General features: G+C 44.8%; 1 protein-coding gene across 2 annotated transcripts; it reads left to right on the top strand.

Moving 5' to 3' along the window:
• The first annotated feature begins 1,537 nt into the window (after positions 1 to 1,537).
• Positions 1,538 to 31,687, top strand: TMEM260 (transmembrane protein 260). 2 transcript variants are annotated; one of them, XM_010712101.3, is made up of 16 exons: positions 1,538 to 1,695; positions 6,304 to 6,335; positions 7,139 to 7,290; positions 17,462 to 17,639; positions 19,670 to 19,783; positions 22,311 to 22,490; positions 24,121 to 24,161; positions 24,337 to 24,420; positions 24,804 to 24,921; positions 25,482 to 25,654; positions 26,296 to 26,467; positions 27,212 to 27,360; positions 28,375 to 28,551; positions 29,113 to 29,166; positions 29,499 to 29,589; positions 31,083 to 31,687. In XM_010712101.3, exons 1-16 carry the CDS (start codon positions 1,578 to 1,580, stop codon positions 31,353 to 31,355), a joined length of 2,106 nt encoding a protein of 701 aa, XP_010710403.3. In that variant the 5' UTR covers positions 1,538 to 1,577; the 3' UTR covers positions 31,356 to 31,687. The 2 variants fall into 2 exon arrangements, with proteins under 2 accessions (XP_010710403.3, XP_010710404.3); XM_010712102.3 differs by lacking the exon at positions 29,113 to 29,166.
• The last annotated feature ends 29,261 nt before the right edge of the window (positions 31,688 to 60,948 follow it).

Raw genomic sequence — 60,948 nt, 5'->3', positions numbered from 1 at the left:
ACAATGGCTGGTGGAAGATTGCAACGTATCTTTTTCTTCTCCCCAATGAACCTCAGCCAATAACGCTAAGAACCTGCCAGCAAGTGGAGTGCATTGGAGCTTGCTTGGTCACCACAGAGCTCAGCAGTTGTGTTCTGATGGAAAGCAGCCATGCGGGCCGGCCTCACTCTGCCGGCAGCAGTACCCTGAGCTACCAGATTAACTTCTGAGCGGGTCACGCTGCTGTTTTTTAGCAATCTCAAAGTATCATAGAAACATTCAGGATGGAAAAGACCTCCAACATCCCCAAGTCCAACTCCAACCCATCCTCACTGTGTCCCTCAGTGCCACATCTCCACGGTTCTTGAACAAGGACGGTGACCCCATCACACCCTGGGAAGCTGTGCCACTGCATCACTGCTCTTCCTGAGAAGGAATGCTTCCTAATATCCAACCTGAACCTCCCCTGGCACAGCGTGAGGCCATCACCTTTTGTCCTATCACTGTTATCCAGGAGAAAAGACCAAGTCATCGCAATCTCCTGTCAAGGAGCTGCAGAGAGCAGTGAGGGCTCCCCTGAGCCTCCTCTTCTCCACACTGACCCACCCCAGCTCCCTCAGCAGCTCCCATCAGACGTGTGCTCCAGAGCCCTCCCAGCTCTGTTCCCCTCCCTGAACACACTCCAAGGCCTCAATGTCCTGGTAGTGGAGGGCCTTACACTGAACACAGCACCTGAGGTGTGGCCTCACAGAGTATAGAGGATGCCACTGGCCTCCTGTGCCACCTGGGCACGCTTCTGACTCACATTTAGCCAGCTTTTGGCCAACATCCCCAGCTCCATTCCCTCCTCACAGCCTTCCAGCCACTCTGCCCCAAGCCTGTAGCACTGCCTGGGGTTGCTGTGGCCACAGTGCAGAACCCGGCACTTGGTCTTGTTGAACTTCATCCCGCTGCTCTGAGCCCATCAATGCAGCCTGCCCAGCTCTCTCTGTAAGGCCATCTATGCACCATCACCTTCAAACCTGCCTCCCACTAGAGACTCGCCCGGTTCTACTGAAGGCATAAACCTTTATTATTTTTGTCTATAGCCTCTTCACACAGAGCCAAACTGGCTTCTCACTCTGGTTTTACACCAGTTTGAAGAAGAAGTGCTCACTGAGCTTGTATTTAAAACTTAAAGGCCGATGTTGGCGCAGTGGCAGCACAGAGGGGCTCTACCCCTGCACTGCCCCGTGCTCAGCTCCGGCTCTGCGACCCGGGCAGCCTCTCCCCATCGCACGGGTTTCGCTGCGCTCTCCCTCCCCTTTTCCCGCGCTGTGGTGCCGCCCTGCAGCGCGCCTTGCGCGGCTCCTCCGCCCCGCCCTCCCGGCTGTACCAAGTCCTTTGGGGGAACGATGATGCAGAACGAGTGCTCGAGGCCTTGCTGCGTTGCTTTACCATTTCGACGGCATCCTTTCATTCTCTATCCGTATATAACTAACGACGGCTCCCAGGAGGCTGTTTGGAGGGAGAAGAGAGAAATCATGACGAATCGCTCCCTCCCCCCCTCAATTGGCGCCGCAGTGGTGCGTTCCACCCGAAACCGGAAGCGGCCGCACATGGGCGCGGGGAGCGGTAGCGATGTGGCCGCTGCGGCCGCTGCCGGGGCTGTGGGTGCTGCTGTTGCGGCCGTGTATGCGGGCACCCTGCCGCCCGGCCTGCCCGGCGGGGACGCGGGTAACGTACCCAGCACCCACCGCGGGGCAGGGACCGGGGCCGGGGGGCTGCGCTTGGGTCGGACCGGGGGTTGGCTTTGGGGTGGTGGCACCGGGGGGAGGTCCGAGCTGTGGGGTTGTTGTAGGGACGTTTGCCCTATCGAGGCTGGTGCATCGCAGGCGTCCTATAGGATGCTCTGTTGGGACTGTTGCATTGTTGCCCCGCAGTAGTGCCTCTTGCCGTATAGAGGCCATGCGTCGCAGGCATCCTGTAGGATCTTGTGTATCGCAGTTATCCTAAAAGGGTCCTTGGTCTCAGGCTGGAAGAGACCTTAAAGATCACTTAGTTCCATGCTGCATGGGGGCTGATCATCCTATAGGAGTGCCATAGTGTACTGCAGTTATCCAGAAGGATTGCTCACCTGATAGGGGCTGGTATGTTACTGCCATCCCATAGGATGCTCGTCCTATAGAGGCAGTTGCACTGCTGTCACCCCATAGGGATGCTCATCCTGTAGAGGCAGTTGCACTGCTGTCACCCCATAGGGATGCTCATCCTGTAGAGGCAGTTGCACTGCTGTCACCCCATAGGGATGCTCATCCTGTAGAGGCAGTTGCACTGCTGTCACCCCATAGGGATGCTCATCCTGTAGAGGCAGTTGCACTGCTGTCACCCCATAGGGATGCTCATCCTGTAGAGGCAGTTGCACTGCTGTCACCCCATAGGGATGCTCATCCTGTAGAGGCAGTTGCACTGCTGTCACCCCATAGGGATGCTCATCCTGTAGAGGCAGTTGCACTGCTGTCACCCCATAGGGATGCTCATCCTGTAGAAGCAGTTGCACTGCTGTCACCCCATAGGGATGCTCATCCTATAGAGGCAGTTGCACTGCTGTCACCCCATAGGGATGTTCATCCTATAGAGGCAGTTGCACTGCTGTCACCCCATAGGGATGCTCATCCTATAGAGGCAGTTGCACTGCTGTCACCCCATAGGGATGTTCATCCTATAGAGGCAGTTGCACTGCTGTCACCCCATAGGGATGCTCATCCTATAGAGGCAGTTGCACTGCTGTCACCCCATAGGGATGCTCATCCTATAGAGGCTGTTGCACTTCTGTCACCCCATAAAGATGTTCATCCTATGGGGGCTGTTCTTTACAGTCCCCTGTTATAATATAGTGCTGCTAACTCACAGGGCTTGGGGCCTTGCAGCCATCCTATAGGGGTTCATCTCTGGGACTCAGCACATCATAGCCACCTCTTGGGCTTCATCAGCTCCATGGGATTCAGTTGCCCTGCAGTGCTCAGAAATCTCTGCCTTTGCCCTTCTTGGAATGCAGCTGTCTGACAGTTTGTGTCTTGCTTTACTGACCTGAGCAGTAGGAAGAAAGTTCCCCTGCTGGCTTCTGCAGTTGTGTGAATTTAGTGTCATTTTGTGTAAAAAAAAACTAACAAAAAAAACCAAAAACAACAACAACAACAAAAAACAAAAAAACCTACCCAGTTTCTGTATGTGTTTGTGGTTGTGATTGGGATGTTTTAGGTAGTTTGATGTTTTGGTCATAGAACAAGAATACTGATGTGCTTTCCTTCTGTTGTATGGCAAAGAAGAGTTGAATGAGTGTTAAACTATAGCCAAACTCTGCTCTCAGATCCATACAGTACATTAAAAAAAAAAAAATGGGGTATTCAAGTGAGGGCTTTTGGGTTTGCAGATTGTGGGGTTTTATGTTTTCACAGCTCGTACATTCAGATGGGTCTGATTGCACTTTTATTCATCTCCCTGCACTCCTGTGTGAGATCGGAGGGATTCTGTTGTACTGTGAGCTACAAAGTGATAAAAGAATTTATTTCTAAATGCTTTCTTGCATCCTACAGTCCACAGGTGAGGTGTGTGAGGCTAGCTCTGCTTCTGCTCCAAAGCTTTTAGAAGGGTTTAGCTCCACTTCATATACAGTGATCAATAAGTATGCAGCTACTGTTGTTTTTCCACGGAAGCACTCCCTCATGGGAGATGAACACGTGTTGAAGCATGCAGTGCCTTCACTTGGAGCTGTTAGCTCTGATCTAAACCCCTCCAGCATGGGTTTTAGTTGTGCCTGAGCTTGTGTTTTGCCTCGGGATGTGGGTAACCAGTGCAGATCCACAGAGCAGTGCAGGCCAGACCCACCCTTCCCTCCCCATCACCTTCCTTCCCTTCTTCCCCTATTTTTTTCTGTTGTCTTCCAAACCTGCTGCTTGGATTGAATGCATTCACCAGAGCTGAACATTCACCAGACCTTAAAGATCACTTAGTTCCATGCTGCATGGGGGCTGATCATCCTATAGGAGTGCCGTAGTGTACTGCAGTTATCCAGAAGGATTGCTCACCTGATAGGGGCTGGTATGTTACTGCCATCCCATAGGATCTCATCCTATAGAGGCAGTTGCACTGCTGTCACCCCATAGGGATGCTCATCCTATAGAGGCAGTTGCACTGCTGTCACCCCATAGGGGATGCTCATCCAATCACTAGGATTGGGAAAGACCACTAAGATCATCTTGTCCAACCATCAGAGGTGGCCTCATCCCAGCTGCTTTTTTGGGCTTTTTCCTGCCAGCAGCCACACCACCATATGGTAATATGGCTTTTTGGGGTTGTTCCTTACATTTCTCATGGAGAACAGCCTGCTGCACCCCTGACTGTAGTCTCTGGGAGCTCTGTGTGGTGTTGCTGAACTCCATGGGCTTACGTCTGTGCCATCAAAATTACTGAAGCTACTTGTGTGGGTAAAGAGGTGCTTAAGGATTTGCTGTATCTGCTTTCAGGCAGGGAGCCTATCCTTATTCTTTTTAAGTGATCCGTATATTTTTAATTGTTCCTGAAGCTTGCAGTAATCCTGGAGTGTAAAAGGCAATAGATATTTTCATTGGCAGCTTTCTTGCGTTACAATAAAGAAACAAGAGAATGAGTTTTAGAGCTCATTGGGATACATCCACAGATGTTAAAACTGCTTAAAAAGGGATCAAATAAACTCAAGTAAAAAAATAAAATTAAAAAAAAAAAGAAGTTTCATTCTGATGTTTCAGACAGTGGTTCCAATCCTTGCTGGAGATGTCAGTTTTCAGGCATTGCCTGACTGCTTTTAGTGGGGTTGGGACCTTTGCTGGGTTTGTGGCTGTGCTGCTTTGGATTTGCTTCTATGCATGGTGCAAACTGACATCACCACAACGCATGGGAGCTCAGTGAGTGCAGTTTTGGGTTGGATACGAGGAAATACTTCTCAAAAAGAGTGGTGGGTGACTGTCAGGCTATCCACCATACCCACTGCCCGTGTTCCTCAGTGCCACGTCTCCACAGTTCTTAACAACTCCAGGGATGGTGATCCCACTGCTCCCAGGGCAGCTGTGCCACTGCATCACTTCTCTTTTGGAGAAGTTTATCCTACAGCACCCTTCATTTTGCATTTCTGCCATCCAACGCTGGGATGAAGCCTTAAACTTGACACTTCCAAGACAGCAGTAAGATGAGATTCTGTTTCCAAAAACAGCAATTTGAGGAGGGGGAGAGGAAAATTTCTCTTGGGCATAGCTGGGATAGCAAATATTGCATGATGATTCAGTGAAATAGCATAGAAATGGTATAGAATCACATGGAAATGATATAGGGAGAGCCCTGCCCATAGCAGGGGGTTGGTGTGGATAATCTCTACAGCCTCTTCCAACCTAAGCCTATGCTATTTCATAGAATCATGTAGAAATAATATCTTATAGAAACGTCACATAGAAATATCATAGAATTGCATACAGTTATCATAGAATCACATCGAAAATCACAGAATCAATGCCTCAAGTGCTGTAATGTTTAATTTTGTTGCCTCGTTGGTGAGCCCACCGAGCTTGAATGTGCTCATGTGCACAGGCTGGATTTAATGCATGCAATTCATCAGCACTGCAGCTCCAAGTGCTCTAAAAATGCCAAGGATTCTCTGCTGCTGTGCTAACGCGGGTGGTTCTGTGACAGTCATTCATCCCAGCATCGAGTACAAATGTAATGCAAAATCTTGGTGCTGTTGTGTAACAGGAGCAGCCGCTGAGCGCATAACCCTGACAGGTAAAGGGGTTGCTTGCAAAGCTGCAGGGATTGCTTTAGCACTGAGGTTGCAGATTTGCAAGCAGAGTGATTGCGTTTAACCCCCTTTAAATCACGAGCCATGTGTTCTGCTGTTTGTTTGCTTATTGCTGTGGCTGGTTTTTTTTTTTTAATGAGAAGCACCCAATTTGTTAAGAGGCAGCACAGCGTAAGCGCTGAGAGTCGTCGAATCAATGGGTTTAAAATTAAAAATACACTGATGCATGCAGATGTCTGCAACTGGGATGTCTGAGGCCGTGCTGTAACCGAGCACACCTATGCTTTCCCTTATCTGTTCATAAAAGTCGTGCGGAAACATACAAAAGATATTTTGTGCCATGACATCAGAGGGAGAAAATATTCTTAGAAAATTTCATGCTGTTAAATCTCTACAGATTTACAGTTTTATCCAGTCAAATTAATGCAAAACCCCAATGCAAGCATTTGGATTTTGAAAACTTTGGAGGAGTGTCATTTCCTAATAGTAATTATTGGTTTTACATTATTTTTTCACAGGGGAGCTGATCACAGCCGCATATGAGCTTGGAGTAAGTATTAGTTTTATTGTTTAATCAATGCTCTCATTAACAGTTTTAGGAATTAAGGAAGTTTAATTAAGCATGGAGTAAAGTAGATTAATTTATTTTCAAACCACAGTTTTTACTAACTTATAAGTACAGCACGCGACAATTTACTTCAAGTTTTAAATCCAATTAAACTAAATTATAAAGCAAAGGCTTTACTGTATATACAGTAGCTGGCTTATTATCAACCCAAATTTTGTATAAGCTGGGGAGAATAAAATAAATCGGGTTAACAATTTTAATAAGTTTTATTATTTAATAAACTTTATTATGGTGCATGATCCCTTTAGGCAAGACCTTAGGACTGTCAGCGCGGTGGTAATCCGATAGCAGTGTGGTCTTTCAACTTGCTACCCAATAAAATAGTTGAGAATCTGCTTTTAAAAAAAAAAAAAAAAGAAAAAGAACAACAACAACAAAAAAACCCAGCCTTTTGAATGACCCTAATATACTGTGAACCCAAACAACAAGCAGTTTAAGGCGCGATAATGCGACGTGTCACCTCTTTTCTCCGCCGCTCATTAACGCGGGTGACGCCTGCCGCCAAATCCACTAAGGGGGAAAATATTTGCGGAGTGAAAAATTGGCACCAAACCTAAAAGAATTCAGCAGGGGAAAAAAAAAAAACAGCTGGGATGCCAGGGTACCGGGATGCTGGGGCATTGGGATGCCGGGGTACCGGGATACCTGGGTACCGGGATGCTGGGACGCGGTGCTGGGATCGGGATGCCGCAGTCCTCTTGCTGAGCCCATCCCTCTGTCTGCAGGTCGCCCACCCGCCCGGTTACCCGCTGTTCACGCTGCTGGCTGGGCTGGCCATGAGGCTGCTGCCCAGCGGGGCCGCTGCGGGCCGTGTCAACCTGCTGTGTGCTGTGCTGGGAGCTGCGGCAGCCGCGCTGCTCTTCTACACCGTGCTCAGGTACGGGGCTGAGCCCCCCCGACCGGCAGCTCCTGGCTGGGATTAGTTCCTCGGGTGAAAGGAGCAGTGGTTTAATCTGAATTTGACCTTCTTTCTTGCACAAAAGCTTGCTCTCTCTGTATTATTATTTTTTTTTTAAATAGTAATAGTAATGATAAGAAAAAGTATGCCCTTTCCCTTGACAAAGAGGTGACAGGCTGTTGGGGCTCATTATCGCAAATCAGCAAGCGCTCTAACTAAGCAGAACTAATGAAGTTTGTCATTCTTGGAAGATGCAGATGGTCTGTTTGAATTAACAAGATGAGCTTCACCTGTGGCTAAAGCAAGAGCTGGGTTTAATCAGAGCTCCCAGCAGAGGCAGGTACCCGTGTCCCTTAGCCACGGCATCGTCCCTGCATCCCACACCCTGCCCATGGGAGGTGTGCAGTCCTGGGATGCGCTCACCCCGACCGTCTTTGATGTGCGAGTTCTCCCTGCACTTAACCTCTGCATGACCCAGATTGGAGAGGATTACCGCAACCCCGACAAACAATTTCTAATGTTCTTTGACGGGGAAAATAGGGCACGTTTCTAGGCTGCGGATGGCAGTGAAATCTGAAATGGTATCAGGGCTGGGGATGCAGTCCTCAAGCACCCTGTTTTGTCCTTTGATTTTTTTGAGAAAAGCTGTTTTCTAACCCAGCTCACAGCGCCCTGCCACTCCCGGGAAGCCTCAGAATAAAAGCAGGAATAAATGGGACCGGATCCTATGCAGCTCTAAAACATGGGTGGGAGCAAGAACTGTCCGTGCCTCTGTCCGGGTGCTGTGCTGTGTATTATGGAGTAGGATTGATTTTAGTGTTGGATCAGATGTGTGATTGAGTGAGTGCCTTTTTAGGTAGCATCCTGCATCTTAATGTGTGTTTGCTGAGGGGTTGCCCTCCCGTGTGAGCCCATTTTCCAATTACATTAAGAAATCCTGCGTGGAACTGCTCAATATTTCAGACTACGGAATCACAGAATATCCTAAGTTAGAAGGGAGCCGTAAGGATCACCAAGTCTGAATTCTTTAAGCATTGAATTCTACTTTTTATATTTTTAATTACAGTTGTTGCAATTATTGTAGAGATCTGGCCTGCTTTACAGTTCTAACTCAAATATGGCTGTTCCCCACTTTTGTGTGTATGAAGAGATGCTGTCATTGCTTCAGAGAAGCTGGAATACAAAGGGGGAACGATGAACGAAGTTTAGAAATCTCCTTTCTTCTTCTAGAGGTTTTAATTTTGTTGTTGTTGTTTAATTGGGACTGGAAGGGGTTGCATCTGTCAAACGTGAAACTCACATCGAGGAGCGGAAAACCTGGAAGTGGGAGATGGTGGAAACTATCAGAGCTTGCAGAAAATTATTTCACAGATGTAAGGCAGTGAGTGACAGAATCAATTATTCAGCCTTGTGGTGATTGATTTTTGTAAGGTGCTGTGGGTCACTTTTATTTACAAATTACAATGTCGTGGTTTTCCCTGTAAGCACCTTAAAATCGATTATTATTTTTTTAAGGTAAAAAAAAAAGTTCTTTCTCTCTTGCCACCTGCTTACACCAAACAGAAGTCTTTCCGAAAGCGTTTGCTTGGCACCGTCTGCTCCAAAGCCTCCGATATCTGCGTGTTTTGTTTTGAACTGGGATTGTGCGTCTTCACAAAAGCTTTAAACCAGGCTATCAAATCCTGCTGCATTTTTGTGTTTTAATTAAAATTGAGCTGACGGGGTGACCCCTGAAAGCCCTTCGGTACCAGAGGAAAAGCGAGCGGCCGCTCCTTCTGCCGTGCGTGCACTGGGGACGTTAATATGAAAATATGTAGATGTTAGGAATACAAATAATTGATGAAGTACACATCCTTGGGGAGCAGCACGGTTCAAGTGGCAAATCTCTCTCGTCAAACAATAGACACCCTTCAGAAAGGAGGAAGCCATCTCTATGGTAATGGGGCTCACAGTGCCCTATTGATTGAGTGGAAGAAGACATTATACAATGTCACTTGGGCTGTTACAATTTCATTTGTCGTCTGACCTGAACTTAACCTCTAAAACCTTTCTTTTCTCCCCGCGAACCCGCCAGCCTGGCGTGGTGCAGTTTGCCATCGCGCGGGGCGGGGAGGTGATCGCTCTGCATTTCCCAGCCTCTGCCTACAGTACATCTATTCCTTTTAGATCGCCCTCTCCTTTTTGTCGGAGAGGCATTTCCCGACTTCATCCACTGCCGGGTTGGGGTAATTTCTTTTCCTGCTTAACGCAAGGGTTACGGTTTGGCATTATTTAGGGCGCCGCGGTGCGCGTGGGATTAGGACCAAACCGTGCTCAGTCCGTTCATAATTTAACCAGATTTCTCCTCTCCCAGGTGCTCGCTGGCGGGATGCTCTGCAGGGCGATAGGAAGCAGCTCAGCCTTCTGATTGATTCACTGCTGAACGCAGAGCTGTGCTTCTCCCAACAAAGTTGCGTCGGACCGCGCGGGTGCAAAAAGCCCTTTTGTCAGTAATCCAGACTATCGCTGAATGAGCGTTTTGCTCCTTTGAATTACTTATCAAATATGTTTTTCCCCTCCGCGCAGTCTTAAGGAATCGCTTGTAATTATCGTAAAATGGCATTTACAAAGAGTTTTCTTCGACTGCTTGTAACTGATGCAAATAATTCATCTTTGCTTTGAAAGACGGGGGAGCAGCATTATGTTTTTAGGACGCGGCGAGTGCGACTCTACGATTGTTTCCTTAAACAAATATTTATTTGTTTTACTGTGGGAGGCAAAGCATAGCAAGTTGACAAAGTAAACCAATTATGTTCTTATAATATGATTGCCAAAGTGTAATTTTCTGCACAGATGATGCGTTCTTTGCATTCTCTGTTATGAATAGAAATAGTGCGCCTTTCGTTGCTCTAAGTGCATTTTTCCTACCTTCCATAGCGTGGCTGTTTTGCTCTGTGCAGACATACAAAGCTGAATTATTGCAGGTGCAGTCGCAGAGTAGAAGGTGTCCTTTCCACAGGACTTCTTGCAATCATGTTGCACATGAGCATTTGAAAAGGAGAAAAATGTTGCACTGAGCTGAGCAGCTTACTTCTCTTCGGCTGGTGTTCTGCGTATTGCATCAGATTTGGGGCTTTTATTTATACATATTAGGAGAATGTTATACCTATACACACACACACACCACGCACGTGTATATACATATATATATGGACTTTTATGCACATAAGAAAAAAGTATATATGGACTTCTATTTATACATATAGGAATATATATGTACATACATATGTATGTATATAAATAGACATATGTATCCCCCACCACTCTGCCAGGCAACAAGCTGTGGCTATGCATGAAGACTGGAGCCCGTTGTTTTCCCCATGTTGACAGTGAAGACTGGTGGTGATGTGCACACGGTATGGTAGAAGTGTTCTAAACTTGTTGTTCTAGCCCCTTTGAGATTCCTTGCTCCAGTGATGTTCCTGTGGTGTGTGGGACAAGGTGTGTGGGAGGATGTGGCCCTTTTCAGAGGATGCTCTTGGGTAAAGGGAGGAAAAACAGAGTGTGGAAGCTCCCCAAAATTATCATGAGCTCAAAAAATATGCTTACTGCATGTATTGAGTGGAGAGATGCATCTTTTGGGTGTGCGAAGTGATGGGATTCCCAGCAGCCTGACCCTTATTTTGGGCAGGGTATAAGAGCATCCTCATGCTTCAGGCTTCAACTGCTTTAGGAAGGGGATTGTGGAGGGGGATTTGGATGCAGAGTGAGGGAGAAGAGCATGCTCTGGCAGCCTTTCGCTGCCCCATTGACTGTAGGCATGATAAAAAGAAAACACCAAGCTTCACAGAGCGAGAAATCATCTGTTAGGGCACATTTAGATATTCCAGATTACAGATTATTTTAGATTATTGCCATTGTAGCCAAATACAGGTTCCAAAGCACACGTAACAAGGACTAAGTATTAGGGCAAAGAGAAGAATGGAAAATACTTCAGTGTTGATTTGCTTTTAGGAGTCTACCTGCTGTGACCTCTGACTAATTGATCATATATATATATTTTTTTCCCTGTGTAGCCATAATAAAGCAGCATTGAGTTCGCTGTGAAGACGTGAACAAATCTGTTCATTTGCATTCGGCTCTGAAGTACGCACATTAGGCTGAAATAACTGCTTCGTTTGGAAGGGGGGGAAGAGAAAGCAGGGCAAAAACTCTTTTTTTTTTCCTTTTTTTTTTTTTTAAAGACTGAAGAGTCTTTTCTGACAGCTAGTCAGAGTTAGAATTAGTTCAAGGAAATGTTAATAATGCACTGCCTGGCTTAATCCCTTTGATATCACCAGGTATCCTCCTGTTCATGGGTTAATTGCTTTAAAAGCGGAGGCAATATTCTGAGCGGTGGGCCGCTTCACCTTTTCACAGCTGTTACCATTGAGTGACAACTAAATCCCATGTGTAAGATGAGGAAGAGCTCAATCTCCAATTGGGAGAAAATTTATGTAAACCGCAATCCCTTCAGAATGTGCGGAAGTCACAGACTTTCTTGATTTACTCTGCTTTTCCCAGAAAGCTCTATTGTTCACTTCCCTAAGTCCCATCAACCCTTTGTAGCAGAATATCACAGCGGCAGCAGATAGCTTGAAATATATAAATGCTATCATAGCTCTGATTAATAGCGGCGCTTATGAGTCAAGTCTGATAACAGAGCAGCTCTCCACTCAATTTCAGATACCGCTAATGGAATCTGTCTCCTGCAATTGTAATGTGAGAAGGCCTAATTTGCCATGGAGCTTGGAGCTGTCACCAGCCGGGGATTGCGGGGTCAGATGGGAGCTGCCAGGTTTGTGCCCCGCAGCTTGTATCTCGCGCTTTGAATAGCACAGCCCCCTGCCTGCCAGGGAGCTGATAGCCCGCCGGGGGGTTTATGCCACCCCGCACAATAGCGGAGGGCTGCATGGGCTGACTTGGTAATTGTGAAGCCAGCTCCAGTATTTTATTTTTTTAATTTTTTTTTTCTTTTTTTTTTTTTTTATTGCTTCTACTTGCCGCAGCTACCGCGGCTGCATAATTTCTAATAAGGGGTTTTAACAAATGTCAGATTAGGAAAAGTTTCTGCAATTACCAAAAAAAAAAAAAAAAAAAACTTATAAAACATTCAAATTGCTAAAGCCGGTTCCTACCGAGAGTTTTTTCTTTTTCTCTTTTTTTTTTGGCTGCTGGAAGCAGACACCATTTATTATGAGCGCCCGGGATCAAGCGTACCTATTTTCTAAGGATTTTTGAGTTTGTGAATCAAGCCTAACTAATGCTCCCTTTCTGCTTACAAAGACACAGGGAGAGAAGTTCCCTCCTGGCTTGGGTGGCTGGAAGTGCAGTTTTTACTCAACTTATTAGAAAGTTGCAAGCACAGCAGGGCAGTTCCTAGAGCAGCACAGCTCTAATGGGTTTTATTGGTCTGTCGGGAGCTGCTCAGCCCCGTGAGCTGCCCTGGGATGGCTTGGTGTGGTAGCATTCAATTGCCAAACTCCTTGAGAAGAGGCTGCTGCTCCCCTGCCCTGCCTTTGGTTGGTACCTCTTACGTGTGCTGGTAGTGTTCGAGGCCGCATGTTGATCTTGGGGACTTGGGGTCATCCTGCAGGAGCTCAGTGTGACCCTACGGAGCTGCAGTGGTGGTGGCCTCACCGCAAGCCTCCCATCCCATAGGGCCTGTGTAAAAGGATGTGGGCAGGACCACCTCCCTTAGCCGAAATTCTTCCTGCATCTTTACTTCCCAGCCAGTCCTGACAGTCCCTTTTCATTTGTGGTGCTCCTGCCTTTTTGCATGCTTTTTATTATTATCATCTCTTCATGGCTGTGAAGACTCCCATCAGGATGGGCGAACTGAGCTGGGTTCCGTGCTGCCTCCTCCTCCAGTGCCTGGATTGGAGGCTGCAGGCACAGCTCAAGTGGCTCTTGAGCGTGAGGTCCTTAAGGAAGAATAAAATCTGGGTTGCTATTCCCTGTAGTACCTGTGCCGCCTCTTCAGGGCTGAGAGCAGGACAAACCGGCTTTTGTCTGCTGAGTGTTTGTGACAGGCAGATCCAGAGGGTCTGGCGTTTCGGGGGATGATTATCGACACTTCGGTCCTAAATACGTTTGATTTTTATTTGTTTTCTCCTTAAAAAGTAGTTCTTCTGATTAGAATGGACATTTAGAATAAAGCTGGTGGGGCTTGGCTGTTGAATCTTCTCAGTCCCGTTCTTCTTTAGCTTCCCTTTAGCAGGGAAAAAAGAAAATGGAGAAAAATCCATTCGGTGATGGAGATGGTTAAAAGCAAGAGAGTTGTTCCTTATACCGAGTGTTTGAAAAGAAAAATTGAAACAGATCTGCTACCCTCTAAAGTTTTGGAGGAAACAGAAGGCAGAAATAATCAGCTTATTTTAGTAGATAGGTGTTTCCAGTGTTTAATACATTAGCTTCAAATATAAAGTGTGGTTTGATTAGCTGACTTTTCTTAAGAAGCCACTGCTCTGAAGATTGCATTTAACTAAAACATTCCAGTTAAGTTTCAATTCCCATACCCATATAGCTTTACCCAAATCGTTTAATAACTTCTTGCAAATGACTAAATACAAAGTTTCAGGCATTAATTTTTAAATAAAAAGCGGCTAAGTAGTTTGCTAACTGAGTATAGGTAGAACCTACACTCTTGGCTTAGGGAAAGTTTTACCAAACTTAGGACAGAGGCTGAATGTTGAATTACATGTTGACACGTCATAGAGATTACCCGCAGATGAAAAGCTAAAACCTTGCAAAGACACATTAAAAACATCTAATCTGAGTTCTCCTTGCTGTTCTAACTCCTAATAAAAACCTGCAGCCTCAATACTCCTGGCTAAAAGTAGTCTGTATTGCCCGTGTCCTTGGATTTGAAGCCCAGGCACACATTCTAATGTTCTTGTTTCTGAAAACTAAATATTTTTTTTTCTTTTATGGTTAGGTCTGCCAAGGGAAAATACTTCTCACAAAGGACTGTGTGAATTCTTCTTTGCTGACTGTTTCTGTCCCTCACAGCATGTTATCAGGTGATAGGAGTTTGTGCCCATGTTCACAAGGTTCCAGTTAGTAGGCTGGTTGTTTCTGAGCTTTTGCTGTTGTTACAGGATATCTCCTTCATCTCTTATATTCACCTTGTTCCACACCATACTCTGACTTAGTCATTAGAATACCATCTGTGCCTGCCTTTAAAGGAGTTGTTGCCTGCAACATGTTGTCACCAACAGCATCTTCACTTGTAGATTGCAGTCCTGCTTTGCAAATCCTTTCATCCTCTTAGTTTCATGCTTCATGAAACTTAGTTTCATGCTTTCATGCTTCTTAGTTTCGTGACCTCCAGTCCAGTCCCCATCCTTTTGCTCTTCCAGTTCTTCCTTTCTTTATTTTATTCTTATCTTCGTGCCTCTCCCACTACCAGGTATGTAGGAATCCTCATGTGGATCACGTTAGCTCAGCCACAAGGCAAGTTTCATTGCATTTGGGGCCAGCACTGTGTGGCATAGCTGTGTGGGATTCACTTCTGCTGCTGCTGCTTTGCTCTGTCACCTGTTGTGTTGAGTAGAGCTGCTTGGTGTGTTATTTTCTGCCAGTTAGGTCTTGTCTGGAAATACCTGATTTTATCCACTTCTCAGAGTGTTTCCTTCTGAATCATCAGTTGTAAATGAATCACAGAATCCTAGAATGGCCTGGGTTGCAAAGGAGCACAGTGCTCATCCAGTTCCAACCCCCTGCTATGTGCAGGTCACCAACCAGCAGCCCAGGCTGCCCAGAGCCACATCCAGCCTGGCCTTGAATGCCTGCAGGGATGGGGCATCCACAGCCTCCTTGGGCAACCTGTTCCAGTGCCTCACCACCCTCTGGCTGAAAAACTTCTTCCTAATATCCAACCTGAACCTCCCCTGTCTCAGTTTAACACCATTCCCCCTTGTCCTATCACCATCCTTTCTTGTAAACAGCCGTTCCATCATTCCCATTGTTGATAACAGAATCTGGAAAAAGCTCTTGGTCTCCATTGTGCATTTCCCAAAGCTGCTCTTGTGATATTCTTAGGCAGTTGAGCGCACGCCCATACGGTTTTGTCTTTTTGATTTTTCTAAAGCACCTGGTGCACTTGTAGGAGCTTAGTGCTCCATACACACATGTTCTCACAGAGAGAACTTAGCAGGAAGCTTTTCTTGAGAGTTTCAGTGGAAATGAAAGATGAATTCAGCTCTTCTTCCTAAAAGCCTATGGATTGCCCAGTGCTGGATTCTGAACCTGCAGTTCTTGGGGGCTGGACGATGAGCAGGGGTGTCCCCTGCCCACAAAGCTGGGATAAGGCTTTAAGCTTTGAGTTGAGTAACTTTTGCATAAGCCTGGTTTCATAAAACTTGAAGCGTAGGTTTGAGACTTTTTATCAGGGGATGGGAGGTCTTTAATCTCATTTGAACTCTACTAAGATGCTCAAGTCTTTTCTAGGAAAAACGAAGAAAACTGGTAAATGATTGAGAAGATTGCCTCAAATTCTGCTTCTCTTTCCCACAGTGTTTGAGAAAGTTGTTTTATCTTTTGTGCTGTATTTCCCTACAAGAATTTCAAGTGGATTTACAACCCTATTTCTTTATAAGTTTTTGCTGGTTAAGGGAAAGGAAAATCTGTCATGTTAGGCTGGCTTGGTAGAAAGATCAATGGAGCAGCGCTGATGCCTGTTTTTGTGCTGAATGCCCAAACCTGTGTAGAATTGTGTGAAGTTCACACACTGGAAGTGTCTTGCAATATCCTGCAGTTGCAGATCTTTACAAAGAAGATAAATGAGTTCTATTTTGCAGTTGTCTTTGGGGCAGCCACAGGCCATCCAGCATGTCCCATGTTAGGAGGAGAAATGAAGATCAGGTATTTCCAATTCCTTATGCTTATCCTCTTCTCCCCATGGATGCTACCTCTCATTTTTAATGGTTTACAGCTTCCAGTTTTAACTGCATGAGTTCTCTGACATCTACAGCAATGTATCAGCTTTTCAGCCTGCTGGAAGACCTTAGTTTGTTTTGGGAAAGTGGAAGAAATTTATGATGAAGGAGAGGAGCCCTTATTAGAGAGTGCTTTCCCAGAATCCCTCTTGTCCCTATTTACAAGGGCTGTAGGTTTTGTTTGCTCGTTTCCATTTATCTCAGTTATGTTCTCTGAGAAACTCCAAGCTGCTCTTACATGGATACCCAGTTCCTGATGGGCAGAATGAACCATGTGGGGACATTGCTGTGGTTGCACTAAGAGATACGGTCAGTGCTCAGGTATTGATGATTCAGCTTGATGAAGAGGTTGACTAGCCTATGCTACTTTTGTTTTAAACCTGCCAGGAATATTATATTATATCTAAATGGAAATATGCACACCTGGGGTGGGATTAGAAAAATACCAGTCTGTATAGAGCCTGTGATTTTCCAGAGAGCAGCTTTAACCGTAGTCACAGCTATTAGTCCTTGGATGAGATAACCTCTGGGCTCCCCAAGCTACCTGCAGCATCCAGCTCATTTGGGAACAAGAGCAAAAGTCCATCTAGCTGGAGATGGCACCCACTGTCTCCTCTCCCACTCTCCAGTGGGTGCCTCTCCATCCCAGGGCTATGGGTGCTGCAATCCCCACCCAACCCTGAGACAATCCAACCTGCCTTAGGGAAGCTCTGCTAATGCTGTCCATCACGAATAGCTCTAATCCACTCTTTATGCAGGGCCTCAATGAACTTAAGGCTGCATCACTGCTCATGTGTCCTCCAGCACAGAGCATCCCGTTAGAGGCATGACTCTCTGGCTCAGCGTACCATGACCTGCTGTGTCATTGCTCATCAAGGTTTTGGAACTGAATTGAATACTGGGAGTTTTTGTGGTGTTTGTGGAGAAAAAGCCAGCTTGGCTCGCCAGCCGTTCACTATTTGGTGCCTTGCAAATACATGGGATGGCTAAGGTGTGCTCTTCCTAATTGCAATTCTCTGCAAAGAAATTATTAGGGACATATTAACCATATAATGTTTTGGAAGGATGCTGGGTGGCAGTCATAATTTCTGCTGCTACAGTGTTTAAAAAAAAAAAAAAAAAAAAGGACAATAAAGTAGGCTTTTTTTTTGTTGTTGTTGGAAAAGAAGATTTCATGTTATCTGTGTTTGCAGGCTTTCTGGCTCATATGCTGGAGGAATCCTTGCTGCGGGGGTGTTTTCATTTTCTCGTCTAACATGGCAGTGGTCCATCACGGCGGAGGTTTTTAGCTTAAACAATCTGTTTGTGGGGCTGCTTATGGCTCTTACCGTGCATTTTGAGGAGGCATCCACTGCAAAAGAGAGATCAAAGGTAAAACATCTCAAGCAAAGTGAATAGTTTTTTATTGTTATTATTTTTTTTTCAATTAGTTATGATGAGTCTGTTTAATTTCCTATCCATTTAGTCCTGATTCAGTTTTGTTAAGCAAGGGAGGGCAGATTTTGGGGCTGGGTTCAGCGGTGTTGATCCTTGACCCACCTACATTTTCAGAAGTGCCAAACATTTGAAAATCTGTGCAGTTTGCTTAAGGGTTTTGTTGGGACGCGCTGGATGGGCATTTTTGTGTTGCTTTACACGTAGAGGATAGGAATGGAAAAAGCAAAATCATTTTCATCTAAATGTTTTAGCACAAAGTTTAATTTTCTGCATCAAAGACTCAAAGTAGGCTGTGAGTGTTCAAGGTTTTGTTGGTAGGACTGTTATTTTTCCCAAGGGTAAATAGATACGTCTTACAGAAAAATTCATCTAGTCAGAAACCCATGTTTCTAATGAAAAACAGAAACGGCCAATTTTTCTGTCAGTTCTGTGCAGTTCAATGTATACTCTTTTGAAATGAAAAGAACCCCCAAAATAATGCCATTATTAAATACAGAGACAATTCATGCTGTATTCACTACTTGGGAGCAGACCAAGTGGTCAGATGGCTTTACTCACCAGTCTTGTTCTTTCTACTTTACTTTGCCTGAACATCTGATCTCCTCTCTACTTACTATTTTGCCTGCTGTGACTCCTATAAATTGTGTGAATAAAAGGATTTTTGTTGGGCTAACCTAGAATTTCAGGAGCCCACAGTGGTAGTTTACTCAGCTTTGCGAGTTATGAAATAACACTGGCTAGGGAAGCCTTGTTTCATCATTGGATTTATTTATTTTTTCCTAATTTCTTCTCAATTCTGTCCCAAGATCCCTAGAGACTGGACTCCATGGAGATGGAATTGGGCATTTTCCAAGCTGCTCCCGTGCGTGGCATACCCAGTTTCCAATGGGATTTTCGAAAGAGTTTTCCAGTAGTCAGTGAGCTTATTTCCTTTTTTTGGGTATCCAGCACCCTACGACTCAACGAGGTCAGGCTACAAACAGCAAGTTGACAACACTTTTCAAAAATCTGACTCTCTTGCTAGCATTGAATCACGGGATCATTAAGGTTGGAAAAGGCCTCCAAGATCACCAAGTCCATGCCCAACCCATTCCCACCATGCCCACTGCCCTCAGTGCCACATCTCCACAGTTCTGGAATACCTTCAGGGATGGTGACTCCACCACCTCTCTGTTCCTGATCACTCTTTCTGAGAATTTTTTCCTAATATCCGGCCTGAAACATCTTTAGCAGTGTGCTTGGAGTTCACCAATGTACTCGAAGAATTACTGAGGTGTCCCAAGTCCTACAGGGCAGCTCTGAAGACCACAAAGATTTTTTTTGAAGTTATAGCAGGTTTTTCTTTTGACAAAACAACATTCAGTGTTAAATTCTAATTAAAAACTGCTGGGTGATCCCATCTCCACACGAAGGCAAATGTTTACACTTCACATGCCGTTGTCACTGGTAACTGAAATAAGCAGGACTGAGCAGAGCTTACGGCACTTAAGGTGGAGAGATGCTTTCTGTAGCATCAGCCTGGGATGGTCATAGTGCTGGTAACAAAGCTAAGTAACCCTCAGTGAGTACCAGAAACACCCTGCATAGTCTGGACACATTATCTCTGAAAACAAACTCTGAAATGAAATTACACTACTGAGTGATACTGTTTTTAATTCCCTTTGCTTAGCAAGTTTGTGTAGCCCTGACTTTAGCCATCTATGCCTGCAGAAAAGGAAAGAATTAACTCCTGTTACATAAAATTATATCTTCATACATAGAAATGGCATAATTATTTTTATGGCATAAAAATTAACTGAAGTAACCTGTGTTGTTTGTGTTACAACCGACCAGTGCTCACAGGTGTGTTTTGACTCATTCTCTATGTCTGCTGTAGGCTGCATTGATGCTGCTTTGGCATGTGGCTCTTTTTGCAAACTGTGAAGAGTAATCACGAGGTGTTTCTTGTTTTTTTTCCCTCCCAGATCGCCAAGCTTGGTGCCTTTTGCTGCGGCCTCAGTTTGTGCAATCAGCACACGATAGTGCTTTATATTGCTTGTATTGTACCTTGGGTTCTCTTCCTGCTCTTCAGAAAGACGGTGCGTATTTTGCTGACTCACAGCTGTTTTAGCTTGCTTTAAGGCACTGGCTTATGACTGGAGATGAGTTTCTTTGTGTTGATTCCCTGGTGGTAGGAAATGAAAGGTGCATTGACTTGTCCATCATTGTGTGACTGCTGTCAGCAAAGACACAAAGAATTAGTAAGGGTGCTGCAGGTGCTGACCTCATGCAGTTCTCTTCAGCATGCCCCTGGGATGTGCCAGGTTTGGTTGCCTCCAGCTCTGACACTGCTAGGACTGGAGCCCTGCAAGAGGCTCTTTTGGAGAAGGTTCGGAGGAGCACCATGAGGATGATCTGATGGCCGGAGCACCTCTCCTATGAAGATAGGCTGAAGGAACTGGGCTTGATCAGCCTGAAAAGGCTGCAGGGAGACCTCACTGAGGCCTTCCAGTTCTTAAAGGCAGTTTATAAACATGAGGGAAATCAACTTTTTACGTGGGTAGGTAGTGATAGGATAAGGGGGAATGGTTTTAAACTAAATGGAGAAGAGATTTAGATTAGATGACAGGGGAGAGTTCTTTACTGAGAGAGTGTTGAGCTGCTGGAACAGGCTGCCCAGAGAGGATGTGCATGCCCCATCCTTGGAAGTGTTTAAGGCCAGATTGGATGAGGCAATTTGATCTAGTACTTGATTTAGCAGCTGGCAGCCTTGCCTGTGGCAGGGGGATGATGATCCTTGAGGTCCCTTCCAACCCAAGCCATGATTCTATGAATTCTCAGGTGAGGCACCTGGCTTGTGCCAGCTGGAGAAGACCAAGCCACAATTGACCTTCAGTGAACAACAAGCCCTGAAGTGGTCAGATGTCCTGGAAACACAGAGTGGTTGGAGGTTGGAAGAGACTTCTGGAGATCATCTCCTTGTTCATTGCAGGGAGTTGGACTAGATGACCTTTAAAGTTCTCTTCCAACTCACATGATTCTGTGATCTGATCCAGCCCCTGCTCAAACAAGAGCACCCAGAAATGCTTCCATGTCATCTACTAGAAGGTCCCTTTCTCAGAATGTCCCTCATTTCACACCTCTTCATTAAGCTTGTTAATTGAATAAGGTGAAAAGACCTTTTTGCATACCTGGCTCAGGAAGATGATGTGCGTCCATCTGGATGAGGTTCCATGATAACATTTAGGGACTTTACAATGGTCTTGTGGTCTTCTGCAGATGGCTTTGTTGGGCTGGGAGCAGACATGTTGTGGGAACTCTGCTCTAAAAAGTGCTGCATATCTCAAAAGATTTAGGTACTAATATCACTTTACAGATGGCCCAGAGAAACCTCCACCAGTACCCTCTGCCTTCTACCTTTAGATGACAGTTGGGCAGCTTTGTGCTGGGATGCTCCTGCCTGTATTTCTACACCTTCAGCCTGGCAGATCAGGTGTGGTTCTACACAGTGGCACAGCTTATAGCTAAGCCTAGAGTGAAGTGTGTGAGCAGCAAGAGATAAGATGCAGTTCAGACAAGCTTGATGCAAAAGTCCAGTGCTTCTAGCAAAAGCCCTGCAGACTTCCTGTTTCCTTTAACAAAGTGCTGGTTCACGCAGTGTATTTTTCTTCTTTAAACACAGTTGTTTTTTTAACCAGGGAGGTGCACAGACCAGGTAATTTCCAGCAGAGAGAATGCTGTTGTAATGTAATGTTCCTGGGAAATACTTCAGACAGTTCAGGAAAGCATGCTGCAGAAAACCACCTAATAATAAGATATTTGATCAAAAACAGTGTCTTTCAGTTAAAAATAAATTTAAGAAATAGCCAGTCTTCTAAAGAAATTTTGGCCACCAACTTTATCAGGCTACTTTCTCTGTTCTGTAGGTCGTTGCTCTGAATGCTGAATGGTGTCTATTCCACATAACCCCAAATTCTGAGCAAGTGTTTGATTGACAGGACGGTGGCTAATGATAAAGCAAGCGTGCAATATTCTAGGGTGGGATTTTCCAAAGCACTTAAAGGAGTTAGGCACAGAAGTCCCTTTGAAAGTCTTGTCTTCCTGACCCCTTAGGCAATCTTGAAAATCCCACCCCAAAAGTTGGCCTATCCAATTTAGCCAGTGTAATCATGATAAAGTAAATGGCAAAACTGACTCCTGATGATGGTGATGATGTGTGTAGTTGTACTAGAGCAGCATTTTTTTTTTGCCAGATGGAATACCAGCCAACTCTTAATCGCTGCAAAGTGGGTTATCTCAGCCTTGCAGTGCTTCAGCCATCTATGCATGTCATGCCATGATTTAAATGTGAAAGATGCAATGAGTATGATACTCATGAGTCCTAGCTAATATTATTTGCTTCACTTAAATTTCACCCTGCCATGCAAAGGAGATCAGTTTGATGCAGTTTCCTAGTAATCCACAAAATCATAAGGTTTAACATAGCATTTTGTAGGGACTTACTATAAATTGAGAGATCAGCTCTGTGTAAATATATTTGATGTTTTTTCTTTATCTGTTCTTGAAGTTCCAGCATGATTAAACTAAAATAAACATTGTTATGCAATATGACATATTTTGGTGCAGGAATTGTCCCTAGGCCATTTGCTGAAGTTGGGTTTATGCTTCTTGGCTGGTTTGCTGCCTTATCTCTATCTGCCGGCTTCGTCCTACCTCAATCGAGCCCGTTGGACATGGGGAGACCAGACGACTTTTCAAGGATTTTTGACCCACTTTCTCAGGGAGGAATATGGGACATTCAATCTGGTAAATAAAGATCATTTTCTGTAAGGCTTTCTTTTGAGTAATGCGATAGCAGAACCTTTCTGTTTGTGGCGTTAAATAGCTCGGAGGTGAAAAAATTGGAAATTTCTTTAAAAAATAATTTCCTGATTTTGACCTTTGGATCTGTCAGATTTTCTGGGTGTGGGTTAGGTGGCTAGGAAAGCAAGACCTGATTCTCTTTGTCTTTATGGAATGAGCTATATTATTTACCTGGGGCTGTCCACATGTATCACATTTATAAAAACCCAAAGACCAAGTCTTGCTAGAGAGATAGCAACACCTGTTTTGTATTTTTCTTATTTTAAGACAAATATATATATATTTTTTAAATCATTTTAAACTCAGCTTTTGAAAGAGGCTGCAAGCAGTTTTTCAATGCTTTAACCTTAAAAGAGATTCCTCTAACTTACATCTCAGTAATGTTACATTGAAATGAATGGTAGGTTTGGGGGAACCTCAGAATTCTTTGCTCTGAATTATTCTGTCTGCTTTGTGCTCTTGCAAAGAGAGGGAGATATAACTGTTTGCATACTGTAGGATTTGCATCTTTCTGCTCCAACCCAAACTGGGTTCTGAGCTCTAGATACCCAAGGAGAGCAGTGCCCAGCACCCCTTTTGTCTCAGAGTTTTCAATGCAGAATGCTGGGAATAAAAGAAAGGGTTGTGTTTTACAAAGCATGGTGCTCCTACAGAGATAAGGTCCACCCTCTGAAGGACTTCTGAGACTTCCCTGTTATCCTGTTCCCAGACCTCTCCTGAGAGCTAGGTTCTGTTGAGCAGAGCAATACCAAGGCATACAAATCCCTTGACTGCTTTCTCCATTAGATCTGATGAATTCAAATTGATATTCAGGAAGCTTAAGGATGGGCCGTGTGTAATCCTGCACCACAAATCACATTTATGTTGAATTGGTCTGAAACTGGAGCAGTACATGCAGCAAAATCCAAGTGTTTGGTCCTAATGCTGGTTGGGCTAATGCCAGAGCCATCCTCCGACACTTTTATGTTTTTAAGTATTTTTTAAATGTAATGTACTATTCCATTTCTATAGAGCTTAAATACACCTTCCAGACTTCCTGAATCATACCCAGGGAAGTGATGGAGGCACTGTCCCCGGAGCTGTTTAAGAATGGTGGACATGTGGCACAGAGGGACGTGGGCAGTGAGCATCATGGGGGTGGGTTGGGGTTGGACTTGACCTTGGAGCTCTTCTCCAAGTAGGTAAGGAAGTAGAAATTGAGGCCCATCTGGTGCTTCCAGGCTGTGGGGAGATGTCCCCAGTCGTGCACTTTTAGTGGAGCTCACAGCTAAGCCATATGATGTGCTCTGGTCACAGGGTAATGAGTTGGGTTCATCTGGGTGGTGAACCATGCACCGTTTGCAAAATGTAAAACAAGAAAATGGAGGAAAAGTTTGTAGTGAACGTTCGAGTAATTTGCTGTCTTTGGTTTTGCTTAAGCAATTCCTGTTCCCTGTGATCAGTGTGGTACCATTTGAAAGAGCTCTAGAGCAGCCCTTTACGCTCAGGGCTCTGCAGACAGAAAGCAGAAAAACTTCTCCTTTCCCCAGTCAACGTGTGAATTTGTCATTTTCTTTCTTTCTTTTTAATCCAGGCCAAATCCGAGACTGGATCCAGTACAAGAGATATGCTGGTGTGAGTAAAATCATGACTATTCCACTGCTGGGGATTCATAATCCTGGCTTGTTCCTGTTTCTGGTAGACTCCCAGCAGAACAGAGGTGCTGCCGTACAGCTGCCCTGTTTTCTCACTGCACTGAGTGCAGGCACTGAGTTGAGGGTCATGCAGACATGCACTGATTTCCCCACAGCTTCCAGCTGGAGCAGATGAGATCAGAGCTGTCCCTTCCTGTCCTTGCCCTGGCACTCATGGCCTGTTTCAGCACAGCACTGCCGTAAGTTGGAGGGGAATATTTACTCCCACCTGCATTTCCTTACTGGCCAAGAATGAGCTTTGGGTGCTTTCTCTGCCTTGTGCCACATAGAGTTCTGCTTCCTTGGGCAGAAATTTCAGCTGTTATCCTGTGTTATTGACAAAGAGCAAAACAGCCCTGCACCTGATTACCCTGTGACTCTGTAGATGCCTTAAAAATCTTGGGATCCTGATGACTGCATGCTCTGAAAAACAAAAATTTCATAAATTGGAAAAGTAAAGAAAAACCGACCAGCTCCTTGCATTAAACGCATTCAGATATGCAGAGAGACAGCTGTCTTCATGCACATATAACTTTTTCCTACTTTTGATCGTGCCACTATAGTGCTACGTTATTTTTTATAGGATAAAGCAACAGAAATCACCCGTGATTTGTCTCTTTGCTGGAATGCTCTGTGTTTATTCACTCTTTTTCGCCTGGAGAGCAAATTTGGATGTTACAAAGCCTCTGTTTCTGGGAGTGGTAAGTTTCACTCTGAAAATTGCTCTGGGGTGTTGGTTTTTGGAAGCAGCCTCCTTCATGCTTCGTTGGCTGTTGGGTCCCTTGTGAATCAAGAGCAGGTGGTTGTCTTGGAGATGCACAGGGTGCAAGCATGCAGCTACATTTTCTGTTCCCTTTTAGCTGGGGAAGCATAAATATGGTCTCTGGGAATTTAGATAGATGATGCATGTTTAGAAGGAAGAATTAGGAGGAGGTTTTTCAGCCAGAGGGTGGTGAGGCACTGAACAGGTTGCCCAAGGAGGCTGTGGATGCCCCATCCCTGCAGGCATTCAAGACCAGGCTGGATGTGGCTCTGGGCAGCCTGGGCTGCTGGTTGGCGACCTGCACACAGCAGGGGGTTGGAACTGGATGAGCGTTGTGCTCCTTTCCAACCCAGGCCATTCTATGAATAAACGAAAGAAACTTCTTTCTTTGTCTCTGTCTGCCCTTCAGTTGTGAGCTTTTCAGCTTGGAAACTATCCCACTCCAAAAGCGTAGACTCGCATCCCAAGGAAGCATTGCCACATTGCCTTCTGTCCTAGGTGGAGCGGTTCTGGATGCAGAGCAATGTGGCTGTGGCTGTGCTGGCAGGACTGGGGCTGGCTGCTCTTATGTCCCTCGGAGGTGCTGTGCTGCAGGGCAGCCGGGTGCTGCCATGGCTGGAGTGGCTTTCTGCTGGGACCCTTGTTGCTGCTCAAGTTTGGGCCAATTTTAGGTAAGACATCCTCTGGGGCATCACCTTCTCCTTCCCATGCTTTGCTTCAAGTTTCCCGGTATTTTTTCTTAGTTTTTCTTCCTTTTATTAAATGAATTACATCTTATAACGTAAGGCTTCCTTATTCCATAACCACGCTGAGAACTCTGCAGTGGGTTAGTTAAAAATGAGTATAGTAGTAGGGCTTCTCAGGTGGAGGTTGACCAACTGGTGAAGTGTTGAGCTTAGAGGCTCCATAGGCAGAAATCCTTGCTTTGCACAAGGCTCAGCTTAATTAAAAGTGTTAAAAGAGTAGGGAGGGTTTCAAATACTTACTATGTCGTGGCACTTCCAGCTCCAAATCTTTATGTTTAGCCCAAGAAGAAAAATCAGAAAAAAAGATCAGAATTAAGATGAATGCATGCGCTGTGTGTGCATCTCTGCAAAACTTTAGTGGCATGTCTCTCGTTCTAGCTTGTGGGGGACAGTAGTCTAAAGGCTTCATGTTGTATCTTCTAAGTGAAGATGATGCTTTTCAGCCAGATCTGACCAAGGGGAAGGACCTCACCATTGGATGCTTATTGCATAAAATTGTTCTAAAGATGGGCAAAACCATGCAAGTGTCTGGCTTTAAAGTGTTCTTTTTCATCTGTTTTCTTCAGTGATTGTGATCAGAGCAACAATTACATTGTTGATAAGTTTGCAAGAAACCTGCTGTCCTCTATGCCAATGGGTGCAGTGATTTTGCTAAGAGGAGACTTACCTGGGAACGCCCTTCGTTACCTGCATTATGTTGAAGGAGTGAGGCCAGATATCACATTAGTGGACCAAGAGGTAGGTTCAGAAGGTGATACTGAATGAGGCAACATGGCAGATATCCAGTTGTTGCACAGGGCTGATGTTTACCTTGCTGAGAAAGCTTCATCTTTTCTGTTCTCAGAAAACTGCATGTTGGGAGCAGTCTGGAGGGCTGAGTCAACCAGCAGCCCTTGGGCAATGGGGCTTTGGGCTTTCTCTCAAGGGCTCCGCCATGTTGGGGCCCATTTCCTGACGTCTCCTGTGTTATTTTGGTCCACCAAAGGTGCTTTTGCAGACTTGTTGTTTTTTTTTTTCTTTTAATTCAAATGAAGATGCTGTGTCCCCTGGGGGGGTGGTTGTGCTTGTTTTTCCTGAGTAATGGAAGGAGAAGAATCGTCTTTGCAGAAAGGCACAGCTGTATTTCTACTAGCACATACTCCTCGCACTTGGCTTTGCAACAGGGGACTGTGATTTGTTGGGGAACCCTCACCCAATGCCTCTTGTCTAACCAAAGCTCTCTTGTTTCTCCTCACAGCTGTAGCTATTTTGTGTTTATGTAGACTTTTTCCCCCTCAGTGGCAATGACCATGTTTCTCCAAGTAGAAGCCACTGATGGTCTGATCTGATGGCATGGTCCCGGGCCATTGCTGAAATGAGAGGAAACCCTTAGTGAATAAATGCAATCAGTACTCACATGAAAGGCATTTCTACAGCTGCTGGTGTCAAATGGATGGAAACTGTGCTTCTTGTTTTGATTACAGTAATGTTTTTTGGTGATAGATGATGACTTATGGATGGTATTTACCCAAGCTGGCAAAGCATTTACCTGGTGTTCATTTTCCTGGGAACCGGTGGAACCCTGTGGAAGGAATATTACCCGATGGGACACTTACTTTTAATCTACACCATTTCCTCAAAGCAAATAAAAAGTAAGCATTTCTTTCATATGTAACAGCTTTCCTAAATTCTTCAACCTTTTTCTCTTGAAATTGTTTATGGAACAGCTTGGTGCTGCATCCAAAAGACCAATTTTCTCTACTGACTTCCTCCCCAGTGGTGAGATTATTTTTGCAATTAAAGCAAATATCTGTGCGGAAGTAACTCCATCCAGATATAATGTTGTTCAGTGTTGTTGAACAATATTATATCTTGCTGAACAAGGTATAATACTCTCGTTGTTTTGAGGAAAGTTTGGATTTTAGGAAGGAAAAATAAGAAAGTGATTGACAGAGAATATTTATGGATTTTTTCTTTTGCTGACACAATTCGTCACAAAAAAAAAAAAAAAAGAAACATTCCTGTGTACTCAAAATGATGATGGTTGGAGAGTAAATTGCTGCAGCTTCTCCTTCCTGAACATTGTGGCCAAGTGATTAGCATAGAATGAATGTATTCCAGGAATAATCATCATATAAAAATAGCTTAGTAAGAGTGGAGAAAGGATTAGATACTCCCATGAATAAGAATAGCATCTGCATTTAGACTAGCTGGGGCGAGCGTGGGGAGGCAGACTAGCAGGGCCAGGTGCCATTGGGACAAAGTGGGCTTCCCCTGCTTCTGGCACGGATGTAAGGTGTGACACGGGGGAACATCTCCCCTGGAGGTCCCTCCTGCTCTGGTACACGAGGTGTGCAGTACCGTGGGGGTATTTATTTGCCCTTAGAGCTGTTCTGCAGAGTGCCCCAGAGACGTGCACGTTCTGATGCGAGATGCTCTGGATGGGTGCCTGTGCTGCAGAAAGTAATAGATTTGTTTGAGTTGGAAGGAACTCTTAGAGGTCATCAGGTCATCTAGTTCAGCTCCCCCGCACTGAACAGAGACTGTGCTTCTTGAGACCTGTCTGCTGCACCAGCATGGGATGTGTGTGCAGCTCAAGCACGTGTGATTGCCCAAGGCCTCTGACATGGCTTCACCATTCCTCTCTCTGTTCCTTTTTTTGGCAGTAAAGAAGTGTTTGTCTGCATAGGTCTTCATGAAGGGGACTCAACCTGGAGGAGGAGTTACTCGCTTTGGCCATGGGGTACCTGTGAGAAATTGGTTCCTTCTGATGCTGTCTTTGACCCAGGAGAGTGGATTCGTCTGACAAGAAATCTCTATAACTGGACTGAAGAGTATGGGAGGTAAGAGGCAGAAGCACAGCTCTGTGTCTTCCTGCTTCCTATTCCTCATGACCACATCCATTGCGGTGTTAGAGAAATTAAATCTGAGCTTTAATCTTAATGCTTCGTGTTTTGGAACACACGATATCTCTGCATGTGTTTTTCTGTTTTTTGCTAGAGTTAAAAATAGAGGTTTCTAGTCAACTGTCAGGTCCAATTCTGATCCTAAAACTTCAGTGGGAGCCCCAAACCATTGAAGACATGGGACATCCAAAGCTTTAAATGTTGTAGACTGAGCTATGATGCGATGGTAAAAATCATCTCTCAGTTTGTGGATAGCTGGGATGCTGTGAAACACCTGATGTAAACAGCAGAGGCTCCCCCTGTGCAGGGAGAGGGATAAAGTTTTATGAATGACTGAGGATCAGCTGAATTCCCTGCTGTCAGAGCCGTAGGCTTCATGACAGGTTTTCTGCTGCCTGGGAGGTCTGTCACTGCTTGGGTTAGAAGGGATGATTGTGCAGTGAGCAAAACACAATGACATGGATCTGATGGCTGAATTTTGTTTTAATTCCCGTTTAGTTTCAAGCCCTCTTCCTGGGAAGCTGTCGCCAATGAGGAGATGTGGCAAGCCAGGTGATGCTCCTTTGCTCCCCAGTGCGTGGAAATACACACCAAAGCAGGCAGCTTGATAGTGCATGGCCTTACTGGATCTTAATGTGCTAAACTTCAGAAGGAAAACAGTGGTTTCATTCACCTAAAGGTTTTGCTCAAAGCATCTTGAAGAACAGAGGGTAGTTTGGGCATACCGTGGAAAGAAATCTGTATCACTAATGACTTGAAAAAATTTTGTTTACTGTCCCATACAACTAAAGAGCTTTATGGACATGTTGAAGACGTGATTAGGAGGTGTGAGCTGGTTATGTTAAGCAGTTGCTATAAGGTGTTTTCTTTTCTTATTCTCCTAGGATGAAAACAGCTTTCTTTATATTTGGCCTTGCAGAAACTGCCAGCGTGCCTGCAGAAATGAAAGCACAGCTGTACACGTTGGCATACACTGTAAGTCGTATTTTTTGTTATGAATTCTGTCTGCAGTCTCCATCCTTTTTTTTTTTTTTTTTTTTTTTTTTAATTCTTTTGACCACATGGAAATATCACAGTGTATCTAGATAGGCTGTCCTGTAATCTGCATTCTGTCTCATTCATCCAAATCAGGAGCATAGCAGATTCAAAGAGATTTGTTCAGGGATTTTATCCATTCCTGCTTGCCCTCTTGGTCACAGAGGATGCCAAAAGCTAACCAGTCAACACCCTCCTTTTGCTATAATTATGTTGTCTGCGCTGGGCTTCAAACCCATGCCAAGAGATTGCTTGTCCTAAAGTCCCCTCTATGCACTTGTCCTCTCTGTCATTACACAGTCTTGCATCTGAGCCAGCAAGTGTAAAATCCGACAGTCTTCTCTTCTCACTGCAAATTAATTCTGCTGCATTTCACAGCAGAGAATGACACACGTAAGCTGGTGTAGGTACCTCAATAAATACTGCACTGCCAGAGATGCCAGCAGATGCACGAAACGATCAGTGTGTGTCAGCAGAGAGGAGATGTTTTATACCCCAGCAAACAGTCTGTAAATTGCTTCCTTTAAAGTTTTGCCCATTTTGCTGTCATTTTTGCTGTTCTGTTCCACAAAGTTCCCAGGCATGATGTTGAGCTTATCAATATTGCCACTTAGCTAAACCCTCCTATGCAAACTCTTTTCCTGTTAAGGAAGGTTGAGGGAACTGGGCTTGTTTAGTTTGGAGAAGAGAAGGCTCCAGGGAGACCTCATTGTGGCCTTCCAGTACTTGAAAAGTGTATAAACAGGAGGGGGAACGGCTGTTTGTGAGGGTGGATGGTAATAGGACAAGGGGGAAAGGTGTTAAAAATGAGACAGGGGAGGTTTAGGTTGGATATTAGGAGGAAGTTTTTCACCCAGAGGGTGGTGAGGCAGTGGAACAGGTTGCCCAAGGAGGTTGTGGATGCCCCATCCCTGCAGGCATTCAAGGCCAGGCTGGATGTGGCTCTGGGCAGCCTGGGCTGCTGGTTGGCGACCTGCACACAGCAGGGGGTTGGAACTGGATGAGCATTGTGCTCCTTTGCAACCCAAGCCACTCTAGGATTCATACTGCTCACATCCTATTGAAGGTGTCTCGATCTCCTGGAACACTGAGTCAGTGTTTTTCCAGGCGCACCGGGGAAATCTGTCTTTGCCCAGCCTGGTTCCCTCTTGGGGAAGGGCATAATGTGCTCTGGGGTTATCTCAATTGTCTGTAATGTTTCTAAACAAACAGCTGCTGCACAAAATCCCTGGATTTTGGATTCACACTATCACACATCACATGGCAAACACAGAATGAGTTTCAGAAATGCTCTGACTCTGGATGATGGAGACATCTTAGTAGCATCTGTTCCTTTATGGGCAGTTCTGAAGCACTGTTAAGAGCTGTTGGTCCCCTTTGTTTGCTTAATTTGTCCCCTTTTTTTCTTTTTTCTTTTTTTTGCCATTTAACAGTCGTACAAAGAAATTGTCAGCTCTCATCCACATCACCCAGTGAACTGGCACAAAAACTACGCGATAGCCTGCGAGAGGATGTTGCGTCTCCATGGGGTGGGTGAGGACCCTGAGGCATTGCTCTCCGAAACCGTTAAACATTTCCTCCTCTACACCCAGAAAGCAGAGGATGATCCCCAGCGGCAGGATATTCTACAGGCTGTGAACCACCTCCAGAAGGAACTGCAGGGGCTGAGGGAAATGAAAGCTGAGCTGAAGTGGCAAGCTGGATAGTGTCTGTTCCACTGTGCCCCTTCTGAGGTGCTGAGGATTTTGAGGTCCAGAGCTTTGAGTTGGTCATAGACAATGTAAGAATGTTGGGAAAAGGTGACAAAAAGAGCAGAGGGTTCTGCAGGAATGTACTGTTGTTTGGTATCTGATTGCTGTTGCCAAATGAACAGTTCGTATGTGAGAAAGCTCATCACAAAATAAAATACGGTGTTTCAAGAAGAGAGTTTCCTCCTAAAGGCAGCACTGTGAAAATCATTTAGATTTGTTTATGGATGTTTGTGGATGGTTTATAGATGCAAAAATATATGTTTGGCCTTTGCTGCTGTTGTCGAGCAGAGTTTTACTGCATTTTTCCTTAGACTGTGTGTCTGTGCATTTTTACAGTCATGGGGCAGCATGGGTAGGTGGGTTTCCATCAGGACAAGCAAGCAGGATGGAGCCCTTGCAGGGGCATGACTGTGTGCTGTTTCAGGTGCCCTCCATGCCCTGGCTGTGCCTCTGTGGTGCTCTCAAAATGACCCCCTGGGAACAAATGCAGCAACTGGTGTGGGGTGGTGGTGTTGGGTGGAGACAAACCCAGCTCACTGCAGGGAGGGCTGTTTTCACTGCACTGGGATTTTATGCTGTGATAGACTTCACTGCACCGGTTTTCCTGTAGCTAGTAATTTATATTTTTCTTCATAGACCTGCGTGACTGTATGCAGCATCATGGCACCTCCTGTGCTGTGTGGGTCTGGGGTAGGGAAGCTGCGGTGCTGACATCCATCCTGCTTTCCATTCTGCCCCAACGGCCAAGGAAGACTCAGTTCCCAAGAGCTCAGCTTCATATTTTCCAAAAAATGACATGAAATAGCTTGTCTTTCAAGGTTCTGTCTTAATATGTCTTACAAAGGCTTAAAACAGACACTGAACTCTGGTGGTGTTACTGGAAGTGCACGTTTCACAAAGTTTTGTTTTTTGTGGGGATGCTCTCTTGCAGAGCTTGGTGTGCAGTTTGAGTGCTGGATATGCTGTGCTGTGCACACGGATAGGTGCAGTTTTAGGTGCTTGTGTAGTTGCTGAACTTAACTGATCCCTTTAAGAGCAGATGACTTTTTTGTTGGTCCCTCTAACTCATTGTGGGAAAACTTGAGCACTTGCATTGAGTGCTGTATGTATAAAAATCAAACTGCTCTTTGGATTCTTTTCTTTGTTTTTCTCCCTTTCATTCCAATTTATTTTCATGGTGTGATTTCCATAGCGATTCTCCCCTGTCCTTCTATGAAACAATTCCTGTCCAAGCAGCAGATAAGAAATGACCAATGAAAAAGAAAAATAAAACTCAGGCTTGTGGGTTGCAAAGGGGAGAGTGAAGAAGAGCGGTTCAGGGGTGTCTTTTTAACTCTTTGTGTTGTAATTGACTACATTTCAGGTCGACTGTGCCTCACTTAAATCTCTTCCTTTTTATCAGTTCCTGCAGAAGTGTTTGTACGGAGGGAGAGAATGTCATACATTCCTCCATGCAGCTTTCTCAAGGCTGACTTTCTTCTCACTTCTCAGAATCAGTTCTTCAGGCTGGCAGAAAAGCATTAGGAATCCAATTTTTGAGTGCTTTTGTTACCTGCATTATTGAGAATCCATTCAGGCAAATATACTGAGCCAAGAGTTTTCTTTATCTTGATTCGATGCCTCTCCTTAGCTGCATAGTCTTGAAATAATTGGAAGCTTTTGTGAATTCTACTATCTGCTTGGGAGAAAAGAGGGGCTCTACAAAGGTACGTAAGCTGCAGTCTGCTTCAAGTGATGTATCACAGTGTATTGTAAAAAGCAGCAATGCAAACTGCAAGCAGAACTTTCCCACCGGCACATGCATTCCCAGGTGTGAGCAGCAGTGGAAGCGTTGATGTTTTTTTTAGGGAGCGAGACCAGAAATGCTTGCATCTGTGAGTGCTGCTACCGTATGAATTGTGTGCACGTGCAAACACGGGTGGCTGTGCTGGATGCTCAGCTGGAAGGTATCACCGATGGCAGATTGCAAAGGTGAAAACGTTTAAAACGGAGAAGGAAGTGTGAGATTTCCTCCCGTGAATCTGTTCCAATTAGATTTGCTGGTGCTTTCAGACGAAGCCGTGTGTGTTAGTAAGCCCGTTTGCTGAAAGGCAGTGCTGAGGGATGCTGGCAGAAGTTTAATTTTTATCAGCTCCTCTTAGGTGGCACCCCTAAGTTTATCAAACAAGCAAAGCTGATTTGCTCTTCGTTAGTCTCAGTTGCATGCGTTGGTTGCCAAGTAAACAGGATTTTGCATTTTCCTAATTACTTTCATATTTGTGTTTTACCTCTATTTGTTCTCTTGCAGAACCGGCCCTAATAATTAGTCAGACTCCTGCTGCCTAGACCTTAAAAAAAAAAAAAAAAAAAAAAAAAAGCAAAGGGGGGGAGACTTCAGAGGGCTTTTTCTCCCTTATAAATTCATTTTTGTTACAAGCATCTTTTATACATATTACTAAAGGGAGCGCACTAAGAAATGCAAATAATAGTTCTTTATTTTATTATGACAGTTAATTAATAGCAACCTGTTTTAATGAATAAAGTCACTCAGAGTCCTTCAGCACTTCCTAAGTAGAGGCCAGAATCTGTAGGGATTCTTTTTTTCCCCCCCATTGTATGGCTCCTAGACTCCGTGCGCTATATAGGGCCTGTATAGAAATGCTCGCTAATGAAGAGGGAGGGCGAGGAACTTGTCTGCATTCAAAGATCACTGGTGAGTCATTCAGCGAGAAAAGGCCCCTTGCTAGGAATAGTCACAGTTCCGCGGCATTGTGCTAGCAAAAGGGTTTGATCAAAGGTCTCCTGCGGAGCTTGCATGGTTTCCTTTCATACGACGACCATAATTAAAACCACTAATTCTCTTTTAAAATGCTGCAGGATGCCATGTAGGCATCTGTCTGGAGTGTCCTTTGTGCTGTCGGGAGCTGTTAAGGACCAGCGCCGAGGGCTTTTCAGCGACATGCCAGTCAGGAAGGTGATTCGACATAAGGGTGCCTCTGAAGGCTTGACAGGGCCTTGACTACACAATCCGCGCTGAATTTGCCCCTTGTCAGCTGCCAGTAAATAAATCTCAAAGGGGGAAAAGCTGAAGTTTCATTACCTGATCCCCGGGGCTTTGTTGGTTTTGGCATCGCCCAGGGGGAAGCCCTCGCCCTGCGGGGCTGGGGCTGGAGGTGGCCATTGGGGCTGCGTTGGGCGCGGGGCCGTTTGAAGCCCGTCAATACTTGTAACAGTTCAGCTGTTGGGAAGACAAATAAATGGAAGAGCCCATTAATCCCCTTTGGGTACTCGGTGCCTTTTGCCCTTTTATCACAGCCTTATTAGGTTCCTACTCATCTTGAACCAGGAGGAATGAATTGAGGTTGTTGAGCGCTAATTGGCAAAGACTTTTCATCGTGGGCCAAGAACTTTCACTGACTTGAAAGTAACTTCGCCGTGGGGAGGATCAGCGAATTCTTGCCTTGCCATTAAAACAAAACCCCCAAATCCCATCGTGATTCAGCGCGGCCTTTAAAAAGAAATAAAGGGAGGCAATTGCTAAATCGTTGGGCTTGGCCTTCGTCAAGATGTTGGTAACTTATATTTGCTGCTGAAAGGAGAGTTGTGGAGCGGACGCTGAGCAGAGCGATCCATCCTGAAACACAGCTGAAATCCCCGTGCCTTACAGATGCGCACATGCGTTACCAAGACCTGCTCGTGGGTCAGCCTCGAGAGGGTCTGTAGGGTGGCACAGGTATTTGGGATGGCTTGCAGCCACTTGACTGTCAAGCAGAGTGGTGCTGAAGTTACAGCATGCCCAGGGACAGTGCTGGCTGCCCTTGATTCATCCCTGGGTTTGGTGAGAAATTAGTTATAGCTAGGATGCGCTTCAGAATGGAACCGCTTTTGTGTTCTTGTGTGAGTTGTTTTTTATGTTGCTTTCGGTAAATGCTGTGTTAATTTGAATGTACTTGATGCCCTACTTCTCCGTCTTCCCCACTGCACTTTCAAAATGAATAAAACTCGCCAGGTCATATAAACATTTCATCCATTGGAAGTGTTGTGGGCCATCTGAGCCTGAAGACATCAAGCAGGGGGTAGAGAGCACAAAACCCCATTGCTATGTTCCCCAGCCTCTGCATCTCTAAGATTTAGGAGACAAAGCACCCGTGTTACAGATGGCATCTCCAAGTGATGCCTATGGGGATGGGAAGCCCTCAGCGTGGCCTGGCTGCAGCTCACCCCGGGGACCTGCAGAGTTGGAGCTTGGCACAGTGCTACGAGAGCAAACAAAGACTAAAGCTGCTCTGCTCACAGCAGGGGATGAAGATGTCCTTGTCAGTACCCTCCGAAAGGCTGTTTGGTTTAGATCTGCCCAGCAAAGCTGGAGCGAGCGCTTGCAGCACTGCCCTTGCCAGGTTGGTACATGGAGCAACCATGCTTTGTGACCACCAAGGGCCCTGCAGAGAGGACAAGGAGCACCAGTGGCACAGTGTCCTTCACACATTGCCCCTTGTGCATGAGTAGTTGAGCAGGTTTTGGACAGCTGTGACACACTGCTTGTCAGGTAGGGCAGCAACTTGCCAATTTTCAAGAGGGAAAAACACATTGAAGGGGAAGAAGCCCTCCATTTAGATTGCTTAGGGGCCTTTTGTTTATTTCTCCTCTTTTCTTGGCCTTTGATTTAGCAGCAAAACCACTCTGTACAATGTGTATAGTAAAAGTAAAAAGTAGTATAAAAAGCTCATATGAAGAACTGCTGACGATGGAACCTCCTCAGGGAGGGTCTGCTGCCTAATTCAGACCACAAGGCAGACCTGTGTGCCCAAATTATTTCAATTTTTTCCTAAAATTCGTAATTTTTTCACTTGCTGCCTCTTGACTCCTCTACTGTATTCAAACCTGACATTTCAAAAAAGGCCTGTTCAGAATGGAGTGAAAACAAGAATGAGTACAAATTGGAATAACTTGTTTCAGGAGAGTGGAAGTGAGGGAATTTCCTACAATCATAGAATATCCTCAGTTGGAAGAGACCCACAGGGTTCATTGAGTCCAACCTCTGGCTCCACACAGCACCACCCAAAATTCAAACTGTGTTTCTGAGAGTGTGGTCCAAATGCTTCCCGAAATCTGGTAGGCTTGGGGCCATGACCACAATTTGTGTTGGTTGTGGGTTGGTTGGAGATAGCACATTCTGGTGGTGGTCTCCATCCAGAGGACATCCTCAGCCCATTCCTAACAAATCTGAGAATGTGTCTTTCGCCAGGTTGAACCAACTCAACACAAACGTAACGGTCATCAGTGAATTTATGTTTGTAAATCTTTGTTGGCCCCACTACAAGTAAGGAAGAGACACAATGGCCTTGAGGAAGATGAAGCTATTTGGTGCACAAGAGTGTTGCTGTTGATGGATAAAGCATGAGGCAATATGGTGCTTCTCAGGAGATGTTCTTCACTGAAGATTATTTCTTACCACCATTTAGGAAAGAAAAAGTAAGAATCAGAATTTTAATTTTGATCCTTAAAATTGAGGCTATTAGATTAGGCCAAGCTGCCCTTGGCTTTCACTGCAGATTGATTCCAATGGAGGTAAGTCCATTTTTACAGAGTGAACCTTGAGTAACTGACTACAACAAAGAGAAGCTCTTCCTCTCTTGGGAGGTCCAGAGGGGAGATCAGAGCCTTTTTGGTACTGTGTATCACAGTGCCCTGAAGTACTAAGGTGCTTATACTGAAATTTGTTCAACACACCCCTCTCATACGCCACATCAAGTCTCCTCCAAACCTACCTTGTCCTGTTCTCTATGTAGAAATGAGTCAGTAACATGACATGAGCTTCTTCCCTTGCTCTTTTATTCAAGGCTGCTCGGGCAATTGTCACCTTCAAATAAACCTAATTACAGAAAACACAGGAAACTTGAGGCGGTACAGACCAGGAGCACTATCCTGTATTTATGAAGGCGGTGTGCTATCAAGGTGCCCAGTTTTATTGTGTTTTTAAATTTGGTGATAGCACTTATGACGTTTTAATTCTTGTTGTTGTCCCTGGCATTAAAAACATCTAGCTTTACGGAACCCCACCAACCCCTAAATACCCTTTTTTCTCCCAACCGGGATCTAGCTTTTTACCATTTCCTTAATGTTTGCACCTAGAAACGCAGCTTAAGTGGCATTATGCTAAGTAATTATTCTTACAGGATGTGAAATGAAACAAATTTTGCACAGCATGAAATTATTCCTGCCACGTACGGCGTTCGGTGGCAGATTTTTGAGTTTGGACCACAAACAAGGCTCGGCAGCACGGAGAGGAGGGGGCGGGGAGGAAAACACCACCAAAGGTAAGTCCTTGTAGCAAAAATATTTTTGGCTGGATCAAATATTAAACCTGCTACTACAAATTTCACGCTTTGCATTCCTAAAGCGGATGCCAAGTGATGATGCCAAAAATTAATTGGAAATAATAGCGCTTGCCTTGTGTGCCGCATCCAGCAGAGGGCACAACGGATAAGTAATGCGCGCCGTGCGGAACGCGCCGCTGATAAGGCTGTTGGTAATTGCTTCAGTAAAAATATGTAGCAACATGCTTGTGTGCTTATTTACATCTGGGGATGTGCGCTGGAATGGAGGGCTTAGATTTGTAACTGTCCCCCTGCGCCCCATGGACACAAAGGAGACTTTTGGGGTTTGATCGCTTTCTCTGTCCAAGGGAGGGAGTGTTGAATTGTTGGGTTTGCTGCAAAAAGTACAGGGAGCAGTTTTGGTGTTTGGAGGTTATCTTGAATTCAAAATTCCAACCTTGACTGCTAATAGGGAGTTGATGCATCTCGCAGAGGAGTGTTTTCTGGTAGTAATTTTACACAGATTGCCATGGGTAAATAAAAACATCATTTGAAAGAAAAAAAAAAAAAAACGGAGGTTGGAGATAATGCTGAGAAGAAGAATGTTATCCCTTTTATTCATGGAAAAAATGTGAGTTGCTTGCTTATATTTTACAAAATATTAATTAGGAAGAGAAAGCTTTGTATTAGTTTCGTATAATATAGACTGAAGAGAAATAAGAGAAAGACACATAGGCATCTAAACCAATAAAAATGTAAAAATGCAGTATGTGCATTCGATGAATTTTGCAATTAGCAAAACGGATTCCCACGTTGGTGCAGGAAGTTACTTTCCCTGGTGCAAAATGTGTGGGTACTCTGTTTAAGCACAGCCCTTTGTATTCAGCAAACATCCATCAGTAGCAATCACAGCTTAAATCGTCTGTCTAATTAGGGAAGGATTTTCTTCATAAATGATACAGATCAGAAAAAATGTTAGCGTGTACTTCCTATCCAAACCTCACTTGGGCAGTCCAATACTTAATATTACTGCCATGCTTTCCAGCTTTGCAGAAGGACAGATGTGGAAGTGGAAAAATGTGGTGGAAAACGTGTGCTAAAACAAATGGAATGGTGCAGTCTTTCCCAAAAGACTGAAAATTATTATTTCACACTGCTTCCTCGCGGTTCCACAGCATATAAATAGATGCTGCCTTGGAACAAGTCAACATTTGATGCAAACAACCTCACAGCTCGATCTGGGCAAAGGGAAAATAAAAGTCTGTTTTCATGTTCGCGCCTCTCCCTATCTTGTTTCAGGGTTATTGTTTAAATCAACACTTCCCAACTGCGTAGATTTTAGCTGGAGGTTTTTTTCCTTGCTTGTTTGTTTTGGAGAGGAGGGGGTTGTAATTTCCCAACGTATGGGAGATAAATGAGATGTTTAAAGCGCCTCAGTGGAGTGGCATAAAAGCTGGGAAATCAGAGAGATTGTAAATCTATGTTTGTTTTAGAAATAAAATAAAATAAATCAAGGAAGAGCAGGTTAGAGCTGCTAACACTGAGCTGATTAAGAGCAGCAGTTACATAAAAAGCGGCTAGAGTCCATATTGCAAGTATTATTGCAGCCATGAGAAATGCAACTCCAAAGCTTTTAAGGGTTGGTGTGGGTTTTGTGGGTGTTTTTTGTGTGTTTTTTTTTTTTTTTTTTTCAGTGAATTAAGTGCTGATGAAAGGTATGGATTGACAGCTTTGCAAACTCAGAGTTGCTGTTTAATCACATAACCTATGGTAGTGTCTACAAGCCTGGCGGGAGCAAATCATCCCGACCCTCTGCTGCCTTCATTTGTAGGAACATAGGTGGTTCCCAAGGCTCCAAGGTTTGCAACCCCAAGGCATTGCTCAATCTCTGTCAGGCTGGGGAGGCTGCCTACCAATCCTGGGTGGTGAGAAGTGGAAAAACCACAACTGCAGTGAGGGAGCAGATGTTGCAGTGTCTTCATCTGTCCTTCTCCAACCAAGGTTGATGGTAGTGAGGACCTCTGTCACCATACGGCAATGACAAGGAGGGATTGCCACTGAGAGTTCTGGAAATTGTTGGTTTTGGAAGGAGGTCGATGTGGATTAGACTAGGTCATCTTTTCTGTTGTTGAAATACACCTTTGTGGTTCTCTGTTCAGCCAGCGGTGAAATGGTTTGCATCATGTGGAAGATTTTTTCAGCCTTTTGAATTCATAGCTTTCATCCTTCCAGGTCAATTTTAAAATGGAAACTATCCTCATTCAAAATTAGAAGTCATATATGTTATTTAAAAATAAAAAAATCAGACCTACATTTTGAAAATATGAATTATTAATAACTAAATATTTGCTTGCTTTTTACAGACATTTCTACCTTGTTTCTTGTGGCTGGAACTAGATGATCTTTGAGGTCTCTTCCAACCAAAACCATTCTATGATTCTATGATATGATTCTATGAAATGTCCTGAAATCTACCTGAATATAGCAATGGTTTTGGTGTTTCAGGATTACTTTTGATTCTGGTAGTGGTAATTCATAAGTGTCTCATGTCATCATGACCTTTATCACTGAAAACATGATTTGAGGTCTTTGTTGGGGCAGGTTGATATATTTCCCAGTCCTTTGTTAGCAGAGTAGGGGAATAAGAACTATAGGAAAAAACAGAAGGAGTTTATTTGCCTCATGGGCTTCTTCAAGACCACAACCACCATGCTGGGAGTGATGGAGAGGATGAGGGTTTTGCTAATATGACTCATCTCTGAACTGTTCCCCAAAATGCCCTTAATGTTGCTGATCTCTTACTCCTGCCTTGATGGTGAGGTTCAGGATGGAAACCCTTTTATGGTTGAGTTGGACAGTGCCTCCAGAAGGTGAGACTCATCCCATCTCACCCCACCCCATCCCATCTCACCCCATCCCACCTCATCCCATGGAGATTGTGGGTTTGTGCCCCCTTCTTACCCCAGCACAGAAGGGAGCCCAAGTGTGAGAATTGCAGTGTAGGAAATCCCATGCAAGGTGGCAAACCCTTCTGTGGCTACAATTTCCATTTTTTGACCGCTAGCAAATAAAGCTGTTCTGTTCTTTTGGCATACAAGGTTGAGAAATACTGGTCCTTATGCAGATATTTGTATAGATAAATATCGAAATGTGATTGAAAAAGCATTTTAGAGCTGTATTTTCCCCCCAGTGCCAACATGCAGCATCAATTGTCAGCTGCCTAGAAGCAAAGATACAAATAGAGGCAGTAGGAACGAGCTGCAATGGACCAGTTTATAAGAGAATAAAATAAAGTGCAATTTCTGATCTCTTTGGCCTTATGCTCAACTGCTCTGTGTCACAACAAACCTTGCAGTAACTTGGCATGGGCTTAGCTGCTGCACAGGGTAAAAAGCCCCTTGTGTGCAGCAGGGAGTGATGTGATGAGTCCAGAGAGGAGGAGTGTAATGCATGAGAGAAGTAAGAGATCTGTGGTCAGCAGTTTTTGTGAGTCTCTGATATAGCCCCACTTATGTGGAGGCAAAATGCAGAGGGATGGTCTTAAATGAAAATGCCAGGCTTGGGGTGTGTCTAGAGCACCTGGGGTTGGAGGTAGGTTCTTCCTTAGATCAGCTCTTATAGCCAGTGTTGTGGTTGGTGGTCTGGGCTCTGTGGTCAGAGGTTCCTTTGGCAGGGGATAAATCCCCATCTTTCCCCCAAACAATGAGGCTGTGTCTGCCAAGAGGGTCAGCCATGCATCCCCATTCCCTTTCAGCATCCACCTTCTCTTTCATTCTGAATGGGTCTGGACCAGCTTGGAAGAGCCATAAGCACACCCAGCTCTCCCAAAACCTTTTTGGCCAAGCAGAGGCCAGCTTGGCCACATGTGCTGGAAAGCTTGGCACGGGGGACCAGACGTTATTCTTAATTTGACACGGCCAAGGCTCTGTGGGATGAAAGGAAGGGCAGTGAACAGGCAGAAATCACGCACCAGCGTTCCTTGCCGTTCTGCTCCTCCTTTTAAGTCCCTGACACATAATCTTGGTCCCGATTTGGTCTCCACCTCATCTGGCTTGTGTAAGCTGCTTCCCGTGACCTTTCCTCGGCAGAGAGAAGGAGGGGGAGCGATGGGGGCATGATTATAGAACCAGACCCTCCTGCCAGCGGGCAGAGGGTGCTCTTGCCTAGCATATCCCTCTCCCTCCGGATAGCCGGGGCTGTTCCCCTTCATACCAGCCCTTCCCACCCACCCTGGCCCAGGGATGCCCGAGCATCCCCGCTGGCCCAGCACGATGGATCTGCTTCATTAATATTCCTGCTGGGGCGGGCGGGCGGAGGGAGCACTGCATCTAACCTACTTTATTCAAATAGAAAATGTGTGTGGTGGAGTGAGAGGCAGATACAGGCTCTGCCATAATTCCAGATTTAATTGGAAATTTAGTAAATCTGCTAAAATATTTAGTGGTTTCAATTTTTTCCCTTCTTCTGTAAGAAACAAAGGATCCCGGTTTATCATGTGTCTTTCAACAACTTTAATTTCATTTGTAGATTAAGGATGGAAGTAGCATTTCCACTCGATTGCATACAGGGCATTAAGAAGACAAAAACGTTCATTGTTTGCCCGAACTCGGAGGGTTTTTTGCAGACGTTAAGCTGTAGGTGGCATTCTTTATACCTGACATCAGGACGCTTTTGTCAGACATTGAGTTGACCGGATTTGCCTCCGACCTGTCCGAGGTGTGCGAAGCCGTGAAAACACCCAAATATTTCTGCCAGGTGATGGGGATGGAGTGGGACAGCCTTGTCCCAGCTCACCGGGCTGTGGTTGATGGCAAAACTGGTAACTCGTGGGCTTTTTGAGTGAGCATCCAAGGGAATTAAAGAGGGAGGGTTTGGTGGCCTTTCCCGTGAGATATTCAGAAGCAAACCTTGCCCAAGAGGTGGTCAGTGGGGCAGGTATTTTTTTCCCAAACCATGATTCTCTCATGAATTTTTGGGGTATTCTGGGTTTTGGGGGTTTATGGGGAGCTCTCACTGCAAACTTTCAATATCTAAAGGGGGGACTGTAAGAAAGAAGCAGGGGCTGTTGTGATAGGAGAAGGGGAAATCTTTTTAAATTACAACACTGGAGATTTAGACTGGATATAAGGAAAAAGTGTCCTTACTAAGGGTAGTGAGGCACTGGCATAGGTTGCCCAGAGGGGTGATAGTGCCCCGTCCTTGGAAACATCCAAGATGAGGTTGGATGGAGTTCTGAGCACTGATGGAGCTGTGGGCGTCCCTGCTCATTTCAAAGGAGCCTTAAAGAGTCCCTTCCAACTCAACCAAATCTATGATTCTATTATCATACTCACTTCTGCCTCCTTTGGGATTGGTGTCATGGGGAGAGGTACAGTTGGACTTTGTGTCCCTGGGCTCAGACCCTGAATTGGGTGCCCTTTTCTGCATGGCTTCCCTGAATGTCCACCACATATGGAAGCAGTCTCCCACCCAAAAGCCACCTGAGGCTTTTTTTGGGCAACTTTACACATTTTGCTGGATGTTCCCCTGCACCAGCCACGTGCTCCCATGAAAGCCAGCAGCAGGTTGACACATGGCTCAAACAATAGCAGAGCTGGACTTCAGTGTCTGGTAAAGCGGTTGTTTTATGACTGGTTTTATTATTATTAGTTTTAAAAACAATCCTTTATTTATATTTTTTCCTGAAAACTCAGCCCTGCCTTTTCTAAAGCCATCTTTCTGTAATTCTCTGAAATACTGTGCTGCAGGCTTCCCACAAGAGCTCCTCGAGAAATCAAGGCTTTTGTGAACACAGGCAGAAAGGAAAAAAATTGTCACCTAACCTTACAGCCCTCCTCATTTTCAGGGGAGCAAAGGACACTCTCTGGAGGCACAGAGGTTTTCATCCATGGGCAGTTAAATCAGATTTATTAACATGCCAAGTTATGAAAGTGGGAAGTAACATTTGTTTTCCTGAGTCTTTAGGGAATTTATCTTGCCATCATTTAACGGGATTTTAAACCACCATTTAATGTTTTGTTATTTTTCTAGGGTTTTTTCTTTTTCTTTTTTTTTCTTTTAGCATCCAGTGTTAATCCCGCAATTGGAAACCATGGTGGATAAAAGTACTGTGTAACTTGCTTCCAGAACAAATAAGGCACAGCAGCTAATTTTAGTTTTAGGTTTCAAGGAGGGGGAGAGGAAGGGGGTAAGGCAGCACCTTCCCTTTATGCTGCCAGACAGCCTTCAAGTGCGAAAGCAAAAATTCCCAAGCTGAGATCTGGTGAATGTAGAAAAGGTTCATTTTCAAAATTGCAGCAGCCTGTACTTAGGTGATATTAGAAGACACCATGACAGTAAAGTAGTTTTATGCATAGCGGCTTAGCTAACATTTTGAGAACTAGTTTAGTGAAGCTATCAGGTTTAAAAATACCAAGCCACAAAGTTTTAATGAAACTATGCTTGGATCAAAGTACCATAAAGAGCATCCAAGAACTGCTTAAAAGATCCTTGAGTGGAAATTAGAATGGATCGTCGGGATTTATTCTGTAAAGCCTGTCTATTTTGACCTTTTTTCAGTCTCATATTAAGGCTGCTGAAAGTGTGTTTTGTTTGGCTAATGCTTGGGACTTGCTGCAGCTATTAGGTCTGTTAAACTGAGGCTGCCACCAAAGTTTTAGTATGCATTAATTGACTGATAAGGACTTGAGAATCAAATGGCTGAAGGAAAAGGGCTATCATAGATTTTTTTTCCCCTTTGCTTTATTTCTCTTTGCACTTCATTTACATCCTGAGCCCTATTGGTGATCCAGATTTGAATAAAGCCACAGCTTAAGCAGCGATTAGATCTCAATAGCTTGGATTTCCAATGAAATTGTGGCGTCGTTTTTTACCGTATGTATTTAGCAGGAGGTGTGAGAACTGACACCTGGTGCAACTTTATCTTTTGAAACGCCGCTTCAGTTCGTGCGTAGACGTAGAGATGGCACACACAATATTTGCAGACGTGCATAGATATACGTATATATAAAATCCTGCTGAAATTAGGGTATTAGATGATAGGCCTTTGACTCTGCCAGTGTCAGGGGTTAGTGGGAAACAAAGACGGGGCTGAGCAAAGCTTGGCAAGAATGGAAGGAGATAAGAAGACCTCCCCCTTCTTCAGGTTAATTTTTTAAGCATGTCATCCAAATGTTCAAAGCAATGATCCCGTAAACGCTATTAGAAGAAGAAAGCCATCAAGAATATATAATGCGCTGAGAGGTTTTTTTCATTCTGATGTTATTATCGTCACTGTTATTATTATTATTTGGAAGCAATATGTTTAAAGTTCACCTGCTAATCCTTAAGCTGTTGATATGACGATGTCAAAAATGATGGGATTTGGTGATTCTCATTATTGTTATGTATTGTTCTTCGCTGGCGTTCCATATTAATATTTATAAATGCCAGGAAAAGTAGTCTTTTTATAGACACGAGAGCTCCCAAACTCCATTTTTATTCTCTTTTTAAGAAATAAACATTGCATCCAATATAGATGATTACATTTTGGAAGAGAAATTATTTTCCAAGCAATCCACTTGATGTTGATGCTGATGCTGATTGTGGGTTTTTTAAACTTATTTTTCTGCAAGTAAGATGATGTGCTGTAGATGTGATCCTTCCTTACCAATCTACACAACAATACTTGTTCAAATCAGAGTAAATGCCAATTGCAATGAGTGTGATCAAACCAACAGAAATGGAGAAATGGATTTGAAATCCCTCCAAAGAAATACTTAAGCAGCACTGAAATAAAGCCAATGGCTCGGAATGATTTCAGTGATGCTTGGTCAGCTTTTTCATTAGAAGGCCTGCTTTTAGACTCTGTGGCAGGGTCTGTTGTGATAGGACAAGGGGAAAATGTTTTAAACTAAAAGAGGCGAGATTTAGACTGGATGTAAGGAAAAAGTTCTTTACAAAAAGAGTGGTGAGGCACTGGCACAGGTTGCTCAGAGATTTGGTGGATGACCCCGTCCATGGAGACACCCAAGGTCAGGTTGGATGGGCCTCTGAGCACAATGGAGCTGTGGGTGTCCCTGTTCATTGCAGACGACCTTTAAAGGTCTCTTCCAATGGATGGTTCAGTGATTTCTGGAGATCTGGTTGTTTTCCTGAGCGAATTGTCCCAGTAACTAACTCCTTCCCATTGGATGATTTGACTAATTGGCCATCATTAGATCTGCTATGGTGTGAAAGTGGTTATGGTGTTCATTGATGAAGGTGTTTATGGTGGTCATCTGGGTGTTGGAAAGCCTATATAGATGTCTATACTCTATTGAAAATTCCTGTCCCATCTTGAGAACTCATCTAAGGAAGAATTTCACTTCAGGGGAAGGAAAGGCTGTTAGCCAGGGTTAGCAGCCACCTAATGAGACTAACTGTTCTGCCCCTGGTTTCGTCTCTGCAGTGAAAAGACACAATATCCTTTGTGCATCTCTGCTTTTTGACATGGATCTTTGCAAGATCTGGGGACTTCAGGAGCAGGGACTGCTTGGAATTTGAGGCAGGAATGAAGAACAGAGATGGGCAGAGCCAGGAGGATTTAACTTGGTGTGATGTTGGCCTGAAGAGGATGCAGCTGCTGGTTGTGAGAGGAGTGAGACTGTTTAGCTTTGACAGACTGCACTGCTGCAAATACGGAGAGACATGAAGTGAGGAGAAATATATTCAAGCTGGATATCAGAAGGGAGTTTGAGACTCTCAGACAACTGAGATTTGGGAATGGCCTTGGGGCAGACGCTCCAGTTCATTTGAAGTTGATGCTTGTTCAGCCTGTGAAATGGGATTTGTGTGCCTTGGTTGCTGTGGAAAGTGACAGGAGGACTTGGTGATTAAAGGGGGCTCTTCTTGTCCTCAGATGTGTTTTAGGATGCTTTAGTTTCCTCTTCAGTGCTGGTGGTGCTTCCTAGAAAATCCTGGAGCTGCCATCATGTATTGAGGATACTGGCAGTTGACACTGTTTTAGGCTTTCTGCAAACTCAGGCAAATAGGGGTGAAGCATGTGTGCCCTGAATGAGGTGTACAAATGGGGAGTGTTGCCATACTTGCAAGGAAGGAATGTGCTTGTTGTGCAACTGAATGTTCTGCACTGCTTTCCTGCCCTTGACGGACACGTTACTGGGAACCATCCATTTGAATCCTCTTCCTTGAGTAGTGACCTCTAATGTAACTCAACATTGCAAAAGACAATTTTTATCATTTTATAGTTGCAGTTGGAGCAATGGGTCCAGTACCATTCTACTTCAGCTAAGACAAACTGGCACCTTGGCATCTTAGTGGTCTTTTCCAGCCTTAATGATTCTATGATCGTATAATATCCAAGCAGACCTTTTGGATCAGCCAGTGCAGTGTAAGCATTCAATGTCCAAACCCTACTTGGTTTCTTGGTTGTAAATGGGTTTGCTGAACAAGGGGACTCGAGAACTCCTTTATAGGCATGGATCTGGTTTGAACAGAGCTCAGTGCTCCTTTAAAACCAGCAGATGCCCAAGTAGATGCAGTTTGGAAATGGTGGTTTGTAGGACAGGAAAGACATTGCAGTAATACGTGTGTGATAGGAGGAGGAAGGCAGGCTGTCAGGAGTGGAGGGGTGAAACTGATGCCCACATAGCTCAGCAGAAGGCTCGCTCCACCCAATGGGATGGAGAGGAAAGAAAAGCCCTTCCCTGAGAGAAGTCATTCCCCCATTTGAACAACCTCTCTTGCTTTCTGTGCTTCTCATTTGTTCCACCTATTCACAGGAGAGACTCAAGCAGAACAGAGGGCTTTGTGTTCCTCCCAGCCTGCCCTAACAAGAGGGGAGTTTCAGCATTGATAGTGGGCAGGGTGTGCTCATGCACCATGGAGAGGGGATGCTGCAGCAGCACAGCACTGCTGGGAACAAGGACAAATGTTGTGCCCAGTCTCCTCTAAGATGAAAGGATCTTAAAGAGGATGCCAGGAAATATCTTCTGCTTGTGAAGCTGTTGAAACCCTGAAATGGCCCCATAGGATCCCTGTTCATTGCAGGAGAATTGGACTAGGTGACCCACAAGGGTCCCTTCCAACTCAAATGATTCCATGATTCTATGATCATGGATTCCCAACTCCCAGGAATCTCCTAGGAACATTTGTGCTTTGCAGGGGGTCATTTCCATTCAATCCTACTTGCTTAGGGTCAGTAGCTTCATAAATCCCAGCAGATTGCCAGAAGCTGGAAGGTTACTCTGGAGAAGCACAATTACTTACTTATTCTTTTGTTGTTCTGAGTAGTTGCCAAAGTCATTGTCTGACTCAGAATGATTATTATCAACTGGTTAAGATCCTAAATCCTGGCAAACAAAAATGTAGTTGAAACCAGAGTCACTCTAGGTGATGATTCAGTCCATAGCAAGGCATCTTGAATGTGTCATACAAAAACACCAATGTTTTCCTAGAGGTATGGCTCGGATGGTTGCCTCAAACATATCGTACTCTTACTGCTGACAGTAGGCATTTTAAAGAAAACAAGGAGTATTTCTTGGAATAAGTTTTTGCTTGCAAAAAGGAAAAAAAACCTCACAGCCGTTTGCTGAGCTTTTATCATCACACTTGGGAGAAGAAAGGAAATTGGCCGTATGCTGCCTGCGAACAAAGTGTTCTTCATGCTCTTGTTGAAATCCATCCGTGTTTGGCCAAGTTATCAGTCTTGTGCATGTTCTTTAGAGGTTTGCTGAAATTTGGAAGCTGTGTTTCTCTGAAGGCATGGTCTGCATGGCACCTGCTCTGACCCAAGTCTGTTGAATGGCAGAGAGACTTTTTTCCCCTAGAACGTGCCCGACTTGACTCCTTTGCGTTGTCAAACACATCTAGGTTCTAAGGAGCACAAGGTTAGCCAGGCAGCAAGCTACCAATGGGCCTAACCACTTTGTTCCATGTGAGAAAACCGCTCTTTTGTTTTCCTTCCCCAGTTTATGTGTGTGTGTGTCACAACAGGCAAATAAGAACTTGGATAAAATCCTGCTGATTACAAATCTAGGTTACGAATGAACTTTAAACGAGCGTTGAAGTTGTAATATTGAGCACTCAATATCTGAGGAGCTCTCAGAACGCATGCTGCCTTTGCAGGCTTAATTTGCCTTCCTACTGCCTATGGCTTATGATAATTTTTAATTACCCAATCACACGATATCTTTTCCCACAGGATCCTTGCTCCTTTGCCACACAGGATGGGCAAAGATCTCCAAACAGGTACCCGGTTAGTTTTTCTTTTCATGCTTATCCATCACATTGCCCCAAGCCACAAATAAATATAGATGTACTAATTAAAAACTAGCTTTTAGACAGCAAAAGAATTTCTCCTCGGCTTTATGCTGTACTATAAGTAGAGGCTGCCATAGGAGCAGGGAAGGAAATCTGGCTTTGGCCAGGGTCTTAGCAACCATTTGTGCTGTAGACGGCCTCAACACTGTTTGCTTTTTATCATTTAACTTTTTTCTAAGGCTCGAATAACAATGTTCTACTATCTATCTGGAAAAAGTCATCCTTTTTCTTGCTTGAGAAGTGTTGCAGTATGATGGTGATGTAGTCTTGTACAAACCAAGATAGGCAGCAAAACTCTGAATTTAATACATGCCCAGCACTCAAATAAAATGTGAAAAATGTTTCACTTTGGTCTTTAAGTAACAGAGAGTCGAGGAGGAGGTAGCAGGGAGCTTAGAATTGGAAAGTGATAGCTGTGGCAGTGCAGCGCAATGATTGGAAATGACATCTCCCATGCACTCAATTAAAATTCATACCTTTTAACCTCCGCAGCCATCTGAGATCTGTATCATTAAGACTGATTCAACAAGATGCCTTGATATTCTAAATTATTTGTATGCCTGCTATTCCAAATAAACATTTGTGAAATTCATTTCAAAAGATGTTAACACTCGTGAAACCCATGTGCCCCAGAGGGATTATATAAATTTCCATGTCAAATATTTGAAGCAAAGCACTTGTACAGAAACAGTGTTTTTTGTGTTTTGATGCCTTTCATTTCCATAAACTAGATTACTTTCTGAAATTACTTTCACACAGAGAACAGTTTCTATTGAATTCCAGTCAGTGAGCTCCTTGGAGTGTGATGTGAATAAAATATTACTGGGTTATGTCGCTTCCAGGATGCATATGCATCCGTGCTGTATAAGCAGGGCAAAACAAGTCTGGATTTTATCTTGAAGTGGGTCCACACACAGAGATTTACTGTCTTAGAGTAATTGCTAAACAACCCTTCCATTGACAGCCTAACAAGGAAGCTCTCTAGATTCCCATCCCCGGCCCCTCTACCTGGCTAACAATGACATGATCTCCCCTGGTGAGCAGAGATTTGCTGGCAGGCAGCAATTCCTGGCTGTCAGTGGTTCTTGAACAGAAAAGTTTTATCTGCTCCTCGCAAACACCGGTTCTGCCAAAAATTCACACGCGCACATCCACACAAAAATAGGTCTGAGGAAACATTGCCTCCATTGTGCTTGTTTTGCCAACCCTGTGAAATGATTAAATACCAGGTATTTAAATGGGAGATGAAAGGAGAATTTTGCCGAGGATGTAGGGGAGGGAAGCAGCTGTGAGATTAAGTGTTTTTACATAAACTACGCATACAATCTCCATTGTTATATAATACCCCTGTGCGGGTGTCTTAGGTCAGCTTCTGGACATCGTTCTACAAAAGAGGGTGAAATCATAGCAGCATAGAATGGCTGAGGTTGGAGGGGACCTTCAGGATCACCTAATTCCAACCCCACTGCCTTGGGTGGGGTTGCCAACCCCATTTGGGTAAAAAATGTGGGGTTCAGCTGTGGATCCCGCAGCAACCCCCAAGGGCACCTCAGCAAGAGCCCAGATAAAGTGAGGATGATCATCTTACAGCTCTGGTTTCGTAATTGTTCTGTATGTGGGGCTGCTTCGTTCATCTCAGGAGCAATTTCACACGTGGCAATTGAGGAGATAGGTCATGGCAGCCAAGACAGAGCTGGGACTGAACCGTTCTCTCCCGCTGTGGCAGCTGTCCCTCTGCTCAAAAAGCAGATGCACTCCCTGGCTTGTGGTATGTAAGGATTCATTTGCAGGCCAATTAGCATTCGGTGTGCTCACCTCATGGCAGCTCTGCGGTCCTACCCTCAGACCAGTAGCAAGCAGCAGATTCCAGGAGACTGGAGTGCAGAATGGCTGTGGGTGGCTCGTATGGGTGCAGAAGAATAGACTGTGTGTGCAGGGCTGGGTTGTGCAAAAGCCGTGGCTGAAATGAATCTGCTGCTTTGAGCTTGGGTGGAAGCATGCGTGGGAGGAAGGAAGTTTGCCTTCAGCAGAGAGAGGTCAAGGCACTTGTCATGGTTTTCTGTGGAGCTCCAGCCACCACTATCCTGAGCGTCCTGGGTGACAGGGAAAGGGGCAGGCAAAGATGTGACAATGCAAGCTGCTGATTGAACCAGTCACAGTTCTACAGTGTCTCTCTTGTATGGAGAAAATTGTTGTTGGGGCTTTTCTGCATTTCAGTTTATATTTTTACCCAGAGAAGCTGTGTATGCCCCATCCCATTCAACTCTTTACAGGAGAAAGGGAAATGGTTTGAAGTTGAAGGAGGAAAGATTGAGGTTGGATGTGAGGGGGAAGTTCTTTACAGAGAGAGTGGTGAGGTGCTGGAACAGCTGCCCAGAGAGGCTGTGGATGCCCCGTCCATCCCTGGAGGTGTTCAAGGCCAGGTTGGATGGGGCCCTGGGCAGCCTGGGCTGCTGTGAAATGTGGAGGTTGGTGGCCCTGCCTGTGGTGGGAGGGTTGGAGCTTCGTGATCCTTGAGGTCGCTTCCTACCCAGGCCATTCTGTCATTATGTGATTCGGTGATCCCTGGAGGCACTCAAACCACGCTGGATGGGGCCCTGAGCAGCCTGCTGTGGGGGGGGGGGCTACCAGCCCATGGCAAGGAGTGGAACTGGATGGGCTCTAAGATCCCTTCCAACATAAGTATTCTATGATTCTTGTTAACAGAAGCCTCCCACTGTCCTTGAGAAAATCAAAACTAGGGAGAAGAGGTCTTTTGCAGCCCTTTAATTACAGATGCTTCTCTCTAAATAGAGACATGGACACTCTAGCTGCTCAGAGACATGGACTTCAGGCCACCACTGGCTCAGCAAAGTGTCTGCTGTTGGCTGTGCTAGGACAGATCCTTCATGAAGAGTTTGGAGGTGAGTGAATTGTTACATCCCACAGGAGAGGTCAACAGAATCACTGAATCATTGAATTGTTTGAGTTGGAAGGGACTCTTAAAGGCCATCTGGTCCAACCCCCCTGCAACGAATATGGACACCCACAGCTCCATCAGGTGCTCAGAGCCCATCCGGCCTGACCTTGGGTGTCTGCAGGGATGAGACATTCCCCATGTCTCCGGTCAACTTGTGCCAGATCTTTATTATACAATACAGCTATCTATAGGATGTTTTATCTGCCTTGATGTATGTGGCTTTTGTTTAGTAAAAACTGTGTCAGAGGAGTTCATCCAACAATGAAAGCAGTGGTCCCAAAAAGATATTATGTTGATTCCCCTATGACATGGCTTTTGATAGGTTTGTATCAATGCAGGGAAAGCCCAAGGCTCGCTGCAGACACAAGCCAAGTGGGTGGCTGCCCCCGCAGAGGAGAACAAGATGTTGGCGGCCCTGCTGTCTGTTCAGCTTGGGCAGAGGCTGCTGAAGGCGGTGAGAACAGGAGAAGGGACTGCAGCTCTCAGGTGTTTCCTGGCTCTGCTCCTCCTTCTGCTCCTCCCCGTGCCTGCAGTCTTGGCTCTGGTAGCAAAACCTGTTCTACCCGAGTGGCCACGACGTCCATATTGCTCAGAAGAAACATCAGCCAGGATGTGGCTGCCCTGCACAGAACGCAGTGAAAACAGGTGGAGGAGTGCACTGCATCTCCCTGGGCCATTTTCCATGTGGTCCCCAGGGCATTTTGCAAACAGCTGGGGTCAGTCCTTTTCTGGCTGCAGGACTTTCTGCCTTCTCCTTCTTTTCCAGCAAATACTCAATGCAGCTTTGCTCTCACTTAAGCATCAGCATCCATAAAATCCCAACAAATCATTCCTCATTGCACAGGGGGGAAATGCAGGGAGCACTGGGTAGGAATAATGGTAACAGAGTGTTGGAGCGACAATACTGATTTTGGACTAGTTGACCTTTAAGGGGCCCTTGTAACTCAAATGATTCTAAGATTCTATGGTAAGACATTAAATACAGCCTCCCTACCCTTCTGGGGACCCACCAGCCACCACTGGTGTAGCTCACCTGAAGCTGCAGCAGAGACCTTTTCTTCACTGGTAAGCAAAAGATAAAAAGCTATTTCCCAGCATTTGCCAAAGACCATCAAACTAGGAACTAAATAAGGTAAAAAGAAATGGGCTGCAGTACACGCTCAGTCTTTGGTGCATTTCTTTAATGCGAGTCTTTAGGGGCAGACTTTGCAAAAATCCCCAATTATTTTAGCTGGTTAATCTGGTCCAAAGTAGGCTGTTGGCCAGCCTGTATGCTCTACGTATGATCTGGCTTAGCTAATCTGATCAATTCCAGTTTATTCTCTGGGTAGGTCCTGCAAATCCAGGACTATTTTAATTAGAGAAGCTGGGCAGCGACAGTTTATTGGGCAGCGGAGGTAAATTCTCAAGTCCTTGGGTCAGCGCTCGCCAGAGATGCAGGTCATTTGGGTTAACGAGTTGCCAGTGCCCTAAATGATGGCTTTTCCTTCATCTCACTGCTGCTCAGCTGTTTTTAGCCCTTTTTTTTCTCTCTTTTTGCAGATGAACAGTCCTGAGACCAGCTTCAATCTTGGCCCATCGTTTCAGTACAAAGCACTTTTTGCATAGTCCTTGCAGTTGCTCGGCCTTGGTTATGCTGGCTTTTGCACCACTTTGAACTCAAATACAAAATGAGTGTTGGTTTCGGAGAGGGGATTTGGATGCTAAGTTTTTCTTCTGTTATTTCTTTCGCAGTGGAGCCTGCTGAGATAGAGCTTCCAGCTTGTGGGTACCGTATGGCTCTTGCAGAGGAGAGCTTGGGCTGTGAAGACTGGTGCTCAGAGGAGATAGGATGGATGGAAGGAACCCATTGGACTGTGGTTGGTTGCTCAAGAGGGAAAGTGGCTGCAGACTGAAGGAGTGTCAGGCGTGAGATCTGAGATGTTCTGCCTTCAACCATCTCTACTTCCTTATCACAGAGCAGGCAGCTTTTGGTTTGTGGTTTTTTTTTTTTTTTCCCCTATGCTATATTTGCACACAATTATAGCAAGGTGCAAACTAAGGCCCCTCCAACCCCCATTTGTCATTCTTTCTACCTGATGAACTTCATGTCATTAAAATGAGGACAAGGTGCCCAGAACCTGCCAATTTCCATTGCAGATCAGTTGTCAGAAAGCAAAAGCTTCTGTTCCTTTTCTTCAGACGGATAAGTGAAATGTGCAAGAGACCATAAATGAAGCTGAAATAATGGAAGATCACTCAAAAATTCTCCACGCTTTGGAAAGACTTATACTCACATTTGTAACGCTGAAGAAAGGAGAATGCTATGTAAGAAACAGGTTGCAGAATAAGGACTTCTATGTCTTAGTCCTATCGCTGCTCTAAACTTCCTGAAAAAAGAACTCTTACTGGCTGGTCTCTTTCCAGTGAAATGAAATTCCTTGTCCCCACTCCAGCAGAGGCACTTGGAGACAGCTTGTGAAAGGCATTTCTGTCTGTGCATGCATGGTGCTGCTGCGTGCCTGGTTTGTGAACATAAAGGGAAATGCTTGGATGGGCTTCCCAAAGAAAGCAAATTAAGAGAATGCAGTGCAGAGCTCTGGGAGCTGCGATTCCCTGGACACAGAGATGGTGTCCTTGCAGGAAGGGTGGTGGGAGCCCTCACTGGCCCCATTGGTGCCCCAAAGTGGGAGCACAGAGCCAGTCCTTCTGCTTAGCACATGTCTCTGCCATTTAAGGATGGTTGAGAGGGAGCTCAGCAGCAGCTTGTTTTTCTCTCCTGACTTTGTCCCATTGCTGGGGTATTTTGCTGATGTGCTGGAGGACGCTAACACCTTGATGGGCCCCATCTGTTCCAGTGAGGAGAGTACAGCTGAATGCTTCGAGGGTGCCCGGGTGCAGCTTGGGAACGCTCCTTGCCTTATCCATGGTGAAGCAGTTGGCATCAGCCAAGCTCCCTGGCACCCGGAGGGGGGAAATCCTGAGGTAAATTCGAGTAGACGTGATGTTAGAAAAGAACTAACCGTTAGGGCACGCCGGGGTCGCCAGGTCTCCCAGCAGGGACAGGTGCCTGCCACTCCGTGCATGGCCGGCAGCCAAGGACTTAGCGGTGGGACTCATGCCAGTCACGCATGAAGAGCAGACACAAGGCTGGAGCTGGAGACAATGAGTAGTTTCCCCCGCTTCTCCCTGCCTCACTGGTGTGTGTTTGTATACCCGGGATGCTATATGCCATCTCCAGGGCCAGCAGTGCCTCGCTGAAGATGCTGGAAGATGCTATGAAGCCAGTAGTGACCCTGCTTGCTGAAGGGTGGCAGGAGGAGATGGGTCCCCAAAGCCGGAACCGATTCCCCGGTCTGCGTGCAGCTATCTGCACGTACAAACCAGTATTTGCATATGCAAGCATCCAGCTGTGCATTCAGGCACTTACTATGCCGAAGCAAACATGAGCATGTGCATGTTTAATGGATCCTGCTCTGAGCTCATGCACTGGAATCATGGGTGCTGCCTGCACCAAACTCTGGGTCCAGTCGTTATGGGAAGGATCTGAAACTGGGCTGGCACATCATAAGATAACTGGGAGCTTTTGATCTAGCTCTGTATTTTTGAGCATTAGAACACATACTTTTTAGCAGAAATTACTAAATATTTTACTAAATATTGTTTGTCATATAGCACAGAGCATCCCTATGAGCTCTCTGCAAGTTGAACCCCAAGTCCTTCAGAATGATACAGGCAAAAAAAAAAAAAAAAAGGGCAAATTACAGTAAAAGAAAAAAGGTTCTTTTCTTTGATACCATCCCTTTCCCCATTAAGCCTTCCCTTCTCTCATCTGCTAAATGAGATGTTTCCAGGCTCATCCGACACAGGCTGACAGTGGTAGAGCTTGGCAGCCATGGGAGCAAATGACTTACAACCAAAGGACAGTTTGAAAGGCAAACATGCAATTCACTGAAAGTCTGGCAATCCAGAGTCTTTCAGCAGCCCTTTCCAAGGAGCATTAGGCAGTCCCTTAAATAAAATGCACTTTGCTGTAGTGTAGCAGCTGACCATGCTGACTTCTGTCATCTCTTACATCTCCTCCTATTTTCTTTTGCATTTTCTATGTGTGTTGTTCTGCTGATCCCAGTTCTGAGGGGAAGCGTAGCGATACAGCTGCTGTGCATTTCTTTGTTATTCCCTTTCCTGCCTTGGCACCTGTAGCCACTGTAACTAAGCACTTTACAGTAATCTTAAAAGCCTTCCAAAAATACTGTGACTCATTAAAACTGACTCAATAATAAAATCGATGGCAGCTTTCTATCCCTTCTGGAAAACTCATCTGCCCTGCAGCTCCAGACAAAAATAAACCAAATAGTTTGAGGGTATTTTTTTCCCCAAAGCTTGACTGAAGAAACAAATAAATGCCTCACGTGATGTCAGGGCCACCAGCCTTGAATTTTTAGGTGTTATCCCTGTATATGCATACACTGTTTCTGTTCTTCGTCGCTATTGTCAATCCTAAATCCAAGATTGCGGAGTTTGAGAAGAGCACTGAGCCAGCTCTGTAGCAAATATTTAATCAAAGGGAGTGATAGGGAACAGCTTTGTCACAGCAGCATTTGCTAGACAAAGAGCAGCAGTCTCTGCGGGTGGAATGTGCACAACCACATGCGTCATCCCTAAGTGTGCTTGCTCCAGGCAAAGGCACACGCCTTGAAAGCATCAGGACAACTGGAAGGGGCCTTTTGCTCTACTTCTCCTCCATCCTATGAACTGTGGGGCAAACATAAGCCAGTTGCCAGTAGTATGTCTGTGCAGCGTGGTGAGGAGTCACTGTATTTTGTGACCCGCGCATGCCTCCATCCGTGGTGCCAAGCAGTTGGTGGGGCGCGAAGCGTCTGCAGGGTGCTAAGAAAGAGCTGGTCTTATGGTGTCTGCTGATGGACTTAGACGTGGCTAGCTTAGCTCTGCTGGGCTCCAGCTGGTCTGCCCACACAGATGCACTGCGTTCTCCATCTGCAAGAAGGGGTGGGCCCAGCATGAGCAGCCCGCAGCTCTGCTGACCTGGTGGTGTGGCCACAGCGCAGCTCTGCACACCTGTGGTGCTCGGCGAAACAGGATCCCACTGCTCACCTCTTTAGCAAAGATCTCTGAGATCAGCAGAGAAAATGTTCTGTCTACGAGCTGGAGATTATCTGGTTTAGAGTGTCTCTTTCTGCAGTCCAGAGGGGATGGAGTTATTTTAAATCTTTTTTGTGCAAGGAAGAAACCAGAAGATTATTTTCTTTCTTCAGTGTCCTAAAACTCCTCAGGGCTGCTTATCTCCAATTGTGCTTGTCAAATGCGCCCTTCTGCTATGCACTCCTCAGGGGAATGCATTTAAGAGCTTAGAAGATCTAGCCAGGAGAGGGGACCCGTGCCCATACGACTTACGTGACGAATGCACATGCAGTGAGACATGGTGACACATGGTGAGCAGAGGCTCGTACTTCTCATAAAACCAACGAATAAGACTCAAAGGACTCTTAGAAAGCTCTCCAATCCATCTCCCTGTCCCAGCATCCAGCAAAACCTAAACCACTCCTGCTGGCTATTTCCCTAGCCTATTCTTAAAGATCTCCACTGTGGAAGAATCCATATCAGAACTAGCCTCATTTCCTGCTTTGAATTTTTGCTCTGTAAAGATCTTCCTAAGCCCAACTCAGATTTTAATTTGCATCTTAAACTTCTTGAACCTTGTTCTGTCCTTGTACCTTGACTGCCACAAAATCCTCCCGTAAAGTTGAGCTTGGAGTGATGTCTTGATCCAACAGTAAACTCAGGTGCTGTGGCTGCCAACGGTTTCTATTACTGCTGCAGGCTGTAAGCAATTAGAGAACGCCTACCAACAAAATGAGCATTTTTAGTAGTAAACTTTGTGACATGAAGACAAATGCAGAAATCACAAGACCTAATTACATCTAATTGCCAATCCATGGGAAACACTCCAGTAAGCTGGCACTCTGCAAAGGGAGGAGACAAGCAGCATTGTTTTAAAACACAAATTTACCAAACGTGTAATTAGCTAAGTACCCACACACTCTTCTAGCTGCTTGTTTTATTCTGAATCAGATCTCCCCTGGATGCTGAATATTGAGGAAGTATCCTCAAATGGCAAGCTCTTCTTTGTCAAAATGGCTTCAAAGGACCATGTCAGCAGGTAGAGATCCAATCTAAATACTGAGGCTGGAGACCATAGCACAGAGCTGGGAACTGAGGTCAGAGTAGCTATGGCCTCATGGTTGTTCCAAATATGTCTTAGAAGGGGAATAAAATACTGTAAATGTTGCATGTTTAATACTTGATGGTCTCCTCAGAGGTCGTCTCAAGTCACTCCACTTACAGTCCTCCTCTTATAGAATCACAAAATCATAAAATTACTTGAGTTGGAAGAGACCTTAAAGATCATCTAGGTCTAACCCCTGCTGTGGAAACCCCCCAGCTCAGGCTGCCTATAGCCCCATCCATGGCATCAGGCACCCACTGCTCTGGGCAGCAGTGCCACGGCCTCATCGCCCTCTGAGTAAAGAATTTCTTCCCCCAGATCCCCAGGATACACCTCTCATTATCAGCCTCCTCCTGTACACAGAGCCATGGACAACAGCCCTCTGACTGTGACCTTCCAACCAATTCCTCATCCACCAAATAGTCCATCCTTCAAATCCGTGCCTTTCCAATTCTGAGATAAGAATATGCTGTGGAACCATGCCAAAGGTCTTGAACAAGTCCAGGTGGGTTACATCAAATGCCTTTTGTCTACCGATGCCGTCACTTCATCATAGAAGGCCATCAGATGGGTCAGGCACAATCTGCCCTTGATGAAGCCATGCTGGCTGTCTTGGATCTCTTCCTGATCTCACGTGTGCTTTTATATAGCTTAACATGCCTACAGTCCCTTTCTTCCTCAACCTAAAGATCTCATCTAAATGATAAAAAAGGCCCTTGTCCCCAAGCTCATGGAAAGGCCAAGGTAGCACAAGATATCCTACTTTTTTTAAGGAAACAGCTGAGTAGAGCTGCTCCTCTGAAGTGTTCATCCACTGCAGACCCTGCCCTGCTCTATGCTGGCATATAATTTCCTTGGGGTGCTAATGTAAGTTTTATAATAGTCTGTTGGACATACAACAATGTAGGTTATTATATTATAGGATATAATATATACTATTCATAACACTGTTATGAAGTAATAACATTTCAGCCCTCGGGGCACTTCCCCCTCATACATATGCATAGACATAGACACACACACACACATATGCTGACATACCTGTACATTTAAATGTAGAATATATGTGCTTCTGTAAGTATGTATGTATGTCTTTGCAGCCACATTCTCTGGATGGCACAGTTACATCTGGCTGGTTTTGCTCATTTTCAGCTTAATGTAAATACCAGCCCTGGAAGCCATTTGGGAAGCTTGTGTATGCTAACAATTTGCAGCTGCATTATTATTATTTTTTACATTAAACTATAATATTGATATTTTCAAATGTTGCATGCCAAACACTGAAATTGAATTAAGTATTGTTTAAAATAACAATAGTATAAATTTGTTTTAAATGAATTTAGTGTCATTTCATTGTTTGAAATGTAATGTGGGAAAATATTACTGCTGGGGCAAGAGTAAATATCTAAGTCTATTAATTTTATTGAAGTAGTGGATAGATCCACATGAACTGTTTCTGTGTGTGTTTGGTTAATATTTTATTGAAAATTGGTGTTAGCTCTAACTAATGAAAATCCAAACTCACTTCACGTAGAAGGTGTAAAATGCATCCAACAACTTAATAACCCATTAATTTAAATTGATTTTTTTTTAAGTTAAAATTTAAAAAAAATACAGAAGGTAGGTGTCTCTTAGAGATATACAAAAAGGAGAAACCAGCCAATAAAGTCAACCCTTATTGAATTAACAGGGAAGGATGTGCAGCTGAGGTCCCCCATTGCCCCATATTAACCATCATTGTAGTTTGAAAGGAAGGAGTTAGAAAGGCCTGGATACAATGATACGAATATGTACTTTTTAAAGATGAGGCTTGCATAGCTAATGGCAATGACTATGTTGAAAGGCAGTGTTGTGTAGCAGAGATTTTACTCCATCAAATAGTGTTGCTGTGCTCTTTACTGCAGTTTGCACGGAAATGAATAGGAGGCATTACTTTCAGAGCGACCAATAACACATTTTGTGAGTCAGCAGCAGCATATTTTGCAAACAGCAGTGCAGATAGCTCCATTTTACAGGTGGGAAAATTGATGCACAGAGAAAGGGTCGATGGCCAGGGGTAGAAGCAGCCTCAAATCCCTGTCTCTTCACCGCTAATCCAGTGCCTAAGCCAAGATGGTCTCCTGCTTGGGGAAAATGCCTCCTTTGTAGGTAGCACTTGAGCACATGTTAAAGTCAAGGGGACTTAAACGTCTGCTCAAAGTTAAGCCTATACTTAAGTACTTTCCAAACAGAGGGTAAACTTAAACCCATGTTAAAGCGCTTTCCTGAATCCGGGCGAAATCTGTCCAAAGTGCTTGATTCTCCTAACTGCCATAATTAATGGTGTGGAGAAGCTGAATTCTGGAGGTTTCTCTCTCTTTACACCTCTTGCATTGTTTTTTCCTTTTCCCCGGGTTTTTCCTAGAGAAAATTCTAGCTCTACCCATCCTCATCTTGTTGAAATTTCACTGTTCCTTTATTATTACTTTTTGTTGTGGATCCCACCACACTTGAGACTTGCATGCTTCCTTATGAGATTATCAAATCTCAAATCTGACTAACGTGAGAAAATGCATTTATTAGGATAAGACCAAACTGCCTTATAACTACACAGTGAAAAAGGTAGGAGGAAGCCTTAAACACCCTTGTGTTAGGTTTGTTGACTTTAGCAAAAACATCCTGACTGCTGTGTGACTGTGTATTTCTGGAGTTATGAAATTGTGGTCATGGCAAATCAGAGCACGTATCTTGTTTGACAGAAGTAGGGATGAATATCAAAGTGGAATT

Source organism: Meleagris gallopavo, chromosome 5 (genome assembly GCF_905368555.1).
Source record: "Meleagris gallopavo chromosome 5, MGAL_WU_HG_1.1, whole genome shotgun sequence".
NCBI classification, from domain to species: domain Eukaryota; kingdom Metazoa; phylum Chordata; class Aves; order Galliformes; family Phasianidae; genus Meleagris; species Meleagris gallopavo.
Note: the sequence above shows the minus strand (reverse complement) of the source record. Positions and strands in the feature narration are given on the sequence as shown.

Excerpts from the sequence above, each read along its gene's own strand:
- TMEM260 (XM_010712101.3), top strand. The coding sequence starts at position 1,578 with ATGGGCGCGGGGAGCGGTAGCGATGTGGCCGCTGCGGCCGCTGCCGGG. Across the intron at positions 22,491-24,120 it reads AATATGGGACATTCAATCTG|GCCAAATCCGAGACTGGATC; the intron begins GTAAATAAAGAT and ends TTTTTAATCCAG. Across the intron at positions 24,922-25,481 it reads AGCCTCTGTTTCTGGGAGTG|GTGGAGCGGTTCTGGATGCA; the intron begins GTAAGTTTCACT and ends CTTCTGTCCTAG.